General features: G+C 36.1%; 1 protein-coding gene across 4 annotated transcripts; it reads left to right on the top strand.

Moving 5' to 3' along the window:
• Positions 1–13,688: 13,688 nt before the first annotated feature.
• On the top strand, positions 13,689–59,087 carry LOC104883782 (UDP-glucose:glycoprotein glucosyltransferase). 4 transcript variants are annotated; one of them, XM_019247448.3, is made up of 37 exons: positions 13,695–14,064; positions 15,188–15,643; positions 16,274–16,427; positions 22,582–22,753; positions 26,939–27,012; positions 27,809–27,905; positions 27,985–28,097; positions 28,220–28,335; positions 29,052–29,109; positions 31,310–31,462; positions 31,568–31,666; positions 31,763–31,921; positions 34,150–34,218; positions 34,546–34,625; positions 34,786–34,945; positions 40,808–40,942; positions 41,061–41,166; positions 41,259–41,353; positions 41,453–41,565; positions 41,730–41,940; positions 42,216–42,284; positions 42,350–42,495; positions 42,613–42,714; positions 43,162–43,306; positions 45,496–45,552; positions 45,630–45,760; positions 45,912–46,000; positions 46,151–46,503; positions 46,619–46,714; positions 48,687–48,748; positions 54,472–54,574; positions 54,664–54,822; positions 55,357–55,497; positions 55,580–55,623; positions 55,701–55,815; positions 58,049–58,201; positions 58,286–59,087. In XM_019247448.3, the coding sequence occupies exons 1-37, from the start codon at positions 13,907–13,909 to the stop codon at positions 58,469–58,471; spliced, it is 4,929 nt and encodes a 1,642-aa protein (XP_019102993.1). In that variant the 5' UTR covers positions 13,695–13,906; the 3' UTR covers positions 58,472–59,087. The 4 variants fall into 4 exon arrangements, 3 of the variants coding, with proteins under 3 accessions (XP_048499009.1, XP_019102993.1, XP_010666644.1); XM_010668342.4 differs by having other exon boundaries at positions 34,783–34,945; XR_008969030.1 differs by lacking the exons at positions 54,472–54,574; positions 54,664–54,822; positions 55,357–55,497; ... (2 more) ...; positions 58,049–58,201; positions 58,286–59,087 and adding exons at positions 53,299–53,449; positions 53,586–54,334 and having other exon boundaries at positions 13,689–14,064; positions 34,783–34,945.
• Positions 59,088–72,089: the final 13,002 nt, after the last annotated feature.

Raw genomic sequence — 72,089 nt, 5'->3', positions numbered from 1 at the left:
ATGGAAATAAAGAAAAACTCCTTCACTAATTATGATTCCTCACTAGCTCCCCAACATGAAGTATGCATCATATCAACCTGTAAAATCTACTCACCAAAATAGGGTCATCACAGGGACAAAGCCGTAAAACAAAACAAATAAAAGCGTGTCAGTGAAAATACTGAGTACATGTATATGCGGAATATTAAACACATTATTTAATTAAACTTTTGAAATATTTAATTTCAAAAAACCTTTCTTGGATACTTGATAATACCTATATAATATAAAGTATATAACTTTAATAAAAATCCTTTTCCTTGCCTAGATACCTTGCCTAAAGTGTGTGCACCCCCCAAGTTTAGTATTCCTTACTGAGTCTATTACCAGGGGTTACTACCTTGTCCACAAAAGTACATGGATAAATAATAAAATGGCTATCGTTCTTGCTAATAAATAACAAGCCATTGCCTCTTTATAATTGCGATCATAAAAGATCATATATCTAATAAAAATCCTTCTGAAATAATCCCCCTTTAAAAAGAATAATAATTCTTAAAACTTAGCCATATAAAAGCATAAATAAAATAACTTGCTCAAGGATTAACCTTTGAAAAATAATAATAGTTCAAAAACCACTCCTTTTTAAATATTTAAACATGAATCAAAAGATCAAACTCCTTCTAAAATATTTGAATATAAATTCAAAGGTCAAACTTTATAAATATATTAAACGAAAGACATAACTTAAAGTTCATAAATAAAATTTGTAAACATTCAAACATGTTCATATAAGCACAAATGCAGTTCATAACAAAACTCATAAAACATGTATTTCAATCCAAAATATTTTCCTAAAAACATGTAACTACACTTGCAAAACAATTATTAAAGATCTACAAATACACACACCTTAATTGTTAATAATTACTAGGGAGGAAGAGAAAGGTAGGCTAGAAGACAGAGAGAGTATAAACTTGAGAAAAGAGATTTATTTCTCAAATTTGGTGTGAAAAATATGATGAGTGGAGACCCCTATTTATACTAGTTGGATAAGTAGAATAGGAATAGGACTAGCAAACTAAAAGATAAATATAGGAAAAAGGATAAACTAATCTAGCTAAGAAATAACTAATATTTACACTTATCCAACTAAGATTAGGAAAAGATATAAATTATCCCATAAAACTTAATTCTAGAAGCTAAATAATTAAGAAGCTAAGAAGTAATATAAATAGAACTCAAAGTTGATAAACATAAGGCTAAGCTGCGTGGTGGCGTGATATTGCTGCCGACGTAATTTTTTTTTCCTTTTTAAAAATCTTTTTTTTTTTTTTGCAATTTCTTTAAATCTTTTTTTTTCTTTTCTTTTTGCAAACCTTTATGGAACGGTTTTTAAAATATTTTTAATTTTATTTTGAACCAACTACTTGAATGTAAAACTTAGGAAAGGTAGGCCCAAAATGCATTTGGGTTAAAATTTGTTTTAAATACCCAAAACCTTTCTTATAAAAGCCTTTATAATAAATAATAAGTCTTTTTAGTAAATAAAACCTTTTTAAAAACTAAAATTTTTCTAAAAATATAAATATTAACTTACTAAAAGTACGGAGTATTACAGATTACCCCCCTTAAAAGAAGTTTCGTCCTCGAAACTTGACACAAGCAAGTAAGAGATAAAGCAAGTAATTCACATATACTAAAATTTTTCTATTAAAGTAGGTTGGCTTTGTAATCCCCCATAATTTTAAAGGATTTTATAAATATAATTAAGTATTTATATATTTATATTTAAACCCAAATTAGTTTTGAAATGATTTGACTATTTAAAAAGGTTGACTATTTTAAAAGTCAAATGAAATTATTTTTCATGGCTTAAAAAATTGAGAATATTTTAATTAAGCATGTTTTTATAAAAGTTTTAAGTACTAATTTATATTGAAAAAGAAGTCTAATGAAACTGAGGAATCTAAAAATCCTAAAAGGATAAAAAGGAAAAAGAGTCATATTGATGATTAAAGTCTTAAGTTATTTATCTTGATCATCATCAAATTTCATTAAACCTTATCTCTTTTTCCTAAGCCCAAAAAGGAAGCCTTTATATAAATATCCTAATACCCAATTATTTTATCCCACACAAATTATTTTCTCCTCTCTCACACGCCATTCACACGTTATTTTCTTCCTCTCGGTTTTCTCTCTCCTCTTCGTCCGTTCCTCCATTGTTTCTCTCAAGCACTTTTCTTCTTCTTGAAGTAACGTTTCTTCTTCAACAAGAAACGTCACAAGCCCTCCTAAAATTCCGAATTTGCTGTTGTTGTGCTGCTGCTGGTGGTTGTTGCTGCCGGCGCCTTTTTCTCCTCCTCTTTTGTTGGTTGTTTTCTTTTCTTTCTTCTTAAGATTCCAATAAAGACTATATTTTTTATGTTTTCTATTATTATTAAGCATGTTTATTAGTTTTAATTACGATTTTTAATAAGTAATTTCAGTTATCTATAGTTTATAATATAAGAAAATTTTAGATTTGTTATTATGATTAGATTTTTAGTTTTAATCATGAAAACATGAATTTTTAGGGTTTTAAATTGCTAGAAAACCATAGTAGCATATTATGTACTATGAGATTAACTTAGAATATGATTTTAAATATGTTATACGTGTTTTAAGGAGGTTTATTAATTTTTAAAGTTCCTGTAATTTCAGAAAGGGTTTATTTATAGAGTTTTTAATTACTAGTATGTTCGTACTATGCTAGGAACTAAAAATAATGCAAGTTTGATATTAAAATTGACTTTTAAACGTATTTAAAGGGGGTTTTAAATTATTTAAAGCTGCTGTAATTTTTATTTAAGGTTGTTAATTTCGGTTTTGTTGTAATCTAGGCGAAGAATATTTCGTAGGGAACTTTTAGAGAATTAAAAGTGGCCTACGGGCTAGTTTACACGAGGTTCGTACATAATTACGTGCGATGTGATTAGTATCATGTTTAAGAGATTTGTAGTATCATGTATAGGAACTTATTATGTTCATATATATATGAATTCTAGTATATTTGATTATCACATGTTTTATGCCTGTGTGCAAGCATGTGAATTGAGTTATTTTGAGTATTTAGATTGTATGTTTGTATGGATTATTTGATGCAAGCATGAAAAGAAAGTTATTTAGTAATTCGTATGATGATTACGTTATTGAGATTTGAGTCATGTTGTTCATGTATTCTTTGATAAGCATTATTTTATTATCTTATGAGGATTGTGGACCTTATTTGGTAAGTTGGAAGTATACCTATATAAAGGTAAGTTGGTTTGTTGGCTAGGTTCAACAATTAAAATGGATTGGATTAAAGGAAGTAAATTTGGATTGTAAGTTGTGATACTTATTAAATCCTAAGATAAAAGAAGCTATTTTGATGTATTTGATTATTTAAGTGTTGCTTGTATGTGTGGTGTCATGACAAGTAATAATTGGTAACTAACGTAAAGTGAAACGAGAATAGTTGTAGATTCTAGACTTGTGCACGTCTAGAGTTGGACGTTGGGAGTTGGATTATAGTGAGTGTGCCATAGCTTTTCTATGATGGTTGATCCCCATTCCTCTTTTTAGTCAAAGGTTCCTCGATATCGTAGGTCACTCGAGAATACGTAGTTGCTCACGTATTTCGTCTTCGTAATGAAGGCCGGTTAGTAGGACAACTCATAGTCCAATAACTATTCCATTTAAAGTAAATAAAAGATGTTTTGAGTTTAGTTCAGTAAAAATTGTCTGCATATTATTATATGATTATTTATTATTTATTCCTACACGTTATTATTCAGTATCATGTTTAAGAATGCTTATGTTGATATGTAGTACTCAGCTTTGCTGATTACGTGCGTGCTTTATTTGTGTATGTGATCATGACATTGCCTTATTGATCCTGTGATGATCCTTATGGTGAGTAGAGTCGATATAGCATTGACATTACAGGTTCGCAGATGTGCATCATTGGGAATCTGGAGTGGAGAGACTGTGTATCTAGCATAATTTAATTTTTGTTTTCTTAGGAACATGTTTATTTCAGTTGGTTGAGTTATTTAAGTTGGTTTGTTTAAGTCCTAAACATTTGTCATTTACTTGTTGAGTTTTACTAAAGTTAAAGTTTAGTTAATTGTTTTCCGCTGCAAAATTCTGAATAAGCCGATATGTTATCACACGGGCGATAATACTTGGGTAATTCTCTACTTGTATATTATGAAAGTATTTTCTAAAAAGAGAGAATTATCGGGGTGTTACAGGCTTATTTAATAACTCATAAAATAAGTCAAAATTAGGCGAAAAATAGTGTTTTAAGTTAAAAGCGCGAAATTTTGTCGCATTCTACCCCTCTTAAAAGGAGTTACGCCCCCGTAACTCGCTAAGGCTTAAAACTTGACTTAAAATCATTTACCAACTTTGTAATACAAAAACTTCGTAATACAACAATAAAAGAATCGTTGCTTGAAATGTAATAATAAAATCACTAGAGAGATAACACTTTCAAAAATAACTTTTAAGCTTTAAAAATATTTAACCTTTATTTCAAATAATTGCCTTCAATAATAGATCAATATAATAAAGAAAATATTTGAATAAGTCCAAAAGGTATAGTTCATGACAAAATGAAAAGTTTATAAAATTTGAGCAGAAATTTTTCCAAATTCTTGAAATAATAAAGAATTACATACTGATACTAAAGACAAGTTTTGTAGGAAAACTATTTAAGAAAATACTAATATATTATCAAAATGCTATAATGTAGTGAGAACAAAATAACTTTATAAAACCTTTCGTAAGATTTACTCGAAAATACAATATTCAAACAGCTTTTTCCTTTTGTTTGTAAAATACGTTGTTTTTCCTCAAAATTTAATCAGCTTCATATAACTCATGAAGGTCTCACAATGAATATCATAAAAAACGAATTACCCTTGCTCCTACTTTATTAAAAATCAAAATCAAATCATTCATCATTATTCACAAGCAAAATAAAACTTGTTGGCATATATACTAACACAACATATACTTGAAAAAAAAAAAAGACTTCCTTACTTAGGTCCTCAAAACTAACTCCTCGAAATTCATCTTCAAATTTTTCTTAAAGTACCATAATTAATATTCTCTCAAAAATAGACAGTAGTCAACTAGGACTTGAGATAGTAAATAAACAATCTTTTTCTCATACAATCTTCAATTCAATAAAATCAACTCCTTCACATAATATAAACTCAATGCTTAAATCCATAATATATAAAAATATGACTATTCTTTCCAAATTCCATTACCTTGATTGCCTAGTTTCTTCCCTTTTTCTCTTTTATTGAGCTCCAGATTTCTCCCAAAATAATATATTTATTCTATTATTAGAGTCACTTTATTATTTCAATAAGTGATATACCCAATCCTTAGAATCACTCTATCCTTCATATTGCCAAAACAACAATGATACACTATCATTCAAGCAGAAGTTTAAGACTACTTCCAAAAATAATACTCCTCTTGACACTCAATAATTCCCAAAATCAACTCAGAATACATTTAGAGAATTCTAGTATCTTACTTCACCTTTTAAAACAAAAATGATCTTAAAGGAACCTACTAAAGTTTCATGTATGGTCTTGCTTCGAACTTTCTTTGCCTAACTATAACAACGATAACTCCTTTTAAAATATTTGCGATTCAGCATAGGGGAAAATTCCTTAATTAAATCCAGCTTCAAATATGGTATCTCATATACCTATAATAAGGTCCTCATAATATTCCTTATTTTGTCACCTTTTAAAGGTTATATGTATATCATTGCTAAGATGGTGTTGACTATATCCATAAACAAAATATATAACTTATCTGAATCTTAATTATTTCTCCAAGCTAATATAAACCATTCATTATCCACTTCTTGTCTCACAAATCATAAATTTTTCCTTCTTTACTCATGTCACTAAACATTAAAGATCATCCAACTACATAAAACATCAAATGACTAATTTCACATTCTTAGCACATAATATAATGTATTGCCCTTTTCACTCCTAAAAAAATAACTACTAAACTTCTTTCCTTCAAAGGAATAAACTAGAACAATTTTCACCTTTAATAAATTTTAAAAAATAGTCAATTATGCTTACTTCGAACTCATAGGTTGTCTTAACACTTATAAATCAACAAAATAAACATATTGATGATTTACTCAATGTATATAAATCACTTTGCATGAATTTGATCATATGCATATATGTCATTTAAGACATTAAATAACCAAGTTCATCTCATAGAAAATATACATGCCAAAAAAATATATGTCGTAAGAGATGGTAATACCATAACTTGCAAGTAGCTTTTCTTAATGACATGTCATGAAAGACAGAATAATAACTCAATTCTTATAATTAACAATAAACTCTTTCTTTTGCTTATTAAAAATACGAAGATTTTTCATATTAACTTGACAATAAGTCAAACTTCCTTAAAATATATTCAAAATAATCATATTACAAATAGAACAATAAACACTAAACACTTCTTAAAAAAAACCAATACTTTATAAAAAAAGTTTCAGCTTTATAATTCGAATAAATATATATAAATTTATAAGATAAATACGGATTATTGCGGGTTAAAATAATAGCCAAAATAAAAATAACATCTGAAATATTTAATTTCGAAAAACCTTTCTTGGATACTTGATAATACTTATATAATATAAAGTATATGACTTTAATAAAAATCCTTTTCCTTGCCTAGGTACCTTGCCTAAATTGTGCACACCCCCCAAGTTGAGTATTCTTTACTGAGTCTATTACCAGGAGTTACTACCTTGTCTACATGACTTATACAAAAAGTACATTGATAAATAATATAATGGCTATTGTTCTTGCTAATAAATTCGTCTCTTTATAATTGCGATCATAAAAGATCATATATCTAATAAAAATCCTTTTAAACTCCTTTAAAAAGAATAATAATTCTTAAAATTTAGCCATATAAAAGCATAAATAAAATAACTTGCTCAAGGATTAACCTTTGAAAAATAATAATAGTTCAAAAACACTCGTTTTTAAATATTTAAACATGAATCAAAAGATCAAACTCCTTCTAAAATATTTGAATATAAATTCAAAGATCAACCATATAAATATATTAAACGAAAGACATAACTTAAAGTTCATAAATAAAATTTGTAAACTGATACGTGTCGTTTACCGTATAAAATTAAAAACCTATTCTTAGACCTCAAAATATATTAATAAGTAGAAAAGGGTAAGAAAGGGTCGATCCCACGGAGAGACTACTAAATTCCCTACTTCAAAGTTTAACTGAGAAAAAATATTATTAACATAAAAAAACGAGACTACACATATCTTATTTCTTAATGGGGGGGGGTGTTTAAGATTGTAGTAACTAATAAACTAAGTAAAGTAAAACTAATCTACTAGCTACAAGTGATGACAAGCAAGTCGAAAATTACCACCGCAATAGATTTAAGCAACTAACCATGATTTCCAATATAACTAATAAACTCAAGATTGGTATAATTGATTAATTGTAGAGATTAAGATAGCAAAATCTCCCTATCCTTCACATTAATAATTAGTACTGAACTAGGCTGATACTAACTCTAAACTAGACTGAAGTATCATCGCAACCTACAATGGCGAAATCTAGAAGCATTTTGAGTAGGACTTCATTAATCATATTCAAATTAAGCTCATAGAAGTTTAACATGAATATTATCAAATTACACTCTAACCTTAATTCAGGGGATTCGTAGAAATAAATTAAGATTAGTACTACTAAGAGTATATAATTCAAACTAGGCCAAATTATAAACTTAGCATTCAATCGTGACCCAAACACAAAAAGATAGCAAATCATCATACTTAAATTACGATAGTAAACTGAACTTCAATGTAATTAGAAAATTAAACCAAACCTTGAATTCATATAATTAATCTAAAATCAAATGACTAATACAAAAATCAACCAAACTACAAACTCATTGTATTGAGAATTCTAATAACAAAAAAGAGAAACAACATAAGGAGAATATCACTTAAGCTCACTGAGTATTTGCCGACGAATCAAATCCCCATGAAAAGCAATCTTCTCGCTCAATTGAAATCCCGATTCCGCCAATCCGACTTCACAAAACTCCCTTGTAGTACTCTCCTTATTTTCTGACTATACTTGCATACCTTCTTGCGGTAGAAATTAGGGATTTAAATAGCCAATTGAGAAATCCCCAATTATCAAATTTAGGGAAATTATTTGTAGAGATGGAAACAAATAATCTCTTATGCTCCATATTCCTAAATTAGACTATTGGATTTGCTGAAGAATCTTTAATCAAAGGAACGATTTCCCTTTCCTGTACTATACTGATAGTAGAATTGAAAAACAGGAAATTTCCCATTTTCTCTAGCTCTGCATATTGAATGAAAGGAGGTGGAAGAAAATATAAGTGTGCTCTACAAGCTCACGTGAGCTCTCAAGACACTTTCTTTATGTATTTCTTTTCTTTGTATCCCACATAAAGTGGCTCCTTTTTTTTTTTTCTTCTCTCTTTTATTCTTGTTGCCTTTTTTTTCTCAAAGTGAACTTGTGAAGTACCTATAATTAAAATAATACACTATTTAAGATAATTGTTTAATAAAATAAAATAAGAACATAAATAATCCATTACTAATAAAAGTCAATAAATATTATAAAATAACACATAGAAGACAATTATAAGACTAACTTTAGGGGCTAAAAATATAGAAATATATACCCTTATCATAAACATTCAAACATGTTCATATAAGCACAAATGCAGTTCATAACAAAACTCATAAAACATGTATTTCAATCCAAAATATTTTCCTAAAAACATGATACTGCACTTGCAAAACACAATTATTAAAGATCTACAAATACACACACCTTAATTATTAATAATTACTAGGGAGGAAGAGAAAGGTAGGCTAGAACAAAGAGAGAGTATAAACTTGAGAAAAGAGATTTATTTCTCAAATTTGGTGTGAAAAATATGATGAGTGGAGACCCCTATTTATACTAGTTGGATAAGTAGAATAGGAATAGGACTAGAAAACTAAAAGATAAATATAGGAAAAAGGATAAACTAATCTAGCTAAGAAATAACTAATATTTACGCTTATCCAACTAAGATTAGGAAAAGATATAAATTATCCCATAAAACTTAATTATAGAAGCTAAATAATTAAGAAGATAAGAAGTAATATAAATAGAACTCAAAGTTGATAAACATAAGGCTAAGCTGCGTAGTGGCGTGATATTGCTGCTCCGCTAATTTTTTTTTCCTTTTTAAAAATCTTTTTTTTTGCAATTTTCTTAAATCTTTTTTTTCTTTTCTTTTTGCAAACCTTTATGGAACGGTTTTTAAAATATTTTTAATTTTATTTTGAACAACTACTTAATGTAAAACTTAGGAAAGTAGCCCAAAATTCATTTGGGTTAAAATTTGTTTAAATATCCAAAATCTTCTTATAAAAGTCTATAATAAATAATAAGTCTTTTTAGTAAATAAAACCTTTTTAAAAACTAAAATTTTTCTAAAAATATAAATATTAACTTACTAAAAATACGGAGTATTACATTATCTCTGCGATGCAAGTGACGAAATTGATGAGAAAATGGTGTGAATAATTTTTCTGTAGTGTGCAGGATGTGAGTAAGGAAGTTGAAGTAAAGCTTGAGGATGTCCCAATTGTGAACGAGTTTATGGATATATTTTCAAGTGAGATTTCAGGTATGCCACCTGCTAGAGATGTTGAGTTCACCATAGACTTAGTTCCTAGAACTGCACCTATATCTAAGGCACCCTATAGAATGACACCTCCTTATGAGTGAGTTGAAGATGCAATTGCAAGAGCTATTAGATAAAGCTTATATTAGGCCTAGTGCATCACCTTGGGGAGCTCTTATGTTATTTCTGAAGAAAAAGGATGGTAGCATGAGGCTATGTATTGATTGTAGGGAGTTGAATAATGTAACCATCAAAAACAAATATCCTTTGCCTAGAATAGATGACCTATTCGACCAATTGAATGGAGCGAGTGTGTTCTCAAAAATTGACTTACGTTCAGGATATCACCAATTGAGGGTAGCCGATAAAAAATGTACCTAAGACTGCCTTTAGAACGCGTCATCGTCACTATGAGTTCACTGTAATGCCATTTGGGTTAACCAATGCTCCTGCTATATTTATGGACTCAATGAATAGGATCTTTTATGAGTTTCTAGATAAGTTTGTGGAGGTTTTCATTGATGACATACTAATATATTCGAGGAATGAAGCTGAGCATGATGAGCACTTGAGGATTATTTTGGAGACATTGAGCAAAAACCAATTATATGCCAAGTTCTCTAAGTGTGAGTAGCGTTTTTGGGTCACTATGTGTCTAAGGAAGGAGTCTCAATAGATCCTGCTAAGATTCAAGTTGTGAGTGAGTGGCCAACTCCAAAGAGTGTGTCAGATATTAGAAGCTTCTTAGGTCTAGCTGGCTATTATAGGAGATTTGTGAGAGATTTCTCGAAGATAGCAAGATCTATGACCAACTTGATGAAAAAGGAGTCCAAATTTGAGTGGAGTGAAAAGTGTGAAGAAGTCTTTCAGATTTTGAAGGATCGTTTAACCTATGCACATGTTTTAACCCTGCCTGATGGGAATGAGGGATTTGAGGTATATAGTGATGCTTCAAAAAATGGTCTAAGATGTGTGTTATAGCAGAATGGAAAGGTAATTGTATATGCGTCGCGTCAATTGAAACCTTATGAGGCTAATTACCTTACCCATGACCTTGAGTTAGCTGTCATAGTGTTTGCATTGAAAATTTGGAGACATTACCTCTATGGAGCGACTTGTAAGATATTCACAGACCATAAGAGCTTGAAGTACATTTTCACCCAAAAAGACCTGAATATGAGGCAAAGAAGATGGATAGAGTTGATTAAAGATTATAATCTAGATATCCAGTATCATGAGGGGAAAGCAAATGTGGTTGTTGATGCCTTGAGTAGAAAATCGAGTCATAGCTTGAGTGCCTTGATAGTCCATGAGGAGTTGTGTCGAGATATGCAAAGGTTGAGCTTAGAAATTTTAAATCCTGGGGAGGGTGAGGCAAGACTCGGTACTCTTTCTTTAGGTTTGTCAGTTTTCGATGAGATCATAGAGGGTCAAGTTGGTGATGAGCACCTAGATAAGATCAAGGAGAAAATGAAGCAAGGTAAGGAAGCTGATTTTAAGATTCATGATGATGGGAGTTTAAGGTTTAAAGGTAGGTGGTGTGTACCACAGAAGTGTAATGACCTTAAGAGACGCCTTATGGATGAGGGGCATAACACTCCATATTATGTGCACCCTGGAGGTGATAAATTGTATAAAGACCTTAAGGTTATCTATTGGTGGCCAAATATGAAGCGAGAGATAGCTGAGTATGTGTCTAAGTGCCTAACCTGTTAGAAGGTGAAGATAGATCATAAGAGACCCATGGGGAAGGTTCAATCTTTAGAGGTTCCTGGATGGAACTGGGATTCTATTTCTATGGACTTTGTGACTGCCTTACCTAAAACGAGAAGTGGAAATGACACTATTTGGGTTATTGTGGATAGGTTGACCAAATCCGCCGTGTTTATACCTATTAAGGAGACATGGAAAAAGAAGCAGCTCGCTAAGACTTACATTAAGCATGTGGTGAGACTACTGGAGTTCCAAAGGATATCATTTCTGACTGTGACTCTAAGTTTGTTTCGAAATTTTGGAAAAAGGTCCAATTAAATCTTGGGACAACATTGAAAATGAGTACAACCTTTCACCCTGCGACTGATGGTCAGACTGAGAGGACTAATCAAACTATGGAGGACATGTTGAGAGCATGTGCGATTGACTTTCAAGGTAGTTGGGAAGACCAATTAGATTTGATTGAAGTTTTCTTATAACAATAGTTATCATGCGAGCATTAAGATGGAACCTTTTGAGGTGTTATATGGACGGAAATGTAGTCCCATTTGTTGGAATGATTTTAGTGAAAATATCGTCTTGGGGACAGAGTTCATTGAGGAAACCGTAAAAAATGTCAGACTAATTCAGGCTAGAATTCAAGCTGCGCAAGATAGGCAGAAAAGTTATGCTGACTTGAACGACGCGAGGATGAGTTTGCTATAGGTGATAAGGTGTTCTTGAAAGTATCACCCACTAAGGGTGTCATGAGATTTGGAAAAAAGGGCAAGCTAAGTGCTAAGTGTGTAGGCCCATATGAAATTTTAGAGCGCATTGGAAAAGTAGCTTATAGATTGGCATTGCCAATAGAGTTTGAGAAGATGCATGATGCATTCCATATTTCCCAACTTAAGCGCTACATCCCTGATGAGCGTCATGTCCTAGAGCCTGAACGAGTTCAGATCGATAGTAGCCTCACATATGTCCTAGGTGATTTTTAAGGTTTTGTGACGTTTCTTGTTGAAGAAGAAAAGATTAGAGAGAGAGAAAACGAAAAACGTGAGGAGAGAGAAATACAAGGCTACCGTGGGATTTGAGAGTAAGGAGAGAGAAAATAATCTTTGTGTGGGGTAAAATAATTGGGTATTAAGATATTTATAAGGAGGCTTCTTTTTGGGCTTAGGAAAAGGAGATTGGGCTCAATTAAAATTATTGATGATGAATAGGATAAATAAATTAGAACTCCTATAACTCTTTTTTGCTAATCTACTTAGAATTTGGGTTCCTCAAGTCCACTTAGACTTCTTTTCCAAATCAAATTAGTATTTCAAACCATTTTCAAAGCATGCCTAAATAAAATATTTTTAACTTTCTTAGATCCTTAAATAATTTCATTTGACTTTTAAAATAGTCAACCTTCTTTAAATAATCAAATCATTTAAAACTAACTTATGTTTAAATATAAATGTATAAATACTAAATACAAATGTATAAATACTAAATATATTTATAAAATCCTTTAAAATTATGGGGGATTACAACCGAGCTCGTATATTACTAGGCTCGGCTCGAGCTCGTTTAAATTTTCACGGGCTCGGCTCGGCTCGTGAGCTCGATGAGTTTGGGGGAGCCGAGCTCGGCTCGAGCTCGTGATTAGTTTTTGCTGCTCGAGCTCGACTAGGCTCGATCTCACTTTCAGGCTCGGCTTGAGCTCGCTCGAACTCGAGTTCGATTATTGCTTCGAGCTCGTTTGGGAAATTTATTTTACAAAAAATCTGTATATACCTTAGTTGAGTTAATATTTTTTAAGAAATACTTAATATAATTTTTAATATATAAATAATTTTTTAATATAAAATAATTTTTAATATAAAATATTTTTAATATAAAATATTTTTAATAAAATAATAATCGAGCTGTTCACGAGCTTTTCTAGCTGAGCTTTGCTTAGCTCAGCTCGACTCGTTTAAGCCTCGAGCCGAGCGACAACGAACCGAGCTTTGATCGAGTCGAGCCCCGAACTATTTGCGAGCTTGTCAGGCTCATTATCACCCCTAGGCCTAACCACGCCTGATCGTGCCATGCAATTTTTCTTCCTCAATTAACCCCTAATCTATGTTCTACTCATGATTAAGGGCTCGAAGAATAAGATTGTGATCACAATTTTTGTTTTCACTCCCAATTTAATGATTTATGACTTTATGGGACTCTAACTCATAACTCGAAAGTTGACCAATTCCCTAATTATAAAATCACTGGTCTGGAGTCGCGACACTCGGTAGTACTCCGAAACCCCCCACAAAGTCCCCATATTCGTAGACTCGCAGTATCAGTCTTCCCACTCCAATTTTGCATCCGATGACTTGCTCCTAATTTGTTGTTCGAGGGAAAACTACGTTAAAACGGATCCAAAGCGCCATCAAATATCTCACATCTTGATTGATAAATAAAATGGGTACTTTTGCAAGATCCAAACATTGGGTTGTTCTAGTTCTGGTATCCATTGCCATTTCTGGGGGTTTTGTTTCTGCTCAATCCCATCGACCTAAGAATGTTCAAACTGCACTTCGTGCAAAGTGGGAGGGTACTCCTCTACTTTTGGAAGCTGGGTATGTTTGAATTCTTCATGTTCATCTTTAATCTCAAATATTTTTTTTTATTTTTTTTTTCATGCGGGCATTTATTGGTTGCTTTTTGAAAGTTGGGTTGCAATTTTTTGATGATTATGTTGAAGAAGTAAGAGTATTAGCATTAGTGTGTTTTTAGTGAATTAGATGTGGTTTCCATGTCATTGATGATAACTTGTTGATTTATGGCATTGTAGATGTGGAAATGATTTTTGGCATTAGTTGATTATTTGAAGTTTGATTCTTTTGTTGATTAATCATATTTGAGTATTAAGCTCTTTAATTTTGATGGATTGTAGTGAATAGAAGTGATTTTCGTGTCATTGATCGAAATTTGTTGAATGTATGGAAACTAATGTTTTTAATTATAACAAATTGGGTTTTTGGCAATTCTCAAATGAGAGGGTTTCACGATATGACCGTCTTACTATTTATCTTAAAGGGTTACTTTTTGTTTAAGCTACTTTTTAGGTGTCCTCTTTAGCTCAAATAGTATGGTAAGATAGTCTATTTGTAACTCCTGTTTTTCAAAGTTGGGTTCTTGTTTGTGAACTCGGTTGAAGGATTGAGACCTTTATCTTTAATTGGTTCTAGTTGTATAGGTGTCTTTTTTGGGCACCACTGATATCAATTTGTTTGATTATGTCATTACCATTTTATTCTTAATATTGTAAAGTTTGGTTTGTCTCCTTGATAAATTATACTCCCTATATTTCTTTTTAGTTTACTCACGTCATTTTGGGGGAGAACCAAGGAGGAAGTTGAGAAGTATGAGAGAGAAATTGAAAAGGTGGAGAGAGAAACTAAATAGTGGGTCAAAATATTAAAAAGTGGATTACATGGGTGGAAAAAGAGGAGAAAGTAGATGGGACATGTTACCAAAAATAGAAAACGTAGCATTGTGTAGATTAAAAAGGAAAGTGTGTAGGTTAGAAAGACATGGAGGGAGTATCGAACAATTGAAACCATTAGTATTAGTTGATCATGATGAAATGGATTTTTTCCATGATGTTGTTGGCAAGAAGTTGGTTTCTGCATTGTAATTTTGTTCATGTAGTTTTATTTTATGCTGAAAATATTTAAGTTGTCATTATCTTTTTGACAGGGAATTGCTATCAAGCGAGTGGAAAGACTTGTTCTGGGAGTTTGTTGACAGCTGGCTTCAAAACAAGCATGATGACGTAGATTCAAGCTCAGCCAAAGGCTGCATGCTTAAAATTGTTAAGCATGGACGCTCTTTCTTGAGTGAACATCTAGGCTCCATGTTTGAATTTTCTCTAACTCTCCGATCAGCATCCACTAGATTAGTCCTTTATCGGCAGTTAGCACAGGAATCCCTATCTTCTTTTCCTTTTACTGACGAAGCTGTTACTAATGGTGATGATGGACGGGCTTCAGATTTACATGGTAAAACAAATATGGGGAATAAAAAACCTGACCCCCTTCTTGTAGGGGTGAATCCAGCAAGTCCAGGAGGAAAATGTTGTTGGGTTGATGTTGGTGCATCACTATTTTTTGATATTCCTGAAATGTTAGAGTGGTTGGAGATCCAGAAGGATATGTAAGTATTAACTAACCCCTCTATCCCTGAATAACAGGCCATATCATTTGGGATTATCTTTAAGGAATTGAGTTTTCAATTTAAAAATACCATAACTGTCCTAATAGTTATAATTTCACATTTCCACCATACCAATGTAGGGTCTGTTCTCAGAAAAAATAAGTTAAGTTGAGCAAAAATAAGTTATGGAGATATAAGTTCAGCATAAATAATTTAAGCAAAAATAGGTTAAGTTCAGCAATAATAAGTTTAGTTCAGCAAAGATAAGTTAAGTTCAACAAAGATAACTTAAGTTCAGTAGGAATACGTTGTGTTCAGCAAAAATAAGTTGTAGACAACATACCTGTAGTCTTTCTTTAAAATTCCTAGTTAAGGTATCACTAAGGCTAGTGCGGTTAAATTTAGAGTTGAACTTACTAAAATATACAAAATTATCTTTAAATAATGTTTTTGTCTGAGGGGGTCTAAAATAGAAATCTGGGCTGATAGTAAGGGATGAATGGAGTATAAAGAGAATAGAAAAAAGGGGTTGGGGAAAGCAGCAGAGAAATGTTTCTGGCTTCTGAGTTGGTTTTTACTTTTTAGTACCTGCTTGAACTTTTACAGCCTGACATTTCTTATTTGTTGCAGAGGTGGGGATTCATTTCAGGAGCCTGAACTTTTTGAACTCGATCATGTATATTCTGTCTCTAATAGTTCAAGTCCAGTTGCCATTCTATATGGAGCGCTGGGAACTAACTGCTTTGGGGAGTTCCATGGAGTACTTGTTAAAGCAGCCAAAATGGTACTTCTTACCTTGAAATACTCTCTTCTATTGTTTAATAGCAAATCTTTTTTGCTCATCTTGATGATTACTACTAGTTAGTTAGTAGTTTAGTACCTTAACCTAGGATTGAACTAGCCATATAGTATATGTGAAAAGGAAATATGTTTCACATATGTGCTCAACATGCGGTGGTTCATAATGATGATGTAGTTTGGTGACTCTGCATGGTCCACTGGTTTGGTGCCTTGCTATCCACTTGCCACCTTGTCAGTGTCCTATGAGTCACATTTTGGTCATCTCCATTCCTGTGTAGAATCAACTCAAGGTACTTGATACACTCTTTGAGTGGCAACTCATTTTCATTTAGTGCTTCTTTCTTTTGATTAAAGGCAAGCTTTTATTAAACAATAAGCATGAAATCATGAATACAAAGGCATGTCTGGGAGGACATAGCCCACACCCTTGGGCCTTAACTACATTTGACAACCAAACTGAACAAAGCAGGCAAAGCTTGAAATAATTAACAACTCTCAAACCACATTTTATCTCTAAGAGATACTTTCTTAGGCATTACAGACTCACTGTAATCCAAACATGTCCTGGTATCCGCTTGATGCTTGTGCTGACTGTAGTAATTTGCTGCTCCCGTGAACCTTCGTTTCTTACCGTGATACCTGGTTGAGACAAGCATTCATGGCCACATAGCATACCTTTTCCGGGAAATCAGAAATTCGGCTCCTGGCAATCAACCTACATAATCTACTGTACTGTACGCTTGTACTCTGAATTTTAAGCCACAATTTGATTGCATGCAAACATTGCACATTAGAAAGATATTCAAAGATTAAATGTGTGTTTGTCTCAGGGTTAGAAGCTCAAATGATGCAATTCTTGTCATCACTTGTCCCTCTCTCCTTCAAACAGCACCTTAGTATTCAACCTTACAAGGACATTGAACCAACAAATAAAACTATGCTTTGATATGACGAGTCTGCACCACGACCACCTGCTTCGATTAACTTTGGCAACATCACCTCTCAGCAGAAAAGAAAAACGCGGTTGCATTCGTGGGAACGGTCACGTTGTCGCAGGAACGACTTGTAACAGGGTAATAGGATGTTTCGCAGCCAACGCGGCGTGAACTTTTTTAAAAATTCACATTAATATGTTCTAACCTTATTTGCTTTGTTTTAGTTTATGAAGCATTATTACAACATAATATAATTAAATCTATCAGAATTTCATGTTACATTAGCTATATAATTAAATCAAAAAAAATATTTTGGCTAATATTTTTTTGAAAAGAACGGATGTAAGAGCATCACTAATGGGTTGGTTGGTCTTAGCTAGTCTTTATGTTTTTGTCATTCTCTCTCCTTCCCTCCTTACACCTCACATCTCACTAAAACTCGCATCAACTCATCTTTTTTTTCCCACAATGGTTTGGTTGGTCTTATTTGGTTTCTCTATTTCCCTCTCCTACTTTTACCATACTCCACCATATACCCTCTCTCCTACCCAATGTTTATTTTTATATGAAATAGATGATTTAAATAAATAAAAGCTAATTAGATTACGTTAAATTATATTACGCTAACTTAATTTGGGAAGTTTGTAGGTGGTTTAGATTGTTTTGGGAGTAATTAAGATTATTTGAATCCATAATATTGGCTTAGTATACCTAATATTAGGTAAGAGATAGTAATTAGAAAAAAATAGGTTGGGAATGAGTGGTAAAATATATGAAATTTGGGTAATTTATAGATAAAAAAATATTTTTGTAGCCATTACCATAATTTTTTATTGTTATTAATAGCAGATTTTTTTTACAAAATAACCGTACAAATTCAGAAGAAATTGGATACTTGCTGCGCGACGTGGAGGCATTGCATTTGCTGGTCAGTGGGCCTCTGACATGTCAGGGCCACTGATAGGCAAGCAAATGCTTCTGTTGAGTGATGCGTTTCATCCCTCTCTTCCGTTTTTGTTTCTCCCTTTTCTCCCATGCTATGCATTTCAGTTGGGCCCATCACAATTTTTTCGCTACTTTCTTTGCCACGCGGCTGAGATTTATTGGTCTTGTGCACTCCATCCTAGGTACATATGGTCTTGAATTCTAGACCAACCAACCCAAAAGGCCTAAGTTTCCCGATAACAAAACTAAGTAAAGCTAGCTTTACTATATGCTAAACCAACCCAAAACCATCCCATTGTACATGCTCTAACACGCATCGAGTTCGCGTTACAGAACGGACAACGCGGCGAGAAGTATGTGATTTTTGTTATGGCGTTCTGTTACGGCATTTCGCAAAACGGCAAATCCAAAATCCGTTACAGAACGGCCGTTCTGTGGGGTTTTAATTCCTTGCCTCTCGGCCATAGTATCCTGAACTAACCGAGTAAAACCCCCTTGAGCTTGCGACCCAAGAATTACCATTGTACCCAGAAGTGACAAGGTTTGTGACTCCACACAAACTCCTCCAATACCAACTTGCAGATTGTGGAGTGAAATAATCCCTTCGTAACACCTCTCACATTTTATCTACAACCTTACCCACAAGCAATCCATTTTACTAGCCACATTCTGTACATACTTGCCAATGGATGTAGTGTTCCAAACAATCAGATCATGCACCCCTAGCCGTCCAGCATTCTTAGGTCTAGAAAATGTATCACAAGCCACTAAAGGAACCCTAGTCCTCATTGCTTTGCCTTCCCAAGTAAAGGTTCTACATATAGCAGTTATCTTCCTCGAGATTCCTTTTGGGAGAGTGAATGTACTTTCCCTATATTTATGTAAGAGAGGAGAACAGAGTTAACCAATTGGATCCTCCCAACATATAAAAAATTTGTAGAACCCCACCATCTTATTATTCTGACAACCTTCTCAACAAGAATTTCACAATCTGCCAAACTTAACTTTTTACAAGAACTGGAACCGCCAAGTACTTTTAAGATTGAACTTAGACAAACACCATTATTTGTACAATATCAGCGCATTACACTAGGTTGCACAGAGGCGGATATGGGTTCAGATTCGGGTTAGGGGACGGAAAACGGCAAGATTTTGAAATTTATGGAATGGGTACGCATACCCATAGAGGATACGTATCGGGAACAGTTATGGATACGAGTACGTGACCTAGAAGAAGTGCCCGTGCTAGATAGGCACTACATACATCATACATCCAATATTACTATATCTTCTCCGCGTCTTATACTAAAATTGCATTCCATGTACTTTATTTTGCTCCGACTTAGCCTAAACCATCGGCATTCTAATATACTCCTCCATTGCTCCAATTTAGCGTTGACCCTATCTCTAGTCTCGTCCCACAGTACACTATTATCCACAAACTATGTCATGGTATCTCATAGACATGACAAAATTTGCCCCAACTTGAAACCGACCCAACAAAATTGGAATTTGTACACGACGTCATGTCCCATAATTGGAAAATGACCAAACTCGCATCAAAATTAAGCTGGTCAAACTTGACTTGATTTGACCAGCTGGTTGAGTTACCAAAACTTATCATAAAGTATAAAAGTTGCCCCAATCAATGTCTAGCAATATCCTATATGTGTCTGGTTCATCCTTTTCTAAGCCCTGAATTTTCTCTCTCCATGAGTACTTGGTGTTAACTCATATTGGGGTCACAAAGTCAAATTATGCCATATAGTATTGAAAAGTCGATGTGCTCAAATTTGAGTTATATGTTACATCCGTCTTTTTTTTTTCTAAGATAGAAGGGGGGGGGGGGGGGTTATGTCCCACGTTTCTAATTCTTGCAACTGTTTGACTTTATGCTCTATTTAACTTTAATTATAGCTCTTTATGATATATAACATAAAAATGTTCTCAACTAAGATGTTGTTGGGTACTACCTCTGTTTCCTTTTAATCTACACAATGTCCATGCTTGCCAAAGCATAACTTTGATAATTAATATCTTTAATTACGAACAAACAAATATTATAAAAAGTTAACATTTGGAAAATATATATAGAGACGAATCTAACAAGATCCCATTTGACTATATTTTTCTTTATATAAATCACAAATGATGGTCAAAGTGAAACTTGTGAACACTGCCAAAACACAAAGTGTGTAGTTTAGAAAGAAACGGAGGAAGTACATGTCAATATGTATTTTCCAAATATCAATTGTTTATAATTTCTACTAATTGATAATTAGAGATATCAATGGTCAAATGTGTGTGTTGCCAAGGGTGAAATTCAAGCAGTTACAAGTGTTGTGAAATATAGGGAGAATTTTCTTGTGTGAAGTTTAAAGCATTTTGGCTGTTGAATTGAGGCAAAGAAACTAAGGTAGTTGTATAGTTTTTGTTTGCCTTGATATTTAATAAGTTAGGATGGGTTATTGTGTTAGTTCTGAATTTTTTGCTGTTATAGTTGACTCCTTTTTAGAGAATTTGAGTATTTTGGCAGTCATGAACTATCATTGAAATTTGATTTAGTTACTACCAATTATGGATGTGTTAGATTATGCATGTTAGAAAATTTACATTAAAAATGAATAATTCAAAATATGTCAAAAATTGGAATAGTGAAATTGCCGGGTTGGCCCCAAACTGCACATTTTGGGTCATGGTCAAGGGGTTGTTGACCCGATACTGTTAATGACCCGACCTGCAAATGACCTGAACCCGAATTTACCTGAAAATGTTTTGTCAGGTCTATTGGAACTTAATGACAAGAAAACTATATTCTGATTTTTGTGCACTGGCAAACACTCAAAACTTATGTGATTAACAACCCTTTTTTAAAGTTAGGGAGTTATTTTTGTTGTAGGCTTGCATTCAGCCATTTACTTTGGCATTTAGCCATTTAACCATTATCTTTATTGCAGCATTGTCTATTATAGAGAGTGATATAATTCATTTGTGCTTGTATCTTTAAGTTATATCATGTCTCTTTTTACCAGCATTGTCATGCATAGAGAATAGTAATAAGAAAGACACTGTTTTTCTTTTATTATGCTTTGCAGATGACTAGTCTTTTAAATAGATTCTGGCATTTTTAGTGTAAATAAATGGTTTTATGCAACCTAACCATGCAGTAACATACCTTTTTTCAAGCAGACTTAATATTGAAGTAACATCAGGATGTCTGTGCTACACATATCTATCTTATTTTTGACTGTATGTGTGTATCTAATGAATGATAAAGAAGTCATGTTTCAAAGATGAAGATGGGCGTTGTAGTATTCTAATGTGTTATCCTGAAGGAAATGGGATGTGCTGTAGTTTGAAATTGGACCATTTTGAGTCTGGATATTTTGATTCAAATCAATTGGATCATATGCGTGGCAATTTTTCCAAATGCCTTGCTGAATGTGAAATCCATTGCTGATTATATTATATATAAGTTGGGAAAAAGTTTCAGAGTTATCCTTATTAAAAAAAAAAGAGGTATTCTTTAGAATTGTGCAAGAGGGCGTGATCTAGTGAAACAAGTAGTGCAATAGAGTCATTCCTGACATCGCTGCAGCATATACACTCTGTTAAGTGTTTACTGCAGTGATAATTGTCTGTTGTAAACAATGCATATGCTTCTGATTGGTGTTCATTATTAGCTAATGTTTTTGGCAACTTATCCAACGAGTTCCTCGCTTCAGGCTGGACCTATGTCATAGATATCTCATTATTTTGTAATTATTCTAATGCGAACAAGAATCTAGTTTGTGAGCTATGGAGGAAGAAATTTGTAAGCTGGAATTAGAACTCTTTGATGCTTGCCCCTTCGATCACCGAGGCCATGATTATATTCATCCTGTTTGGTAAAGTCTGCCAATATTATAACAGAAATGAGAGCATGTCTAGATTCATGAATTTCATACGCATTTACACCTCAATTAGGTGAATAATCTCTATGTCTCTATATCAGTATTGCAAAATGAATATTTTCTTGACCATGTTCATGGATACAAAGGTGGCTAGTCTAATAATAGCAAGATCTTAGAACCAGTGCATGTCAATTACGCATGGGACCTTCAGTGGAAAATGTATCGTGCACAGTATAGGAGTTGAGTTTATTCCTGTTGGGTTTCTTGCTGAGTTGTTGCCATCATCTAATATAGATTTTGTAGTTATCATAAGATTGTATTACATGTAATGTTACTGAGCTGATATCTGGTTAAAAACTTTCAGGGAAAGGTTAAATATGCAGTTAGACCGGTATTACCTCTTGGCTGTGAGGCGAAGACTAGCCCTTGTGGCGCACTTGGCACCAAAGATCCTGTGAACTTAGGTGGCTATGGTGTGGAGCTTGCCTTGAAAAATATGGAATATAAGGCTATGGATGATAGCATGATTAAAAAAAGTGAGTATGCTTTGCCTACAAAATTACTTTAGCAGTTTCGCATTTTATCTATGGAACTCCCCATCTTTACACTGCCATCTTGTTTCTGTCATCTGCCGGAAGCAACTTGGAATCAACACTAAGTAAAAAGCAATCTATATGGATTGAGAGAGAATGACAAGAGCTAAGATAGGGTTGTATCAATACTCAAGGAAAGTTCACAAATCAGCCACATTAGAGAGGTGGACATTTCTCCCAAACAGAAGTTTCTACTCGCTCTTTTATCCCTCCCTCTATTTATTACAACATCCTTGTTCTTGCTCTCCAATCCACTAAGTATAGGTGCTTTACCAAAATTGTGCTGCATCCTTTTCCGTGATTAACTTTTAGATTGCCCCTTTACTGATGTCAGCATTAACTTCCATAATCATTACTTTCCGTAATCATTACTTTTCGTCATCATTACTTTGATACTTTCCATGTGTCACATACGGAAACAAGAGTGATGGTTTGGGCTGGTGCTTAGCAACTTCACTGTGAGTAAATTTTGTGATTAAGATCGTCTTATCGATGCGAGTTATGTATATTCTAAAAGTTTCATTTATCAAATACCTATTTTAAGACTTTCTATGAAATACTTGGACCTTCATAGATAACAAAAGCTGTAATATGAAAGTAGCTCTCTTTGTTATATCTACGATTCTACTGTTTTTTTCTGCACCTTGTGGTGTCTGTTAGTGATTTCTTCGATATTGTTTTTGTATATTTACCTAATAAACCTAGCCCTTGATAATTTTATTTGTTGAGGGGTCATTTGGTACGGGGATTTTTTAGAAAGGGAAAGGTAGTCAAGACCCTTGTTTCCCTTTGGGGGTGTTTCCTTTGTGTTCTTTCTTCTTGTTTTTAGTAACTTTCCTCTCCTCCTTTTCTAGTTTAGAATTACCCCCAAATCTCTTGTATGATCCCCCGCCTTCCCGAGGGATTTCAAAACCTCCTCACTCCTCTACACCAAAACTACCCTTGACCACCACCATAAACTTCAGCGCCCACACGAGCAGCATCGAATAGCCCCACCTACCATCATCCACGACTTGCAAACCCTCACCTTTCCAACTTATCTGCAAGTACCATCACCTTCTCACCCACCACCACCAACAACACCAACTAAGCCTTATTCTCAAGGTGATTTGGGGTCGGCTAACATGAATCGTCAACTGGAATCGTGACCAGAGGAGATGGCATCGTCAAGAGTGATAAAAGTTTTTTTTGTTTTTTTTTAAAAAAAGGTTTACACCAAAAAGTGTTTAGAAGAGGTTTTCAGCAAAAGGTTTTAATACCAACACAATTGAGAAAAACAAATAAATGCAGTAATCGGACCCCTTCCTCCACATAGATACTGCCCCTCCACCCACTTCTATCCAACGTCATGCTCTCCTCAATCCCAAGTAACCTCATATCACTTCTAATTACCCTCAGCCAAGGTCTTCCCCTACCCTTTACAATTTGATTACTCCTCCACTCTTCAATTCTTCTCACCGATGCATCTCTTGATTTTCTTTTCACATGACCAAACTATCTTAACCGATTCTCCCTCATCTTTTCTTCAATGGATGCAACTCCAACTTTTTCCCGGATCACTTCATTTCTTAATCGGTCCTTCCTTGTATGTCCACACATCCACCGCAACATACGCATCTCCGCCACGTTCATCTTATGAACGTGGCATTGTTTCACCGCCCAACATTCGGTGCCATATAACAAAGCAGGCCTAATTGCAGTGCGGTAGAACTTTCCCTTCAATCTTTGGGGAATGCCGGAATCACAAAGGAATTCGGTGGCGCTTTTCCACTTTAACTAACCCGCGTTAATTCTATGCGCCACGTCTCCATCCAGTTCTCCATCCTTTTGGAGAATGGATCCTAGGTAACAGAAGACGTTCGATCCTTGAACCACTTTGCTATCCAAAGTGACCGCCCCGCCTCGCTGCTTGTAACCCCACTGAACTTGCACTCCATATACTCCGTCTTACTTCTGCTCAATCTAAAACCACGGGCTTCTAATGTATGCCTCCACAATTCCAACTTACTCTCAACACCTTCCTTTGTCTCATCAATCAACACAAATCATCCGCAAACATCATACACCATGGTATATCATCTTGAACTGACCTCGTTAGTTCGTCCATGACTAGAGCAAAGAGAAAGGGACTAAGTGCAGAACCTTGATGCACTCCGATCGTAATAGGAAACTCTTCTGTCCTCCCCACCATAGTCCGCACACTCGTAGTTGCCCCCTCATACATATCCTTGATGATATCTATATATTTCAGTGGAACACCTTTCCTTGCCAACGCCCACCAAAGTATTTCTCTTGGTACTCTATCATATGCCTTCTCCAAATCAATGAAAACCATATGTAGATCTTTCTTCCTATCACGGTAATGTTCCATTGTTTACCTTCTCACCCACCAACGAATAAAATATTGAAAATAAAAGAAATCTGAGAATAAAGGGAGATAGTCATCCAAACCACCATTAAGGCACAAACCTTGGATTTTGCTGGTTAGACTCGATCACTAAAGCTCCAGATCAAGTGCTTTAATGGTATCATTACCAAGAGTGTTTCTTAGAGTGGCAGTGGTTACATGAGCTTGGCGGCAGTGGCGGAGGAATGCTGTTTGGGATGGTGGTGGTGGATCGCAGTTGATTATTTGGGGTGGAGGGACGGAGATTACAAGGAGAAAGAGAATGGAAGCAGAGAGCATACGAAGAGAGTGGAAGCAGAGAGCTTTTGGGGGGTGTTTCCTTTGTGTTTTTTCTTCTTGTTTTTAGTAACTTTCCTCTCCCCCTTTTCTAGTTTAGAATTACCCCAAATCTCTTGTATGATCCCCCGCCTTCTGGAGGGATTTCGAAACCTCCTCACTCCTCTACACCAAAACTACCCTTGACCACCACCATAAACTTCGGCGCCCACACGAGCAGCATCGAATAGCCCCACCTACCATCATCCACGACTTGCAAACCCTCACCTTTCCAACTTATCTGCAAGTCCTGACCACTACCACAGCTACCCAAAATTGAGACCCACCATCAGTACCAAGTTCCATTTGTGACCCACTACTAACGACACTGAATCCAAATAACAAGCCAAAAACCATGTCTACGAAGTACCATCACCATCTCAACCACCGACGAATGAAATATTGAAAAAAAAGAAATCTGAGAACAGAGGGAGATAGTCATCCAAAACCACCATTAAGGCATAAACCTTGGCAGGGAATTGAAACTCTCCCGTTCCGTTACAGAACGACCGTTCGGTAACAGATTTTGAATTTGCCGTTCTGCGAAATCCCGTTATGGAACGCCATAATACTTCTCGCCGCTTTGTCCGTTCCGTAACGCGAAATCGCCGCGTTAGAACGCTTTTATCCCTGTTATATTCGTTCTTTTCAAACATTAGCCAATTTTTTTTTTATAATTTAATTATATAGTTGATGAAACATGATATTCTAATAGATTTGATTATATTATGTTGTTGTAATGCTTCATAAACTAAAACAATGCAAATAAGGTTAAAACATTTTAATGTGAATTTCTTTAAAAAATTCACACCGCGTCGGCCGCGAAACGTTCTATTTCCCGTTAGAAGCCGTTTCCGCGACAATGCAACCGTTCCCGTGAGCGCGACCGCGTTTTTTTCCCCTGTTTCTTACAGTGGCAGCGGTTACATGAGCTTGACGGCAGTGGCGGAGGAATGCTGTTTGGGATGGTGGTGGTGGATTGCGGTTGATTACTTGGGGTGGAGGAAGGGAGATTACAAGGAGAAAGAGAATGGAAGCAGAGAGCCTACCAAGAGAGTGGAAATCACGGCTGTTGTTTTGACTCCTATCCTCTCCTCTTAATTGTGAAACCAAACACATAGGAAAGTCGGGTCATATATTCCTTCCTTACCTTCCTCATTTCAAAGTTATTTCCCTTTCCTCTCTACAAACTAAACAAGCCCTTAGTTTTAACTTGGTTATTTCTCTGCTGCTTGAGTGAGTTTTGAGTATATCTGCCTACTCCGAGACCCCTCTGAGTACACCTTTTCCAAGTACACGATACTTTTTCGTGGATATTCTGTTTGCAAGCATAGTTAAAAGCCCTGTTTTCATTCTTAATTTAGTTCATATTTATTAGTTTTTGAAAGTATTTTTTTTTATTGTAGGTATCACTCTTGAAGATGCTCATACAGAAGATCTCACTCAAGAAGTTAGGGGTTTCATTTTTTCCAAAATACTGGTTCGTGCAGCAAATCTTTTCCAATATGTATCTTCACCTTGCACTTTTTTCATAGATTGGTTCCTCTCTTCTTTTTTACTTTGAATTGAGTAGCATTGATATACTTGTAGTATGTGTAAACATTTCATTAGGGATTCTTAATTCATTTTTAAATAATTTTTCTTCAGCTTCTCTGACTCACAAGTCATAATGGTCAAGTTATTGTACTTTTTGTGTTTCTGAATCACCTTCTTTCGTGTAAGCTATAGAATTGGATTTTTGCTCTCATTTTCTTGTGTTTGCAGCAGCAATTTTTCAAGAAATTGCATGTGATGGCTCTAATAAAAACTACTCCCTCTGCGCCAGAATAGTCTGAACACTTTCCTTTTATGTCTGTCCCAAATTAGTTTGAATACTTACATTTTTGGCATGGTCCTACTATTACTATATTATTTCTTTTACATTCCTTTAGCCCACGCTCTACCTTTTTTAATAAAATGTCACCCAACTTTCTCTCTCCTCCAATAACTCCTACCATTTCTATTTTTTTTTTTAATAAAATAACATCTGATAATCACACTACAATTTATCATCTTAAGGCTTAAACTACATTTCTCGACAAGTCTTCAGATCTTTTAGGACGAAGGGAGTATAGATCAACAACCTGACTTTTTTTATTTGATTCTGTACATATACGAATGCTTAGTATCTGATATCAGGGGTACTGTTTCTTATTTAATTTTATTGTTGACCTTCTTCTTATATCCATGACATATTAAGTAACCATTGTGCTAATTATTTCCTTATCATTGTGCAGGAACGTAAATCTGGGCTCTCCTCTGAGATTATGGCTTTTAGGGATTATCTTTTGTCATCCAGTGTATCAGATACGCTGGAAGTTTGGGAATTGAAAGGTAATTACTAGTTCTTTATGCTTTTGACTAGAGTTGTAGCTGATCTCATTTTAAGTAATAATAATGGTAAAAAATACAGATTTGGGACATCAAACTGCGCAGAAGATTATCCATGCCTCTAATCCCTTGCAAGCAATGCAAGAAATTAATCAGAATTTCCCCAGTGTTGTTGGATCATTATCAAGGATGAAGGTACATTATGGTTTAGATACATATGCTTTTTATATAAGTGACTATTATTTTGATTGCTGAGATAAGGCAAATATCGTCTAAGCTATCCTCTCAGTTACTATATGTTGTCTGAATGCCTGCAGCTCAATGATTCTGTGAAAGATGAGATACTTGCAAACCAGAGAATGGTCCCTCCTGGCAAGTCTTTATTGGCGTTAAACAGTGCTTTGATCAATATTGAAGAGATTGACCTTTATCTGTAATGCTTTCTCTCTTGTTCAGTCTTTCTCTACTTCTAATATTCTTATGGATATGGAGTTTGTTTGTTGCTGTCTTGCTGAGTATATTTGAATTTCCTCTGTGGCAATTTATACCTTCAAAAATCTGTAGCTTTAACTGATTGTGCGTTTCAAGCTCTAGTTGTTATAAGGGGCTTGAAGCTTCACATTTTTTCGCTTTTACTCTATTTATGTCCCTTGTGGGCTTCAAGTGGATCCCTCTGTTTCTTATACAAATTCCAAATGAAGAAAGGAAAGTGAAGAAGAAAGAAACTATTATAATCTTAAACGTTGGTTTTTGTGAGTTTTCTGGAAAGTTGATAGACTGAGAGAAGTATGAGCTTGGAGTTTGACTTGGTTCTCTGTCAATGGGATTATAGAATTGGAGTTTCTTGTAATACAATAAACAAATTATTATATCAGAAGATAGTCTTCAGAAGTTGTTTGTGTTTGGCTTTGTTCAAATTCCATGTGGTGGCATGACTATTTTTATGCATGCAACTTTTGTCAATCATGTTATTGCATTACTAGTAACCTTGGGAGTATGGTTCTTTGTCAATGAAATGACTCTTCTCTTTCTTCTATTTCATATTAGTTCATTTGTCTGGAAGTTCCTAATCCTCTTTCAGTTGATTTATCGTTCCTGACTTCCAAATCTTACTTGGGCTTATTTGTATATCTTACTTTCAAATCACAGGTTAATTGATTTGGTGCATCAGGAGTTGTCGTTGGCTGATCAATTTTCTAAGCTGAAGGTATGGTTGCTCAAATCTCCCCTGATTCTCTCATCCTACTTCTTTGCTGTGGTAATATGCACATTGTAATGGTGAACCTCTTCTGCCAAAAAATAAGATCTATTACTTCTTATAATGTAGAAGTGGTGAAAATGGCTATACTGAATTCATTTTATCCCCAATTCTTGTGCATCATGACGTCTTGTGGGGTATCTATACCTGAAGGCTGCTCTGCTAGAAAAAGTGTTGCAAGGTCCAATATAAATAAACAATAAAATATTAAGCTTAATGTACCTAAAGCATTACCTTTGTGGTCATAAACTGCTCCTGCAAGATATACTAGGCTAAATAATTACCCCTTAGAAGTAGCTACAAGTATAAGATATTGTTCTTTACTATGACGTATCAAAAACTAAGATAAGATCCCAGATAAGCATTTTCCTAGAAGGTGGATAAAAAATGGAGAAAAGAGAGAGAAAGAAAAGAGAACTTAGGAATGGAGATCCATGAGTGTTGTTGCTGTTGCACAATTGTTCAGCCTACTTCTGCTTTTCTTCCTAGTTTCAATTGGTGTACTGTGTAATTTGTTGCTTTAAAAGTAGCCACCAATGCTCATTGGAGTAGGAACTATGAAATACAATTGTGTTAAACAAGCATACAACAACACTAGTGCCTTCGCCATTCAGTGAGTTCTAGTTGGAATGTGAAGGGGGCGTGCACGGACTGCTACCTTTGATGAGCTTGGTCGTTTTGGTGCATTTAATGTTTTGTCTGCCTAACCTATCGCTAGGATGAAGGATTTACTTATAATTGGTGTAAGATTCAATACGAAGGTGTCAACTTTGTGATATCGATTATGGCCTCCTTATACGTGACCTGTCAGACAGTAACAGTTGTTTCCAGAACTTATCCACAGACCCCACAAGAGTTGGATCTATGCTGGGTCGTACTGTGACTGGATTGAGTTGTGTACTTGCTGGTCTCTTAAATTCCCTTGTTTGTCACCTTTTGTCTTTTTATATTAATCCACTTTGTCTTGTTGCTGTAACCTTGAGTACCCTCACAAAGTTCCGTTGTTGCACCAACGTTGCTTCAAAACACTTGCTGCAAGACGCTCTTAGGCTTTCTCATCATCGTCATTGCTGCTTCTAGAGAAATGGCTAAGTCCCAATATGTTCTATCTTAAGGAGTTCATCCTGTTGACCGTTTACTTTTATTGAGTTGACCTAGTGAAACTTGTTTGTAGTCCTTTTCAGATAGTATAAGGTCAATTCATTCTTTTAGTTAACTCTCTGATTTACGAGAGATATTATTGGGTTCAATTTCTAGATTTGTATGTATCCGGGGTTTGTCTTCACCACATTTTTATAAACAAAAACTCCAGCAATATTTTGGTATCTAAATAACAACAGCAACAAATATGTCGTAATGTTGATTGCATTACAACCCCAGACCTCAGAGTAACTGGATAAAAGAAAGGAAAATGACAATTTCTGAATGAATCCCATTTAAGACTGATGCCCATGTTCATACTCCCCACTTGCTCACCTCCTTCTCTCTCTATAACCAACACTGCCACAGAGCTCTGAGTGCCTCCAACTTTCTGCACAAGGCAAGGCTAACAAAATGGAGGTGCTTTTCCCATACCCTTATGTATGTTACTTTTGTGCCTAGCATAGGTTAAACGAATACGAGGCTTATTGAGAATGACTTCTCTATTGTTATTGAGCTAAAACTGAGAACTTCCGATCCCCCTACCGACATTCCGACTCCCCATCCATGACATGAGCTGTTTTGAGGCATTAAGAAATGTTGATGTTGATCTGAATATTATGTTGATAATCAGCTCTAAATATGGTCTGATTGTTGGACTGGTAAAAACCAAGATTAACTGAAAACACTCATCACAGTAGATGAATAGAGTTGAAAGGCTCATCGTGTCATCACAAGTGCATAATTTGCTGCAAAGCAGACACACTAATGTTGCGGAAAGCTATTTCAAGTTTTGCAATTTTGCATTTGGGGAACTCTTTCCTGGTTAATTTTATAGTTCCATTTAAGATTTTTCTCCATTTGTGCTATTATGTTTTTAATGCATTTGCAGTCTCTTTTGGCCAAGCATTACTTTGCATATATATTGAGCTGATCTGTGACCTGTTTGTATACTATTTGCTTCCAGAGTCAGTTTTGCTAATTTGCGTGCATGTTTGATACATTATAGATTCCTGAACCTACTATAAGGAAATTGCTATCAACTTTGCCACCCTCAGAATCAAGTATGGTTCGCATTGATTTCCGCTCAAGTCATGTTAATTATATCAATAACTTGGAAGAGGATTCTATGTACAAACGATGGCGTAGCAATATAAATGAGGTAGCATTCATTTTCCCTCTGGTTATGTTTTAGGGATGACTGTTAATTGTGTTGTTGCACAAGATGATGGGTTATCAGAGGTTCTGACACCACAACTTTCTGTAGATATTGATGCCAACATTTCCTGGACAACTGCGGTATATTCGCAAGAATCTATTCCATGCAGTTTATGTAGTTGATCCTGCCACCTTTTGTGGGCTTGAGGCAAGTGTTATCTAGCCTATATAATATTTTGTTCTATCAATGGATTAGATAAAGTGTACTGATTGCTTCAACCAAGATATGTTTGTTACGTTGCAGGTGATTGATATGATTGCCAATTTATATGAAAATCAATTGCCAGTGAGATTTGGAGTAATTTTATATTCCACCACATTCATTGAGAAAGTTGAGAGAAGCGGTGGGGAGAATTTTGCAGATTCCATAGTCAGCTCAACAGATGAAGATATCTCGAGTTTGGTAATTTATTATCTACTTCTTTGTTTGCTAAGATGATTTTATTCTGTTTTTTATGGTATTGAATGCTTCATCTCTAATCAGACTCTGCTGTTCTATATATTTCTTCTTGAGAACTATGCCGTGGTATATTTTTGTGTCACTTGTCTTTCATGAAAAAAACGGAAAACGTTGTTTTCTGTCTTGTGCAGGGAAATGATGACATTAGGGAACTAACGTGCTACTTAAGATGGGCTTGGTGTAAATTTTGACTCAGGTCAAGTCCATAAGTCCTGCTAGCCGCCTGGTTTAAGCGGCTTATTAATTGGAACATATGTTTGTTTGTCTTGGGGGTGGGGTAGGGTGGGTCAGGTGTGCATGTGTGTATGATGGTATGTTTTGTTAATGAAACTTTAAATTGGCATCATAGATTAAATTTATCATGTTAATATGAGTAAGGGAGTCATAGCTTCAATCAGTTCTTCAGTAGTGATGGACTTATGAGATGGTTTCAATTGTTACTTTATTACTAATATAAAGCAGCTTTCTAAAATGAATACACACACAGACACATGTCTACTTCCTCTGTTTATATATAGATGCTACTCTTACCTAGATTAGAAATGTCAAATAGTTGCTAAATACTAATTTTGGATACTTTTTTGCACTTAAAATTACAATTATATACTTCCTCCCTCTCAAAATACTTGACACAGTTTGACTTTTCCGCTATTCACACACTTTCATTCATTGTATTTTGTGAATTATATGTAAGGAAAGAATATAGTCGTGTGGGATCTTGTTAAACTCGTTTCGACATATACTTTCAATATATCAACTTTTTATAACTTTTACTTATAGGGAATTAGAGTTATTAATGGTTACAATATGCATTGGCAAGTGTGTCAAGTATCTTGAAACAGAGGAAGTATTTGTTAAATGTTAAAGTATGAGGTTGGGATGTTGGATCTTGTTTTTAGGTTAAAGGGGGAGATTTCACCTTCTTTCTTGTGGCACCCTTCTTTTTCTCTTTACCTTTCTTAATGTCATTTCTCTATGTAGCATGTATTGTGAAGCGGAGGAAATCTATATTAGTACTAGCTGCACATATGGTGGTGGAATTATGAGATGGCCTCAGTTGTTACTTTGTTACTAATATAAAGCAGATTTCTAAAACCTAATCTGATAGGTAGATTTATAGATATTTTAATAGGGTAAACATCCATTTAATATCCCTTTGGTGTCATCGACATAAGAGATGCTGTTTCTAGTCTATCTCTTTCTATTTCTATACATGGAAAGTTAAAAAACATCATATAATAATCCAGAAAGTGCAATACAAAAGAAAAAGGGTATGGATCCTTGAGAAGAGAGGAGCTGTAGTGGTCCCCCACGGACCGCCCGGATCCCACAAGTGAATCGAAAGTTGCATCTACATTGGATCTCACCTGAATCGCAGTTGGATTCCTTAAGAGTGGTATAAATTGTCCTTTGCAATGTTTACCTATCATTTTAAAGTGAATGAATTAACTATTGTAATTTGTAAGTTAAATCAAATTATGAAATGAAAGATAATTAGAAGTCAATGTGTATATATGTAATACTTCCCCCTGAAACAAGTGAAACACTTCTTTCTTATATGTGAGAGCTTTTTGAGAGAAATGTCTCACTTATTTCAGAATGGAGGAAGTATACTTCCTCTGTTCCTCAATCTTTGCAACACTTACCACAAATTGACTCTCTTCTAATTATCTTGCATTTCATATTTGATATATAGGAACTAGGCATTAAGATGAATCTAACAAGATCCCCCATTTGCCCTCTTTTATAGGACTTCCTCAACTTCTTACTTTCATCCTCATTTTTTGTTTTTTCCCCTGTCCACTTCTCTTTTCTTCTTTTTCCTTATGTTTTCTCTCGTCTTTTTTCCTTCACTTTCACTTTCTCACTTTTCTTTGTTTACTCTCTTTTAACTTATTTCTTTATTTTTCTTGTTTCTTTATGTATTGATGGTTCACGTTAGCAACCCCAAATCATTATGGGACTAAGACTTTGTTGTTGTTGTTGTTATTGTTATTGTTGTTGTTGCTGCTGTGCGTGCATTCCTCTTTTTGTGTTTTCAGGATTGTGTTTTATATACGCAAAACATGTCAATGATGTGTTGAAATAGTTTTATGTATGCTGAATGAATATGTGGCTGGCATCTGTACTCTATATATTAATTTGTCTTTCTTTTTCCTATTTCTCCACAGATTATTCGTCTTTTTATTTATATTAAGGAGCACCATGGGATGTTGAGAGCTTTTAAGTTCTTGACTAATGTAAGTATGTCTCTGCTGCTGCTCATTTGTAGTCGTATTAATTAATTACCTTCTGAATTTTGTATTTGTTATCCCTGAAAATCATGTCACTTGATATCTTATGGTGAAGCTGTTATGTGACCTCTTTACCCTATTTAATTCTAAACAATCAAATGATGGGTCTGTATCATGCACATGTAATGGTGCTAATGTGATTCTTAATTATCGCTAGTTATATTGGAGTAATACTGAATCTCATTAACCAACCTGTCTCTTTGTCCTTGTTTTTTTTTACGAAGTAGTCTTTTGTTTCTTAAAGTCCTCAGGAATGACTTCTCCATCTTTTAGGTTCACACAGAGGCTGGTGATTCTGGTGAAGAGACCCCAGAGAGGCATCAAGTGGAAGGAGCATTTATAGATGCAGTATTGTGAGTTTTGGGAACATGAATTGAGTTTGCATGATTACTTTATAAACTATTTTATCTTTGTACTTGAGAATCCAAAATTAAGGTTTAGCGTACGTTTGTTAAATATTTGTATCTGCTTTTGTATTTTTGACTTTGACACTCTTGTTTATTTATGTAGAAGTCAGTCAAAGTCTCCTCCCCAAGACGTGCTACTAAAATTGGAAAAGGAGAAGTCTTTTGAAGATGTGGCTAAGGAAAGTTCCATGCTTGTTTTCAACCTTGGGTTATCAAAGCGCAAGTGCTGCCTCTTAATGAATGGACTTGTGTACAACTCAAACGAGGTACACTATTTGTATGTAATTGTTGTAAAATAGATCTATGGCCCTTGAAATAGTAATAGTAACACTATTGTGTTGAAGTTTCTGCATTGGCCGCCTATGAAGCATGTACACTTCTCGCAATTGCCATTTCCCGTACTGGGACAGGGACGGGTACGGGTCGGTACAATATTGGTATGCCGGAAAAACGTCCCTGGAATGTGTTTTGAGAAGTGGGAACTGTGGATTCAATTAGGGACAACTCACGGCAAGGAGCCAAGGACAGTTAGTACTTGGTAAGGACGTCTTGGGGACGGGTTGAGCAGCTTAAAGACGTCCCCTTGCTTTGTCTTTCTCTCAGATCTAGGGTTGAACAGCACGGTTCATCCTCTGAGGACCTTCTTGGGCGAGTGCTTTGGATGTTTTAGTTTGGTTGCAGCATTTCTTTTCTTCTCTCTCATTCTCTCTCTCTCTCCACCGCCTCTTTTTGAAATGTCGACAATGTATGTTTTTTTTATCTACTTTTTCTTTTCTTCTAGCCTTTCTGAGGAGACACATGATCTAAAGTCTAGGCTTTCTTCATTTATTAATGTGTTCTAAATGTGTGGCCCCCTTCACTTATTTTCCCTTTCTTCCACTGCTTCATTATTATAATTGTTACTGACAGAAAAAGCGACTTTTATATGGATTTTAATTCATATAATATTATATTTTATATAGTGTTTTTTGCCGAATCCATGCCGTACCTGTTCTTAGAGTTTCTGATTTTACCCTTTTCCATCCCCATCTCCGTATCTCTTGGTGCTACCTAGCTGGCTGCCACCTTAAGCTTTCAAATATTTAGTTAGAGATCAGTATGGATCGTGATAATATGTACTAGAAATGCTGGGAAATTGTTTTTGGAGTGCAAACCAGGATATAGAAAGGAGGCTCATATTGAATAACTTGGCATCCAAATATGTTTCTTTGCTGGAAAAATGGCTTTGGCTATCCACAAGAGCGTTTTGCTCTGGCTGATATGGAGCAGACATTCTTCAACAGAATGGGTAAGACACACTAGCAGGGTATTATCATATTAGGTCTTGTTGAGTCCATACTCCATAATTTCATCTTGGATATTTCGCCACTTGTCTTGCTCTATTGGGTTGTAACAGGGATGATGGAAGGATCCTTGGGAAGGGAAACATTCATTCTCTATCCTTTCCCTGGTGAATTGATCATCCTCAGTTCATCACAATCTCATCTGTACGTTTGAACTAGGTATCTGTGCAATTGAGATGAGTTTGCTTGTTTCCATTTAAGAAAATTCATATGATTGAGAGTTTGACGAGCTTGATTATTTGCTAGTTGTTTCTTATTCCTATTACATACTGGCAGAGTGGCAGTTAATACCATATCAGGATCTCTCAGGCCCATTATCTCAAATGTGTTGCCATATTTTTTCCCAGTCATGTATTGTGTACGTATTAGGGACGCTTTTGGAGGATCCTTGGGAAGAGATACAATCATTCTGTATCCTTTTCCCTTTTTTTATCGCTCATCCTCAATCCATGATCTCAATTTTGCATTTTAAGTACTGATAATGATGTATTGGGAATGAGTCTGCTTTTTTTTTCGTTGGGGAGATTCTCATGGTTGATAGTCTGATAAATTGCTATCATTCGATTTGGCGTTCACACCCTTGACGCGAAAACATTTGATTGTTTCTTTTTTGTTTCTGGTGTGTTCTGTAATTTGGTTCCTTCTATGTCCTTCAGTGAAAAGCTCCTTTGCAAAGTGTTTTCCTCTTTTATTTTGATTTGTAAGGCTATGGTCACCTAAGTGATATGGTCTCCAAGTGAGTCAACGTTCTTATCGAAGCTGCTTCCGCAATGAAACTTAACTATTATGCATGCAAAACTATAGATTATGAAGTTAAACATGTAACACCCTTACCTCTCACGGGCTTTCAGTTAACAAATGCGCATCTACCCGTCTTTCAACTTGCAAGTTGCAATCCAGCCGTAAAATGAGCCTCCCTAAGTGTTAATTATGACTTGAAATCTTGTGAATGGCATAAGGCTGACTTTGAATGCACATATATCCCAATCTATAAATGGTTTTGATGTGATTCAAATTGGAGGTGATAGCTTGTTCAAAGAGCTTTCCAATGATAGGTCATATGCCAAATTTCGATAAGAAACGAGAAAGTTACGCCCGTTTTACGAATGACTGATGAAGCTGTTTCGTACCGGGCTCGAAAACCCGCGGGCGGGCAGAACATCTGTGAGAATGGGGATGACTGGCCGCGCGGGCGCGGGGTACACCCTGCGGGTCGGGCGCTGAACGCGTATCTTGATATTTTTTCGTTCTTAAGTTATCTTTTAGGGTTTGTACGGGTTCCTTATGATTATAAAAGGGCTCTTAGTGTTCATTATTATTAACACAACTTATGAAACACTTTTAGCCTCTAGATTTAGGACTCTTGTATTATTCTCTCTGATTTTCTCCATTATAGTGAAGAAGCTCTAATCCCCCACCTGTGGATGTAGGTCAAATTTGACTGAACCACGTAAATCCTTGTGTTATTTGTTTGTTCATCTTTATAGTTTTCTCACCTTCATTATTTCATTGATTTTCTGTTCCGCATTAATCAAACTACAACACCTATTTCCTAACAAACTGGTATCAAGAGCTTGGTTGTTTTAAGATCTTAAGTGTTTATAGAAAAAGTTTGATTTTTTCATTATGTCAATGAAATACATATTGAGAAATTTGATAGGCAAGTAAATTTTGGCCTATGGCAATTAAAGATGAAAGCCATCCTGGTTCAAAGTGGTTGTTACAAGGCTTTGGTAGGTGCATCCAAAAAGCCTTCGGATATGACGGATGATCAGTGGGAGGATATGGATTTGAAGGCACTCTCAGCAATTCATTTAAGTCTATCTAATGAAGTTTTGAGAGAGGTTGCCAAAGAGAGACTGCTGCGAGTTTGTGGTTGAAGTTGGAGTCACTTTATATGACAAAATCTGTGACCAACCGTCTACTACTAAAATCTAGACTTCATGATCTCAGTCTAGAAGAAGGTAAACCGCTTGAGTCTCATTTAGATGAATTCTTCTCTATAATTATGGATTTGCAAAATATCGATGTTGAGATCGATGATGAGGATATGGCTATTAGGTTGTTGTGTTCTTTACCACCTTCGTATAAGCACTTTCGAGATACCTTATTATATGGTAAAGATGATTTGAGTTTGCAGGATGTTAAGGAGGCCTTAACTCAGAGAGATTTAATTGACAATAAATTAGTTAATAAATCTAATAATTCTGCTAACACAAATGCTTTGGCTGCTCATGGTGGAAAGAATTCAGGCAAAATCTGTAACTATTGTCATGTGAAGGGTCATATTAAATCTGAGTGTTGGAAATTAAAGAAGAAAAATGGAGAAAGGTCCAATGAGGGTCAATCTGCAAATATTGCCGACGCTGTTTTTGATGATGATCTTGCACTTTAGGGTTACAAGATTTGGGGCTGCGGTTTCTACGATCTCTTTATGTTTGGTGCCCTTTTGAGATCTCTTGGTAAAACGAGAAACCGTGTGGATTTTGCTATGGAGTCTATGATAGATTGTTTTTGAGTTTCCAATAAAGTAACAATCTTGGTTATGCATTAGATTTTGTTCTAGTTATGCTATTTCTTATCTCAAATTTGGTATTTATGTTTATTAAGTACTATTGCAATTTAGAAATTATTGTTGTCATTCAGTTTCTAGAATTGCTTTTGAGTTTGTTGTTGAGATGAAGAAGTGTTTGAAGAGAGTTTGGTCAATTTGAGGAAGCATGCTTGGCGTTGGTGACTTTATACTCTCGATCTAGGCCATGTGATGGTTTTGTATACGGATTTTGTGTTCGAAGATGCATCGGTACACAAGTTATAGAAGATGTCCGTTCTGGATTGCCTACAATGGGTAGGTTTATGGAATTTTGTTTAAGGTGGAGGTTCTATGGTGTTTTTTGTTGTTGTTGAGCATCATTCTTGGTTCAAGGTGGAGTTACCTTGTTTGATCGGTTTCAAGTCAAGGTGGAGATTTGTTAATTATGACTTGAAATCTTGTGAATGGCATAAGGCTGACTTTGAATGCACATTATCCCAATCTATAAATGGTTTTGATGTGATTCAAATTGGAGGTGATAGCTTGTTCAAAGAGCTTTCCAATGATAGGTCATATGCCAATTCCGATAAGAAACGAGAAAGTTAGCCCGTTTTACGAATGACTGACGAAGCTGTTTCGTACCGGGCTCGAAAACCCGCGGGCGCGGCTATATCCCGCGGGCGGGCAGAACATCTGTGAGAATGGGGATGACTGGCCCGCGGGCGCGGGGTACACCCTGGGGTCGGGCGCTGAACGCGTATCTTGATATTTTTTCGTTCTTAAGTTATCTTTTAGGGTTTGTACGGGTTCCTTATGATTATAAAAGGGCTCTTAGTGTTCATTATTATTAACAAACTTATGAACACTTTTAGCCTCTAGATTTAGGACTCTTGTATTATTCTCTCTGATTTTCTCCATTATAGTGAAGAAGCTCTAATCCCCACCTGTGGATGTAGGTCAAATTTGACTGAACCACGTAAATCCTTGTGTTATTTGTTTGTTCATCTTTATAGTTTTCTCACCTTCATTATTTCATTGATTTTCTGTTCCGCATTAATCAAACTACAACACCTATTTCCTAACACTAAGTATCTGACCTTAAGCTCTCCCATCCGCAAGCTCAATACGTGGTTCGATCAAATACCATGCGTACGATCTGACCCATCATGGCCTGCAAGTTACCAAATGTGCATCCAAGACCCAAAACCCCCGAACAGAGACACATGTTCTTCCAGTGCATTTTGTGCTCACTCATGCGCACTTGGGTGAAACACTATGAAATAAATGTATACCTGAGTGCCATCAAATCCTCTTAAGCAATTGTGAGCATTACAAAACCTGTCATTTTTTCCCTATGTGGCCGTGTATAACATAGTTCGAAAATACGGTTTCGGTCACGGTCGCGGTAATGGTCACGGTGATGCGGCAACAGGGATGATGCGGTTATCGTACCACTAAATATCGGCTTAAACCATGGAATATCGCTAAAACCCGCCTAAAATGCGATTTTTTTTTTACACCTTTACGATGCGGGTAATATCGGTTTGGTAGATTTGAAAACCTTTGCGACACGGGCGATACGATACGATGCGGCCTTGTTTTGACACCATGGTGTATAATGTATCCTCCTAGTAAGAAGTATTGTAGTGGATAGAAAGGAGATTGTCAGCCAAATTGGCTTCACATTTATGAAATCCGACTTTCATAACCATGGGTGTTTTACTTTTTTGTATTTGGAAACATTGGAGGTCTCTTATGTTGGTTTTGATAGATTTAAAAGGTATAAGATATTAAGATTCTACGTTGATCACCATCTATGTTATGGGTGCTTTTGGTTTAAAATGGCTGTATATTTATAGATTAGGATTCTAGTCAGGTTTCATCTGGCGAGGGTGATGGTTTGGCTCATTATAACTGATGCTTACAGGGCTTTTTCTGGCATGTCTTGATCTATGTGAAGCATGATTGGAAGTGCTCCTTTCTCTTTCTTGGATATGTTGGACTTCTTGCCTTCCTCTTTGTTACTTGATTTTTTCAACAATGAAAATGTTTCGTACTTTTAAATGCTACGTTTGCTGGTTTCTACATCTGTTTGAGAACATTCCAGGTCTTATCTGGACTTGCTTAGTCATTTTGTGGAGTTTCCTTTTCAATTTTTTTTAAAACAAAATTCTGCAGTTATCATCTATTGTATACTCTATTGCTGTCTGAGCGTAACAATTAACTTGTCTTTTTAAAATTCTTAAAATCAGGAAGCTCTGTTAAACGCTATGAATGATGAGCTGCCTAGGATCCAGGAACAAGTCTACTATGGCAACATTGATTCAGACACTAACGTGTTGGATAAATTTTTGTCTGAGAATGGTATACGACGCTACAATCCACTGGTAATGCATCAAGGAGTTCCTAGAATGTGGGCATGTATGTGTTTGTAACACATAACTGAATGCTATGGGTTTTCTCGTCTTTAATTAAGATCTCTGCTTTATGTATGCTCCTATGTAGATTATAGCTGATGGAAAGGTGAAGCCTAAGTTTGTATCACTTTCCAATTCAATTCTTGATGAGGAGTCTGCTCTTCATGAGATGAGTTACCTCCATTCCCCTGAAAGTAAGTTTTGTTTGCATTTGGCATGATTTGTCCTACAATATCCATATCTTTATGTTTAACTGATCACTTGTTCGGGCCACACTCTATTTCAGCTATTGATGAAGTGAAACCGGTGACACATCTTCTTGCCATTGATTTGACATCAACAAAAGGGCTGAAGTTTCTCCGAGAAGGAATACGTTATCTTGTTAGTCTCTTATTCTGGGATGTTAAGTTTGTTGAATAGTTAGTTGCCCAGCTAATTACTTTTTCCCCCTACCCCAACTGGTTATTTCATCAATTTCAGGTAGATGGGTCCACAAAATCCCGTGTAGGTGTACTCTTTGTCCCGAATCTTGCTTCTGATTCACCTGGCCTCCTTTTTGTAAAGATCTTCCAAGTCACTACATCTTCATATAGGTGTGTATGACATCTTGCTAACTAATAGACTTGTGGGTAGCACATATACTTTGATGCTTTATCTTCTTTCATGCATATAGAAATATAGGTTGCTTTAAAGTTGTTTTTTGGATCTTTTTAATATTATCATAGTTATGTACTTATCATGCGTGTCTGTTATGCAGCCATAAAAAGGGGGTATTGAAGTTTTTGGATCAGCTATGCTCTTTATATGAGAATATCTTCATGAAAAATCCTTCGAAGCAGACAGAAGGCATTAAAACATTTATTGAAAAAGTTTCTGATCTAGCAGATGTGAATGAATTGCCATCTAAGGGCTATAGCTCTCTGCTTACTGAATTTTCGGTTGACGATTTGCAAAAACAATTGAATAAGGTATCTGATTATTTATTCTTTACATGCCTTGTACCAGCTGCTATTCTTTTTTTTGATATTTCTAATTTTGGAGTTTGAAGGGTGTTTAGTGCACATCCTTTATAATGCTTGTTTTTGTTTTCCTTCTCAATGCTTTTCTTCAATCTCTGTATTTCTTGCATCCTACTTTGGGTTTGTTAGTTTTGATACATTGAGACTTCTTCCAGGTTTTTTTTAATATAAATTTGAATATTCAATTTTTCGAGGTTCACTAATAAGTTAATGCTGGTGTGCAGGTGGCTCTGTTTCTACACAAGCACCTTGGGCATGAGTCTAGTCTAAATGTAGTCTTCACCAATGGAAGGGTGTGTTTTTTGCCACGTTCTCTGCTATGTTAATCTTAGTTACTTCTAATGTTGCTCCTTTTCAGGTGACTGTTCTTCCTGAGGAAAGTACTTTCCTGTCTCATGATCTGCATTTATTGGAGTCATTTGAGTTTAAGCAGAGAATAAAGCATATTTCCGAGATCTTTGATGATTTAAAGTGGGAGAACGTAGATCCTGATTCTCTAACGAGGTTCTCCTCTTTCTACTGCTTGTTCTTGTTCTGCTATTCTGATCTTTACTCCCTCCAGTCTATATGATCTAATGGTTTAGATAACTTCTTTATTTTTTATTTTTTGGTTACTTGCAGCAATTTCATCAGTGATGTTATCATGCTTGTCTCTTCATCTATGGCTATACGAGATCGAAGTACTGAAAGTGCTCGTTTTGAGATTTTGCAGGCAACATACAGGTTAAGTGATAACCTTAAACCTTATAAGTGCTGTCTTTTGATAAGAAAAACACTTTCTTTTGAACTCTGGGATATCTCAGAAGAATGATGCCTTGTGTCCATGAGGATTCTCATGGGTATCTTTGAACTTTTGTTGTTGACTTGTTGTAGCCTGTTATACCTGAACTTTGGAGAAAATTCATTTTGATTGGGGGTTGAAAAGAGCTACTCCTGATGAAAGAATGAATGAAGTTTGCGCACTATGAAAATACCTTTCAAGTTGGTATAGAAAGGAATATCTGTGTTAGTCTTTGATGTCATGCTGATATTACTTGCTGCTTTTACCGAACTATTTATGGATCCTTTTTTTCTGATTTGTCTTCCAAGTTTTGTTCAATTTTCACCTTCTGTTTCTTCTTCATTATCATTGTTTTTGGTTTTTATGTTGTTTACTTTTGTTGTTCACAGTGCTGTTGTGTTGACTGGTGAAAGCCCTCTCCATATTGATGCAGTCATTGATCCCTTGAGTCCGTCAGGACAGAAGCTCGCATCTCTTCTTCAGATCTTAATGAAACATTTTCAGCCGAGCATGAGAATTATACTTAATCCATTGGTGAGTTATGTCTCAGGTTATCTTTGGTTCTCCGAACTTGTTATTTCTAAGCTGATACTGTGTAAATAACTTTCCTTATATCTATTGCCAAAAGAAGGAAAGAAAAGACTTACATTTCATGAACTTTTGGCTGCCTGGGAATGTGAACATAGATACACGACCCTGTTGTGATATTTCCCATTGGAGATCTGCTGTTCCAATGAAAATTGTATCTTCAAGAGTAAAGGCTTGGTGATGAAGAAAGAAGCTCTGTTCCACCCCCCCCCCCCCACCCCACACGCATACCTAAATCAGCTGTCTTGCAAGCCATTGTTTTACATTTAGTATGTGGATATGTGACAAATTGTAGTATATTAAACGATAACGCAAACCTATTGTGAGTAATATGAAGTTCTGCTCATAGAGTCATAAGCACTTTGCTGTGACCAATAAACCAAAATGCCAATTTTAAACTGGTAATTAGTCCTTATAGAGGTTTGAAAATACAAGTCCACTTTAGACATTGAAGTGCGGAATGTTCTTTACTCTTGGTTTACACCACAGATGGTGAATGCTGGAGCTACAATATTTCCCATATGTGTTGGGCATTGGAATGAGCTGTCAAATCCATGCCTCATGTCCACTATTAAATTGCAAAAGGTGTAGGCGATTGTGCATGATAATCCTACAATTTCGTTGATTACGTGCTTTCATCTAGCAACTTTTTTTTCTTTTAATTTAGAGGTGGGTGGGTTTTACAGTTTATACATAGATTATAAGAAATGTGGTCACCTATTGAACAGATAAATCAACTTCTAAATTACATCATTCCTTCCACATCACTATAAGGTCATGTTTGACTTATCTAATGAAACTTGAAAAGGGATTTCTCTAGATAAGTGTTTCAGTATGAATTGTAGAAATACTATCTCGTAAAAGTAATTATCTTGTTAATATGAACAAGAATTTTCTTTATTGATCACGACAATTTTGTTAGGAACTAATGCACTGAGCTATTATTTCAAATATGCAGGTGGTATATGGCCAATAACTAGGCTAAATTTTATTAAGATTGATACAAATAAGAAGATATGGGTTTTACATTTTAACCTATAATTTTGTAGATTCTAGATCCATAATAAAAAAGCAAATTTTGAAGTTGAGAGGAAAGCTAGCGATCAAAAAAGTTAATAACCGACATGTAAAAGAAGAAATGAAAATGCAAATGTTGAATTTAGGCCTCACGAAAGCCATGATTGATTTTTGATGAGTCTTTTTTTATGATTGTCTGATTGAGCAGAGCTTTGTTGCTTTTGTGATCTCAAAGTCCATAAGTCCACTTTTTGTATGTAGACAAAGTAACCGAAAGACGAATGCTGTCTTTCTCTTGAGAGTGAACTAAGTGGGGGTAGTGCACTAGTGCTAGGTGCAGGACCAGCAGAAGGCCAATAGCTCATGCACACTATGCACTATTTGTTAAGACAACACTGGAAATCAATGTTGGTTGCTGCACAGGAATTTTAGTCGCTGGTTTTTCGGAAAACCCGTGAGTATTTTTTTTTTTGGTTGAAGACGGAGTGATGATGTAGGCCAATTACGTGTCTAGCGAAGCTTTTACAATCTCTTTCTATTTTTAATTTTACTATGGGCGGAATTGGAGCATTGTGCTTTGGTGAGTGTAAATTGTTAAATCTTGAAAGTCTGATTCTGTCTGCTTTAAATGTTGAGTATAATTTTTATAAGCCATTCTAGGCTTCTGTAGCTTTGAAGCTTTATATGTTTCTCCCTGCTAAAATTTGATGACTTCTAGTCCTTTTATTTCTTGCATCCTGTGCTGTTACTTTGTTCATGTACCATATAATGGCCAACTTTATATGTTGTACAAGAGAGAACAAGATTCATGTTGATTAACAGATTTCTGGCTAATATTTTTCATAAAGATATACTCCCTTAGTTCTCTAGTAAAAATTGTGAAAATTTCTGTTTTCCGATGTTCTATAGTTTCTCAAACTTGTAATAGTGGTAAATTGGTGTATTTGGTATGCAAGAATCTCAGATGGTAACTGGTTGAGAGTGATACAAGTAGCACACAGACTTCACGTTCCTTTTTTTCTCCATTCCTGATATATGACAACTATTAGAGAACAGAGGGAGTGTTATTAATTTTTTCAGAAAATATTATTTAAGCTAACGTACTCATATCATGGCAGAGTTCGCTTGTTGATCTTCCACTGAAGAATTACTACAGATATGTCGTGCCATCAATGGTATGACTCATGAATCTGCTCTATCCAAACCTGCAACTATTGCCACTCCGGAATACTGACTGTATCATTTCGTCCAGGATGACTTTAGTGGTTCGGACTTTGCTGTGAATGGTCCTAAGGCTTTCTTCGCAAATATGCCTTTATCCAAAACATTGACCATGAACCTTGATGTACCTGAAACATGGCTTGTGGAGCCTGTCATTGCCATGTATGCTCTAATTTTATTTATTTTGATGCACATTGTCGTGCATCTTACTTGACATTATTTTTTTTATTCACATTTTTGTTTAGCCTAGTTATTTCATCTTAATCTATCGACTTTTTTTATAGCTTGTAACCCCTCTGTCTGTCTGTGTCAGCCATGACTTGGATAATATATTGCTAGAGAATTTGGGGGAGACAAGGACACTGCAAGCTGTATTTGAACTTGAAGCGCTTGTTCTTACAGGTTTTATATTAGTTATTCTGATTTTTCAGTGGAAATTGACTTCCTGCATTCTTCAACTGCTTTTGAACTGTTTGGCGGAACAAAACAGAGGTTTATGAAAATCACTGCTTACATTATGTTGTCTTTTTTCCCTTTTAAATTTGATCTCAGGTCATTGTTTCGAGAAAGACCATGATCCACCTAGAGGTCTTCAAATGATTCTTGGGACCAAGAGCGCTCCCCATCTGGTAGATACTCTTGTCATGGCAAATCTAGGCTATTGGCAAATGAAAGTTTCTCCTGGGATATGGTATCTGATGCTTGCACCAGGAAGAAGTTCTGAGCTTTACCTTTTGAAAGAGGGTGATGGTGGAAGTCAGAAGACCACTTTGTCAAAACGTATAATCATAAATGATCTACGTGGTAAAGTCGTTCATTTGGAAGTAGTGAAGAGTAAGGGCAAGGAGCATGAGAAGTTGTTGCTTTCTGCTGATGATGATGACCAATCCTCAGAAAGGCAAAAGGTCAGTCTTCATAGACCACCATCGGTTTCTATATAAAAAACAAATAAGGTATTCTTTTAGTAATTCTTTTTTTTTTTTAAGTCGAGATGCTAGCTTCTGTTCTATGCTGCTGCAGGAAAGTCAGAGCAGTTGGAACAAAAATCTATTCAAATGGGCTTCTGGTCTCATCGGTGGAAGTCAACATACAAAAAAGAGTGACAGTACTGCAGCGGTAATCTACTGCTGCTCTTAGTCAATTTTGCTTATCGTCATCCTTTGCACTTGAATTGTAGATGCAAACACTATCTAAATTCTTCAAGTATTGGTTTAAGGAGATGTTGAATTGGGGATTTATGTATCCACACACATAAATTACTTGATTTTTCAAGTTATCTCCTGCTTAGTGATGCCTGACAATGGTCGTCACTAAATCCCCATGGGTGGGGCCAAGATTTTCTCTATAAATAATTTCCTCATCTTTAAATAATGATAAGAAAGAGGACGAGAGACTGGTTATTGGTGGTCATGGTTACTTGTTAAAGTTTGATCTTGGTATCTTGATTAGTCTACTAGAGAACGGTATTATTGTGATGTTTCCTTTTTCTAATTTTTATTGGAGGGTTTTGTATAAACATAACCCTTAGGGGGCGCTTGGCTCACAAAAGGGAAGGGAAAGGGTATAAGAAAGGAAAGAAGGAGAACAGAAAACAAAAACCTTAGATTTGTTAGGTTATTTGTTTCAAAAATCAAAATATGTAAAGGAAACCCTAATATATCGTCATCCATCCATCTACCACCACCACCACCACAATGTCTTTCACATTAAGTAGCTTTGCCGCCTCCCCCTTCCCCTCTTCCGCCCCCCTTCTCCCCTTTTGTCCCTAATACCCTTCTCCTCTCTTCCGCCGCTTCTTTTCTCTCTTCTTCTTCCCCTCTTTCGCATCGCCCCTTCTTTCGTCACCGTTTGGTGGTGTTTTGTAGGTGCTAGGGCTAGTTTTTGCACCGGGAAAGTGGTTTTTCGGTGGTCAAGGGTGGATTTTCGTAGGTCGTGGAAATTTTTCGGTGAATATGGGTATGCCAGTGAAAATTTTCGGTGGTGGTTGGGTGGTTTTCCAGTGCTGGGGTGAATTCTGGCGGTGTTGGCGGTTGGGTGTGGCGGTTGTGGGGTATTTGTGGGAGTGAGATGGTGGTCAAAGGGGGTTTCCCTTACCCCTGTTTCTAAGTGGAGGGGGGAGTGGGGAAGCAAAGTTGAGGGATTTGAGGTAATAAAGGGCAGAAAGGGAAAACTAAAAATCCCCTACCAAACAACTTTTAAGGGAAAGGAATCAATCTTCTCCCTTTCCCTTTCTTTGAACCCCCTAACCAAAAGCCCCCTTAGTTTTAACGAAAAATAACATCTAAGGGAAAATAACGCGAAAAATGAGGAGCGAAAATTTGGGGTGTTACAGTTAAGGTCAACAGGTCAAGCGTAAGAGTTTCCCGAATTGGTATTGAGAATTTATAACAAAATCATACGTCCCTCAGTACTATTAATGTTTAGAATTTCTACTTTCGAAAATCTATTCAATGCTTATTCATACCTATGAGGCTACTTTTGATGTATTTATAGTAAAAATGCTTATCTGTTCTGCTTATGACACCTACATACCCCGTGCTTGCCAGTCTAGATGTGCTGGCTACATCTTCTACATAAAAAAGAAAAGTCATTGGTAAGAAATCATTATAATGCGATTGGAAGATGAGATAATCATTTAAAGCATGATGGTCTTCCAGTATATTTACTATAGTACCGAAATAAGAGTATTTTGAGGTTATGCACACAAAAAAGTTGTATCACATTGGTATTCAATTTGACAATCCTGTTAAATAAATAAAAGATAAACCGAGGACTAAATTTACACTGCCATATAAAGTGAAAATAATGTGGAATGGGAGAAGTTAGTTAAGTATACAAGTGATATGGGTTTCGATTCTCGTTTTCATTTTAGATGCTCTATAGGTGCAACATCCTTTTTCATTCTCTCCTTTTTTTTCCTTTCTTTTTGTGAAAGATATACTCCTTAAAGGGAGTCCTTAGCTAGAATACAATCTATATGTTTATAGCTCAAAAATCATTTTCTGAAATCGTAACTCCTCATTACGAAACCTTGCCTTAGTTTTAGCACAACTATTGGATAACAAAACTTGAACATTATCTTTTGCAGGAGAGTAAAAATGACCGACATGGAAAAACTATCAATATATTTTCAATTGCTTCAGGACACTTGTAAGTGAAGCATTTCAGTATCACTTTCTGCCTTTTGTTTTTATGTACATTTCACTTCATTTTTGTTAATGCATGTTCTTGCAGATAGATATTGTAAACTTGATGTATACTGCCTCTGTTTCTTTTATAAGTCACACGCGATATTCGGTGTTGAACTTACCTTTGAATACTAATTTACTATCAATAATTCAATATACATTTGTCAAAACAATAAAAATATAATATTATAATAGTATTTTGTAAGATTAATTTAATGTTATATTTTCATTAAATTTCATTTGTTAAACTATAAGGGTAATTAGTGATGAAACCAAATTTACGAGAATCATGTGTGATATTGAGAAATGGAGAAAAATTAGTGCTCGAACCAAATTTTTGCTCAATATACCTTGTCTACCATGCTCTTAAAACTGCGTGCCAAGCAACTTGGTGGGTTACTAATAAATAACAGAGGAAGTACTTAATTAGTGGATGAGGTTTTTTTGGGTTTCCTTGCACTTTCTTGAAAATCTGGTGATGAAAAATGATGAACCATTTGCACCAAATTTGATCTAAGCTTCATCCTTGGGATGATCACCATGTAATAGCATCTAAGCCCAAAGGGATGCTGTATCAAATCAATTACTCATCCTACCAGTGTAGATCTCTAGAAAGACATTCTTTGCTCATATCTCCTAAGCTGATTATTATAGTTGTCGAGCCTTTTCTAACAAGCGATCCATCTAAATGTTTAATAATTTTTTTGGGCCACTTATTCCATAACTGAGTGGTGCTAGAATTGTGGCCGACTGCAAATTTAGATGCATAGTGAATATTGTGGTTTTTGTATTGATAATGATAGAGTAGGCTGTATCTAGGCCGAGGGAAGTAATTGGGACATATTATGTGATGTATGAAAGAAAGATGGCGGAAATATGAAAGCCTTAGGAAATGTTCGAAACAAAGGACTTCCTTTGCACTTAGCTAAATTGATGAATATGTCATCTGATTTATGCATCGAGAATAATGTATCACATTTAATATTATGTATTAGCATCACTCTTTATTAAGATCCAGTTTATGGGAGTGGCAAAGCGAGGTTTATGGGGACTGGGGGAAACAGATCTAGAAAAAAGAATGTTGGGACGTTTGTGTGTATGTCTATTAGACACATAAATATTCTGCAGCTGGCATCTCTTCATTTCTAAAACGGTTTAGGTACTGATGATGTAAAGCACCAGAAATGCCTGAATGGATTGCTAAACAGTCCGAGCTTTGGAAATATTCAAGAAACTGTTTACTTTGGAAGGTTTTTCCTATTATGCATGTAGCTTTTTTTGGAGTTTGATGCCTAGAAAACAAGCCAAAAAAGAGGTTTTGCATCCTCTTAAAACTGTAGAAGAAAGCAGAATCACCCGGAAGGCTCTCTGCTTATTCTCTCCCGCTCCGTCCTCTTGCATCAGCTACTAGCTTGTGCAGGTCTGCCTTTGCTGAATAATGCCCAGCAAGTGGTATCTGGAACAGATATGTGAAACAATCTTGTATCTAGTGTCAAGAGTCAAGACTGCCATCTTGCACTTTTCAGATTGTAGTTTTCTGGAGGATCGGCAAATTGTAGCATTAACTTTCTCAACTGATATGCAAGGTATCAGCCAAGGGGTCTCATTCTCTGACTCACCGAACCAATCTGCAAGCTATAAAGGGAAATTACTTGTCCACTGCTATACTAGGCCAATATAGCTGGTATATCCGATATAAGATTAATATTGCAAGCCTTTGAATGACACCAAAATAAAGTATGCTTCATAGATGACTGTCACTACTCAACCATTACTATGATTTAAAAACTTTGCCTTGAACTATCTTAGCTGACCAAGAGCTTGCCATGTATCTACAGCTATAGTAGCCTTGTAGTCTTGTGGTTCTCCCTATTCCTCACTCCAACCTGGGGCTACTGTTTTTCGGTAATGCGCTTTTCTATCTCTTCTGAGTCATCTAGCCCCTTCTTAAGCCATTTGAAGTACTGTTCTGGTAATTGCTGCAGGCAATTTCTAATTTGTGGGCTTGTGGGATTTTTTAATTATAAGGATATAACCATTTTGACCCCAGAAAAAATTACGGACAACAGTTGGAGAGTGCGTATATTTGAGTTTTAACCTAAGAGCTTCCTATCTTAAATTGTTTTTGTTTGTCTCATCTCTGACTTAAGAAAGGTGACCATGATGGATTTATTTTTGTGTTCGCTTCTGTCAAAATGCTAGATGATTGAAGATTGAGATATCTAATTCATCTTGAATCATTATGCATTTGTTTTCTTTTGTTTCCTACAACATATTTGTGCAGTGTTTCAAGGCATAATTATTTAGCAGAGTTACTCCACATTTTCTCCACCTTAGTTGAATATCTGATGATTGGAGGAACTCTTTTATGTATCTGTTTTATTTGCTTTTGTACCTTTTTAACAGTATGCCATCTCTAAATATGAGAAGTTGGTGAATATATGGCTTAAGGTGCTTTAGATAAGTATCTTGCCTTTTGTGGCAATGTGGTAACTGTAAATAGTTTCAGTCAATTTTTTGGTGCCTAGTTTTAGATGATATCATATCGCATCTTTTTTTATTACTTATTTGTCCTCATGTATTGAGAGCAAGAAAAAGTAGTGGTGTAGATGGGATTCATTCCCCCTCCCCCCCACTCTACCAACTAAGCTAGTTTTAGATCTTATCTTATTGCACTGTCTATGTCTGGATAGCATTAGTCAGTGTCTCAGCGATATGGTTTGTAGTTAGTCGCAGAGCTTGAACCTGATTGCTTTTTAACAGACTACAATAGTTGCTTTCTTTATGTGATACTGCGTTGGAGCCTTAGATAACAATAATTTGGTTGTACTATATATGGTGTCTTTGTAAGTATGATATGGCGTTTCTTCTTATGTTGTCATTGTCGCTGTAAATCTCTTTTTTGTGTATAATTAGTTGTTGACTGGGGCAATGCCCTCGGATCATTTAACAATGTAAATTTGAAGTGTTAAATCAAACACTCGAGAGAAGTGAAGTGTTATAGGCATTCGAGTGTGCTCGTGAAATAATCTTTCTGTTCCTTTTAAATTTTTTAAGTAGTAAATTGTAATATGAATTATTGATCACTATAACCTTTAGGTTCAAGAGAGTACATATATATAAATATATAATTAATTACAGACACATAATACAATCTTGTTTTTGAAATTTTGATTAATATGTAGGAATCTAACTTTGCAATTAACTTTTGTAGTGGTGTTAAGTATGGAGGTTATAAAAATTTTAAGAGCAATATGAGATTGTAGATTAGTTGGTTAATGCATTTATATTTTAAATGAGAGGTTATGGGTTCGAGTCTTTGACACACATTTTTATTGCTCAATATGTCTCATTCTATGATACTGGGTCACGGCATTTTTGCCGCCGTACCGGTGTCGATTCGACACGACATAGATCCGGGTATGATATACGGGTCGGATACACGCAATTACCCTCGGATACGACAAGGTATGAGAAGAGAGAAAGTGAAGATAGAGGGAAAAAGAAAGGTTATTTGTTACCATTTTCTCTTCATTATCTTCAATTTTCAGATATAGGGTTTGAGTAGTAAAACCCAAATCTGAAAATCGATGGTAAAATTATGGGGCGTTTGGACGCCGAGTTAGATGCTTGAAGTGTCGGTTGCCAACAATCATCTCACCGGTGTATTCACCGGCAACAAAGGAGAATGGAAGAGAGAAATAGTTGAACTGGGTAATCGAAAACCACTTGAAGAGAAAAAATTTACGGTTTTTTCACCATGTACCCCTGAGATTTCTGGTACCCTCGTGTTTTCGAAAATTCACAAGGTGCCCCTGCTGTTTTTTAAAATCATTAGAATACCCATTAATGACTAACGACCGTCAACTCCGTTAGTCTTAAGGTTAAATCAACCAAATTAACCCTAATTAACTTAATTAATACTAATTAATCCTAATTTACTCTAATTAAACCTAATTAATACTTTTAAATCCTAATTAACCTATCTCTTTCCCTAACACCTAACCCTACCCCACCCTAATGTCATTACCACCCAAACCCCACCACCTCCCCTCACCCCACCCTTGCAGCCCCCACCCAACAGCGGCAGCACCGCCAACCCGACCCCACCTCACCGCCAACCCAGCACCACCACCCAGCATCAACACCGCTAACCTGCTGCTCCTTTTCAATGGCGCTTTTCCATCTCTCACCAACCAGCCACCGCAACCACCAACACAACCACCCTGAAATCCTCCCCTCTCCCCTTTCCCACCCCTAAAAACCGCCCCCTTTTCCTTCTCCAACCTCGAAATCCTCCCCTCGTACCTTCCTCCCATTTGGTTCGTGGTGGTGGTGCCACTGATGTTGTAGTTGTGTTTGTTGCTGGGTTACTGGGGGGATCCAATGTCGAAGGACATGAAGGGGATGGAGAGAGAGAAAGATATAAAGGGAGTGGGGAAGGCGTTGATATGAAAACCCACAAAAAATTTTGTTGATTATTGCTTACACCTTTTACTTTTCATCACTTAGCAAGGAAGAAGCTCAGAGGTTGAGGCTGAATTTGAAAAATTGTTAGGAGGGTCGAATGTTCATTCGACAATGATGGAATTGGAAAAATCTGACATAGGAGACAGTGAGGGGGTGAAGCTGTTGGATTTGCTCTCCGGACGACATTCAAGAAGTAGGTTCATCACTACTTTGGTGCTGATGCGCTCTCATTGGTTTGCTTACAAAATTTTCATTATTGGCAGAGAAGCTTGTATTCACTTATTCCTTTTGTAGTTGTTTTTATTGAATCAACCTTATATGCTTTGCAGCAGCTATGTGCTGGAAATCAGATTAAAATAGCAAAATAGAAGAAAAAGGATTAAGGATATATTGTATTAATAGGATCAAAGGACCTCTAATCAGTACAACTCTCTCACTTTCGAGAGGTGGTGATGGAGAGAGAAACACGAGTGGAAATGTTGGCAATCGTCGAATTCGAAATTCTCACAAACCAGAGGGGTAAATGGTGAATAAAGTTTGTAACGGAAACTTAACGGCAGGGGTAAGCCATGTTTTTTTCACAACCTCAGGGCACCAGGTGAATTTTGGAAAACACGAAGGTACCAGGTTAATTTTGAGAACTCAGGGGTACTTGGTGAAAAAACCGAAAAATATACCCTTCCTTTCTTTTTTTTCTTTTTTTTTAAATTCTAGGGTGGCAATGGGAAAGAGTAAAAAATTAAAAATGACCCATGTGACTTACAATTGTTTGCCTTTCTCTTTTCTCTCTAGTACCCTAAAGCACGCGGGAGGAAGTGCTAGTAATTACTTATTGTTTTATAGCTTTACCCTTATTTTTATTACTTTATTTTATTAAGTTGTTCACTTTTGAGAGAAATAATTGGTTTTTTAAATTTTAAACGAAATTATATAAAAAAATTAAGATAAAGTAAGTATTATATTTTTTTTAGTCGTATCCCCCTACCCGTATACAACTTTAGGGTGGTGTCCCCCTATCCAATTTTTTTGAAAATGACGTATCAGACACTTGGATCCGTATCCGTATCTTATACTAGTACCCGTGTCCGTGTAACATAGGTCTCATTTGATTGTGTGGGGGAAGGGGGAGTACATGTGGCAACATGTCATGTTTTTGCCTTGGCTTTTTGGTATATATATACACTTCATCATGTAAATTATTTATTTATCTTGCAGATATGAACGATTCCTGAAAATCATGATATTAAGCGTCTTGAAAAACACTCAGCGGCCTGTCAAGTTTTGGTTTATAAAGAACTATTTATCTCCAAAGTTTAAGGTTGGAATTACTTTTTACTTGAGTAGGAGCAGCTGAATCTTCTTACAGATTTTGTCATTTCGTATTCATACTTTTTATTTTCCTGGCAGGATGTGATTCCACTTATGGCTCGAGAATATGGGTTTGATTATGAACTGATTACTTACAAGTGGCCTACATGGTTGCACAAACAGACAGAAAAGCAACGCATTATCTGGGCCTATAAAATCCTGTTTCTTGATGTTATATTTCCACTGTCATTGGATAAGGTAATATCTTGCTTTACACCTGGTATCTTTCTGTGATGAACTGAGTTCATCAACCTCACACCACAGCAAGATAAGTCACAGCAAGCAGGTAAGATGATTAACAAATAACAGAAGATAAAAGTCAGAGCTCAGAATGTAAGAGATGATAAGATGGACTAAGGATCGTGAATGTGGAAATGATGATGTAAAGGATTCCACTAGTTGGCGAGCTTTCGAGAAGCTCCCACTCTCCCAAACCAATTCCCTTAACAATCTTCAGATGCCCAGCACCTAGACCTTCCCCCCCCCCCCCCCCCTTTATCTCCAACTGTGAGACCTCCTGTACAAGTAATCTCTGGTATAACTAACTCTGCCACCTCATATTCCTCTTGTCAGCTCCCCCTCACAATTATTGACTTGCCCTTTACCACATCTCTTGTGATTAAATTTGGTTTGTTGAGCTGGTGCATGACACTTTCTTGGTCTTATGATTCTGTGTTTTTGCATTGCTTACATTATAGAGGATAAATGAATATTAGCTATGTCAATCTGCAGGTTATATTTGTTGATGCAGATCAGATTGTCCGTGCTGATATGGGCGAGCTTTATGACATGGATATCAAAGGGAGACCTCTAGCATATACGCCATTCTGTGATAACAACAGAGATATGGATGGCTATCGATTTTGGAGACAAGTAGAACCTCTGATACACATTATTTGCAGTTGTACTTCGCACATTGTCGTTTATAATTATGATATGAAATTTTTTGCTGCAGGGATTCTGGAAGGAGCACTTACGAGGAAAACCCTATCATATAAGGTGAAAGTTTGCTTTAACTACATTTTCTAGTTCCTACATTTTTTAAAGATTCATCTATCTGATCGTATATCCTGCAGTGCTCTTTATGTTGTAGATCTGGCCAAATTCCGACAAACTGCGGCAGGAGATACCCTTAGAGTAGTTTATGAAACTTTGAGCAAGGATCCTAATAGTCTTTCTAATCTGGACCAGGTATGCTAATTTCATGATTACTCAATTTTAGATATCTGTTTCTTTTTAATTACAAGGTAAGCATTCTGTTTAGTTATAATTAGTTCCTCTTGCCCACTTTGTGTTTTTTTATACTTTATACTCCTGTTCCAATTTAATTGCCTCAATTTCCTTTTTGCATAGCCCAGTTTATTTTCCGCATATCCTTTTTCTATATTTTTCTGTACTTCTACTACTCTGTAGTTGGGCCTCTCAACCCACCCACTTCTTTGTCTCTACCTTTTCACTTTCCTAAAATGTTATGCAAAATGTCCCTAGCGAATAAATTGGGACAGATGGAGTAGGAATGTAAATGGCTTAGAGTTAGATTACTAACAAATGAAATATTTGTCATGTATTTAGTTTCCGTTCCACTTCCATCAGAAATGCTGCCGTCTTGTCTTCACATCCCCAGTAAAGAGGACAAAATTAGAAAAAATACAGTCATCATGCTGTCTCATCTACCGTCGAATCTATTGCTGGAGAAATTGCTCAAAATCTACAAACTGCTATTTTTCTATCTTAGTGGAACTAAAGAAATTATCATTAATAAAACGCCATACGACATCTACAACAATAACAACCCTTACATAAGAGATAATCTAAAACATCAATCTGAAGATCTTCATCCATTTTACTAATATAACCGCTTATGTGGTATGGTACTCTTCCAACCATACTGGAAATTCGATGAGTTATCATCTTTCCTGCCTGGAGCTATAGTAAATTGAACTTGATCTTTGTTTTGATATTCTTGATCTTCAACCAGTAAGAACCTTGTTCCACAACTCCAAACCTCCTAGCTACACGAACTGGAGGTAATAAACAACAACAAACTAAACTTACAACCCCTACAAGAGAGGGGAATTGAACTCCTAACAAACTAACATAACAAGAAACTAGCTTATTCAACAATACAAGAAAACGAGAAGATTGGACCCCACACGTGACACAACACAACCATCCTCTCCCAAACAGAGACCATAATTGTTCCAAAACCATAACCCCTGTAAACCTGTAAACCTAACCTGTAAACCTAGAACCCTAAAGCCCTCCCACGTCTAAGCGCGGGAACGGGGCCCTTATCCCGAAGCCCTCCCACGTGTAAGCGCGGGAACGGGGCCCTTAGCCGTGAACTCGGAGGCCTCCCACGTGTAAGCGCCGGAATGGGGCCTTTATCTCGAAATACTTACACCCTCTCACGTCCAAGCGTGGGAATGGGGAGAACCAACACACCATGACACCAGCATAACCAAACCAAACAAAACCAGGGAAAGGGGATTCGGCGGCGAGCTAGCGGCCACCAGCGACAACCAGGAAGAGGGGGAGGGGGAGACGGGTTGTGGGGGAAGCAGGGGAGCGATGACGCAGGGGAGGGGAATAGACTCGATGCAAATAAATGGGGAGGGGGATAGACTGGGCTAACTAAAATGCCGACGAAGAAAACTGCAGGCTCGCCGGCGACCTGTGGCCACCAGCGAGCCTGCGGGGCGGCGGGGGGTGCTTGAGGTTTAGGGTTTGAGAATTTTTGGGGAGCTTTCTAGAGAGAGAGACGGGGGGTTTCTAGGGTCGTTGATAGATATACTTTGAGATATTGAGAATTTTTCTATTTGATATAGTGATGACTACAATTCAACAATATAATGGCTGATAATAATTTTGTTTTGGGACCTCAACTTTGGTTTTGTTAGTTTAGGACCTGTAGCACATATTATGTTTACTTTGCTGCTAAAGTCAAAGGGAGGGTGAGTACCTAGATGTCTCCCATCCCTATTACCATATTCTCTGTCTCCATTTCTCTTTCTTCTTTTCCTTTTTCATAAATATTGAAGATATCCAACTTCTTGCCTATAGAGTATCATTTTGAGCATCGGTTTATTTTTCATCCTCATATGTTTTTTTTTTCCACATGGAGAGTGCTGAAATCAGCCTAATTGAATGATGTGCAGTCAACCCCGACCTTTTACTCTGACTACAAAAATTTTGAGGCCAAGCCAAAAATTAAATTTACCTGCCAATGATTGTTATTACTTTGTGAATGGAATTGGAGTTAAGAGCTTTATTGTGTTTTCACCATTACTACAAATACAAACACTTTACGCCAAAATTTTCCGCATCAAATCCATTGTGTAGCATGTTCGTATCTTTGTATATACCTTGTGAGAGGCAACTTATCCATGTGAATCAAGCTGATGATATCTGCCTCTTGTTTCAGGACCTTCCAAACTATGCACAGCACACAGTACCAATCTTTTCTCTCCCACAAGAATGGCTCTGGTGTGAGTCATGGTGCGGAAATTCTACCAAACCCAAGGCAAAAACTATTGACTTGTGCAACAATCCAATGACTAAAGAACCCAAGCTTCAGGTAACTTTTGAGGATATCTTTGTTTGGCAAATTCTCATTTTTGTTTCCCTTTCTAATTCACCTTCCACCACCCTATACGCTCAGGGTGCTAGAAGAATTGTACCCGAGTGGATCGACCTAGATCTAGAGGCAAAACAGTTCACTGCAAAAATTTTAGGTGAAGAAATGGATCCTGTTGAGTCTACACAGCCATCACCTCCTCAATCTGAGATCCCGAAAGTTGCTGAAATCTCACCCGAAATCGACATGGAGTCCAAGGCAGAACTGTGAAGAGCAGTTCTTTTATTTTTTTTCTGGTGTTTGGGGCAAGGTATCATTGGTCAAAATTATGAGCGAAGCAAATGCTGACCATCAAGGTTGTCTTCTTCGACCATGCCTGACAAGGCATGTATGCTGTATCAAGGAACCATTATTAACAGATTGATCAGCAGTCATTACGACAGAACTCAGCGGACACTTGGGTTAGTGACTACATGAAAACTGCAAGAAATATGAGAGCCCTTACAAAGTCTCACTGAGAACTTCAGTGATGACATTATTTATTTAAACAGACATTTTTGTAGGAATAGCATAGAGAAAGATTATTTTATGTACTTTTTTTTGTATTAGTTGCATATACATGTATAATTACCAAGCTTCTCTTAGTCTAGTGGTAAAGATTGGTCTCCATAATCTTGAGGTTATCGGATAAATGCTTGCTAAGGGGGGTGGAATTCACTTACCTCTTCCGTGGGCTTGTTTCGTCATTTCTCTCCGGAAAAAGATATTTATGATGTATCATATAATTAGAATAACTCAAATTGTTTCAGAACCTTCACATATGTTCCTACACTTTGGCATTAGTTTAGTATTAATAGATTGACCGTATATATATACTTTTAGGGTTCGTTTGGTTGGTATTATTTTGGGCTTGGAAACGGATTGAAGTAGCACACTCCTTTTCTATATGTTTGGTTGGGTTGTCCATCTTTTTCACTCTCGTACTTGCCCAAATTTGATTTCTCTATTTTGAAACCCACCTTCCACTAGAGGAAACAAATTATATTATCCTTCTCAAACCCTTCACCTCCTCTCTCTCTCCTCTCTTTGCCTCTCTTTCTCCTCTATTTTCTTCAAATTTACATGAATTATTTAAAGATGCTTTGAAATTCTTCAAAGTTATTGCGAAACTTTCCAAGTTTGTTGCGAAATTCTCATGCAAATTCAACACATATACCGCGAGATTTAAGTTGTGCTATGGTTGACCCAGCAGCTTTTCAATTTGCTGTGAAACTCTTCAATTTGTTGCGAAATTCTTCAATTTGTTGCAAAATTCTTCAAATTTTTGCGGAACTTTTCAAATTAGCATTTTATAGCACCTTTTGGTTTGTTCATCTTGATTGAATTTCTTATGATTTTTTAGAATTTAAAATAATTTTTTAAGAATTTTAATGAAAATTTTCGTAGAATTTTTCTTTATAGAAAATTTCTCTGAATTTAATATAATGTTTGAGTTTTTTTTGATGAAGTTATTTAATATTACAATTTTTTTCATATATTTTTTTTGTTGATTTTATAATAAAAGTAAGCCAAAATTGTCAACAACTACCTAATATATATCACTTTTCATAAACAACTACCTAATATAAACTTTTTTTTATACAACTACCTAAGTTAACGATTCCGTCAACGTGACACTACCAAAGACGTTAATTTTTGAAATTTCCGTCACATGGGGCCCACCTTTTATTTTCCCACCAATTTTACTGCATTTCTAATTTTCTCACATGGGGCCCATTAAACTTACCCTTGCTTATCCTTGTTTGGCTTGTCACATTCATCATCTAACTGTAATTCTTCCATTTTCCACTCATCATCTTCAATTCTCACCCACCTTACTGTAATTCTTTCATCATCAATCACCATCTTCCCGAAAAAAGCTTCCCATTGTCGTTTATGCTTCTATTTGCAAGTTATAAATTTCATCCCAGGATTATCACTGGTCCATGATGTTAGAGTTGCCACACCAATCTGACATTTGCAAATTTTAGGAAGAACTCGATTTGACAGACCTTTTGATGTGCTACCCATTGATTGAATCCAACAAATTCAACAATAATTAGCCACAAAAACAGAAATTTATCATAATTAACAAATCCCTCAATTTATAGAAACCCTAATTTCAAATAAAATCAGAAGAAATCCCCAATTATATCACCAATGACATTAATTTTTTTTTTACCAAAAATACCATTCTATAAACCCTAATATCAAAAGATGAAGGAAGGGGAACTTACTTGAAGAATTAAAAATCTTCAGTGAATATTTTGGCCTAAGTATTAACAATATAAGATTTTCGAGGGTTTTATAATGCCTTAGATAGTTTTTAGAAGGGTATTGCAGTAAAATTGGTGGGGAAATTAGAAAAGGTGGGCCCCATGTGACGGAAATTTCAAAAATTAACGTCTTTGGTAGTATTATGTTGACGGAATTGTTAACTTAGGTAGTTGTATAAGAAAAAGTTTATATTAGGTAGTTGATTATGAAAAGTGATATATATTAGATAGTTGCTGACAATTTTGGCCTAAAAGTAAAGTTAAAAAATATGAATCCATTCATAAGGTGAACCAAACAATGAGTAAAGGAATCTGTAGAAGAATGATTCCATTCCGGAGTTAAAACAAACAAATATTAAAGGTAACATATTCCATTGCCATTTCACCCCTAATATCCATTCCATTCCGTTTTCATTTTTTAGGTTGAACCAAACGTCCCATTATATTTTAGAGATGCAATAATTGACTTTTTGTATAAATATTAAGAAAAAACGAGAGTAAATTAGATACAATTGCCATTTGTATGTGAGAGTTGGTGAAATGAGGGTAAAATGGTCAAAATGTCCAAAGACTTTTCTTAAGAAAGAAAATATTGTGTCTAAATAAGAGCCTAGAATGAAAATTGTTGCATCTAATAAATAAAGAAGCATTCCCTCAGTTTTTTTTTATCATTCTCACTTTCCTGTGCGCGTCTTCCAATGCCTCTCTTTGAACATAAATATCTTTTATTATACTCCCTTCGTCCTCTATTAGTTTACTCCTTTCTTTTGCACAGAGTTTTAGGAGAAATAATATTGTGGGTCATAGAAAGAAAGAGAAACTATTATTTTATATTAAAATTGAATGTATGTGTGATGAAAAGTTTGTGGTCCCATTCCAAAAATAGCAAAAAAAAGAAAGGGGTAAACTAATGAGGGACAACCTTAAAAGGAATACGGGCAAACTAATAGAGGACGGGAGGGAGTATATTAGTAAAAATTATAGCAGTTGAATATTAATAATGTATAATTGAGACGAATCAAACAAGACCCCACATGACTATATTGTTCTTATAAATTGAAAAAAATGGAGAAGATTCTCTCTAAGTATGAAAGTGTCAAGATTCCAAGTTAGAAAGATAAAAAGAAGGTTTTTTTCACCATGTACCCCTGAGGTTTCACGGTATTCACTTGGTACCCTCGCGTTTTCAACAATTCACCTGGTGCCCTTGAAAAAAACCTCACGTAACCCTACCGTCAACTTTCTGTTAAATATAACCCTAAAAAACCTTAATTAACCTTAACTTCTACCCTACCTTAACCCTAACCCTAACCCAAGCCCCTAACCCTAACATTAACCCTAACCCTTAACCCCTAACCCCTAACCCCTAACCTTAACCCTCCCGCCACCCCCTCCCACCATCCCTGCCACCACTCTTGTCCTTCCCACCGCAGCCCCTCCCACTACCCCTTCCCCTCCCCCTCCCCACTGCAACGCCTCCCCCCCACCCCCAACCTTCGCGCAACGCCTTCCCCGTTGCAGGCTCGATCGTGCTCTCTCTCTATCCTCCTCTCTCCGAGCGACTACTTGTGAAGGGTACTCGCACGATCGAAAAATGGATGAGGAAATTGTGTGAATGATGAGGTAGGATTTCGATTAAATTTGGGTGGTTTCGAGGGCTTAGAGAGTGGTTTCGGGGGGTAGGAGGGTGGTTTAGGCGGTGTTGGCAGTGGAAGTGGTTTCGAGGGTCGAGGGCGATTTTGGGGGGTAGCAGGGTGGTTTAGGTGGTGTTGGCAGTGGCGGTGGTTTCGAGGGTCGAGGGTTTAGAGGGTGGTTTAGGTGGTGTTGGTAGTGGCAGTGGTTTCGAGGGCTTAGAGGGTGGTTTCGGGAGGTAGGAGGGTGGTTTAGGTGGTGTTGGCAGTGGCAGTGGTTTCAAGGGCTTTGAGGGTGGTTTCTGGGGTAGGAGGGTGGTTTAGGTGGTGTTGGCAGTGGCAGGGATTTCAAGGGCTTTGAGGGTGATTTCGGGTGGGTGTGACTCCGGTGGGGTAGTACTTAGTAGTGGGTGAGGCGCTGCACAAGGGGTAGGGGTGGGGGTGGGGGAGGTGATGCGCGAGGCGAGGGGCTGTGGTGGTGTTGGCAACTGCAGTGGGGAGGGGCAGGGGTGGTGGGAGGGTTAAGGGTGGTGGGGTTTGGGTGGTTAGGACGTTAGGTGGGGTGGGGTCAGGTGGTGGGGTTAGGGGTTAGGGAGAGAGATAGGTTGATTAGGTTTTGGAAATATTAATTTGGTTTAATTAGAGTTAATTAGGATTAATTAGTATTAATTAGGTTAGTTAGGGGTTAGTTTGATTGATTTAACCTTAATGATTAACGGAGTTGACGACCGTTAATCATTAAGGGTATTCTAAGTATTTTTCAAACCCTCAGGGGCACCAGGTGAATTGTTGACAACACGAGGGTACCAGGTAAATATTATGAAACCTTAGGGGTACCTGGTAAAAAAAGAAGAGAGCGTATATATGTAGCTGTAAACCGAGTTAATTGTACAGTTTGGATAACCTTCAGTTTAGCAAATTATTTAGTATGGCTGGGCTTGTTTCGTCATTTCTATCTGGAAAAAGATATTTATGATTTATCATATAATTATAACGGTTTTTTCACCAAATACCCCCGACAAATTAAAAAATTCACCATATACCATCAATGTTTCAAAAATGCACCATATATGTAATACCCCGATGATTTTATCTTTTCCAAAATACCTTCTCAATATAAAACTTAGAGAATCGGCAAAGCAATATCGCCCGTGTGATAACGTATCAGCTTATTCAGAATTTTGCAATGGAACACATATAACTGAACTTTAGAATTGAAATATAATAAATAATGAAATAACTTTAAAACCAAACAACATTGTTAACTTTTACTTCAAACCAAACTTAAATGTAAATGTATCTACTATAATAAATAAATCAATCTGTCCCACAAATCTCTCCATTCCCAAATTTCCATGATGCAACATCTGTACACCTGTAGATGTCAATGCACTGAAGAATTTGCTCACCAAGAGTGAGTCATCACAAGATTAATAAGGCAAAGTCATGATCAACACATACAAACAAAGCACGTAATCAGTAAAGTTGAGTACTACATAATAATAAACAAACATTCCTAACATGATATTAATAAATATAAGTAGGGATAAATAACAACATAACAATCTGCAGATAACTTTTACTAAACTAAATTTTAACAATTTTTTTTTACTTTAATGGAATAGTTATTGGATCGAGTTGCCTCATCTAAAACCAGTCTTCCCTTTGGAAAACGAAATACGGGCGCAACTCCATATTCCATAATGACCTACGATATCGAGGAACCATTTAATAAAAATAGGAACAATGATCAATCTAATTTCCAGAAAAAGCCATGGCACGACCACCATGAACCCCTACTCCTGATTGTCCAACTTCTGAAGTGCACCAGTCTAAAGTTTATTATTATCCAAGTTTCACTTTACATGATTTACCAATTATGTTGTGACACGCAAACAATACAGATAACATATAATCAAACATTCACAACTTTATTCCTTTTTATCTTAGAATTAAATAAGTGATCATACAACTTACAACCCAAGATCATAAACCTTCTTTATTTCCATCCTTCTTATTTGTTGAACCTAGCCAACAACCAACTTACCTTTCAAAGGTAGAAATTATCAACTTACCAAATAAGGCCCACAGTCCTCACAGGGTAGCGAAATAATAATATAAGGGTGTTCACATATTTCAATCATGATCCAACTAATAATATATTAATTCCCAATGTGTAATAGCCCTGTTTTAAAGACGTTTATTTAGAAGTTAATTATATTTATTAAGTTAATTATGTTTCGGAAATTCTTATATTATTTGAGTTGTGGAGTACTATTTTTATTTGTCTTGTTGTAATATATTTATTTATTTCAACTTTATGAAGTTATTATTATTATTTTATATTTTGGGTTTTGTGCAATAAGTTGAGGGGTGTTTGGTTAATTAAGGAAACCAAAGTGGGTTTCATAGTGTCCCTTGTCGGTTTGTTTGGATGAGAACCAAAAACCCAAGCCTTTCCATCTCTTTCCTCGTGTCTCTTAAAACACTAAAACCCCAACCCCTGAAATAAAAAAAAAAACCCAAACCCCAATTTCTCTCTCTCTCGTGTCCTACCGGTGCTCCACCGACGAACAGGTCGCCGGACGTCGTCGCCTCTGCTACTTGCGTTGCTGCCGCGGTTATTGTTGTTGGTTGCTGGTAATGTTGTCTCGTTTTCTCTCTCCTCCTCTGTTTCGTCGATGTCGATGTTGTTGTTGTTTGTGTTCGCTGCTGCCGTGTATCGCGCCACCTGGTGGTTGCCGCTGTAGCTCTGCCTGACGTGCGTCGCCTCACCACACCTAGTGGTGCTCGTCGGTGCTCCGCTGTCGCGCACCAAAGCCTCGAAACCCCTTCATCCATCTGTTCTTCTTCGCTGCTATTTTAGCAGAGGTATAATATACCTTTTCCTCTTGTTTATGATTTTCTATTTGTAAAATAAAGCCCAAGTTATTGTTGTTATTGTTTTTGTCAGTTGTTGTTGTTGTTATGCTGTTATGGTGGTGGTGATGTGCCACGATTTTGGTTTGTTGTTGTTGATTGGTGTTGTCGTGTTGTTGGTTGTAGTTGTTATAGGTTGTTGTTCTTCTGTTCTTGTTGTTGCTGCGTGCTGTTGGTTGTTGTTGGTTCAGTGATGTTATAATTGTTGGTGGTAGTGATGCGTTGTGGTGGTGGTGGTGGTGAAGTTGTTGTTGTAGCTCTGTTATAGTAGGTGTTGTTGGGTGGGTGTTGTTGTGGTTATTATTGTTGTAGTTGGAGTTGATATATTCGAAGATAAGTTTAGACGTTATCTAAAATTAGTTAGTTTCTAATTGCGGGATTTAGTTCGATTAGCATAATGGTTTCGTTAGAAGAAGTTAATTAAGTTAATTAAGATTGGTTATTGATTGTCGTTATTATTGTGAGGTTATTCATTATGGAGGATGATTGTGGAGTTTGAGTCTCGTTTGGAGATGAAGATTAATGAAGGAGGTTGTATTGTTCACATTTGGATCGCGTGTGAGCTAGGTAACTTTTATGTTCAGTAAAATAATTTACTCATGCCCATGTGTGTGGATCTATGTTTTTAATAATACTTAAGTTCGTACTATGGCCATAGATATGAATATGATGATGAAATGTTATTGATTGATTATGAATACGCAACTGTTTTGCTGGCTTAGTTTATGAACTGAAAGTAGAAAGTGGGCAAGGTATGGGTGGAGGATGGTTACTCTTTTGACCTGATACGGTCGGCTACGCTCCATAACGAACCTTGGGGGTAGTATTGCTGGGCTCCATAACGAATCTTGGAGGCAGTGTTTGTCCTTTGTCCAAAGCCTGTACTTGCCACTGGTTGTTTAAGAGAATGAGCTATGCCAGCGTTATACGAAATGAAAACGATTTGAGAAATAAAATGTTTTTAACGGGCTGAAGTAAAGGTTATGAGTTTTCCACTCATTTTGGAATTTTCTTTGTTTTGTATTTCTTCTCTAATTTTGCAGGTTTGGTGTTGTGAGCTTGGAATTGGAAGTGAAGCAAGATTATGATGTCGTCCTAGATTAAGGATTGAGTTTGTATTCTAGATAGTTGTTTATATATCGTTGTATATAATATTTGGGAATTTAGTCGAGATATTTGTGTATTTAAGGTTGTTTTTCCGCTACGAAGTAATTTACTTAAGAGTTAATTGTTGTTTATGATTGTCAAGTGTATTTCGATAGCAGCTCGGAAGAGCGGGCTGTTACACAATGTGAATAATAAATAAAGTTTTCAACCAACACGCTTGCATTAATATTCCATACAAACATTATATTAACATCATAATTAAATCTCATACTTAACATTTTCGCACACATGCATAAAACATGTAAAATCCAACATAATAGTAATCATATATGAACTCACAAAGTTCTTATACATGATACTATATATAACTTTTCCTTCCTAAAATTATGATACTACATTAAACAATAACACATAGTTATGTACGTACCTTGTATAGACAAATTTGATAAGCCACTTTTAACACTTTAGAAGTCGCCTACAGAATAATCTCCGCCTATAATAACCAATAATAGAATTTATAATCAATACTCCAAATATATTCCAGCAACTTTAAAATAATTTAAATTCCCTTTAAAAATATTTAAAAGTTGTTTTTATCATTAAAACTTCAATTACTCATATTCCCTAGCATAGTACTACTATACTAATCATGAAAACCCATAAAACTCCATTAATAACAATCTTTCTAAAATTCTAGCAACTTATAAATTCTTAAAACTTTCTTTAAACATACTTAAACATGCTTAAATTCATAAGTTAAACAATTTCATAGTTTATAATATGCTAATAAGATTTTCCAATCTTTAATACCCTAAAAATCCATGTTTTGATAATTAAAAATCCAATTTAAACATAATAATCAAATATGAATTTATATTCTTTCAATAAATAATTTATTTAATCATAAATTCATGATTAAAACAATAAATTAAAGCTTCTAATCATAATTAGTACTAAAACGAAACATAAAAACATAATATTTAATCAAAACTTGTGGAAGAAGAAAGAACGAAGGAAGAAAGAAAAATCATGTGAAGAGGGAGGATTGAAGCTGGCAGTTTTTCTTGAGAAGGGAGGAGAAAGAATATTTTTTTGTGGGTAAAATATTTGGGCTTAATGATATTTATAGGCAAGCTTTTCTTTTGGGCTTAGGAAAAGGTAATGGGATCTTAAGTAGGATAGGATAATGTATAGGATTAATGAATAAACTTCTAATATTACTAGAAGTTCATTTTCCTAGTCCAATTAGTATTTGAATTTCTCAAACCCATTTAAAATTCTTTTTCAAATCCAATTAGTATTTAAAATATTTTTCAAAGCATGCCTAAATAAAATATCTTAACTTCCTTAAATCTTTAAAGCAATTCCTTTGACTTTCAAAATAGTCAAACTTTTAAATAAATAAATTATTTTAAACTAAATTATATTTAAATATAAAGATACATATACCAAAATATATTTATAAAATCCTTAAATTTACGGGGGATTACAATTTATATAATGCCTCAAAAGGTGTCATCTTAATGCTCGCATGATAGCTATTGTTGTAAGAAAACTCAATCAGGTCTAATTGGTCCTCCCAACTACCTTGAAAATTAATAGCACACGCTCTTAACATATCCTCCATGGTTTGGTTAGTCCTCTCAGTCTGACAATCAATCGCAGGAGGAAAGGTTGTACTCATCTTCAATGTTGTCCCAAGATTTAATTGAACCTTTTTCCAAAATTTCGACAGAAACCTCGAATCACGATCAGAAATGATATTCCTTGGAACCCCATGTAGTATCACCACATGCCTAATGTACGTCTTTCCAAGTTGCTTCTTTTTTCATGTCTCCTTAATGGGTATAAACACGACGGATTTTGTCAGTCTATCCACCATAACCCAAATAGTATCATTACCACTCCTCGTTCTAGGCAAAGCAGTCACAAAATCCATAGAAATAGAATTCCACTTCCATCCATGAACCTTTAAGGATTGACCCTTCCCCATGGGTCTCTTATGATCTATTTTCACCTTATGATAGGTTAGGCACTTAGACATATATTCAACTACCTCTCGTTTCATATTTGGCCACAATAGATACCCTTAAGGTCTTTATACAACTTGTCACCCTTAGGGTGCACAGAATATGGAGTGTTATGCCCCTCATCCATAACACGTCTCTTAAGATCATTGTATTTTTGTGGTACACACCACCTCCCCTTAAACCTTAAACTCTCATAATCATGAATCTTAAAGTCGACTTCCTTAGATTGCTTCATTTTCTCCTTAATCTTATCTAGGTGCTCATCCCCAAGTTGACCCTCTTTGATATCGTCGAAAACTGACAAACCCAAATATAACACGCTCAATCTTGCCTCACTTTCCCTAGGATTTAATATATCAAGGCTCAGCCTTTGCATATCTTGACACAACTCCTCAGGGACTATCAAGGCACTCACGCTATGACGCGACTTTCTACTCAAGGCATCGGCAACCACATTTGCTTTTCCCTCATGATACTGGATGTCTAGGTCATAATCAACCCCAACCATCTTCTTTGCCTCATATTCAGGTCTTTTTGGGTGAAAATGTACTTCAAACTTTTATGGTCAGTGAATATCTTACAAGTTGCTCCATAGAGGTAATGTCTCCAAATCTTCAATGCAAATACTATGGCAGCTAACTCTAGATCGTGGGTAGGGTAATTACCCTCATAAGGTTTCAATTGACGTGACGTATACGCAATTACCTATCCATTCTGCTGTGGCACACACCCCAAACCATTATTCGAAGCATCACTATATACCTCAAATCCCTCATTCCCACCAGGTAGGGTCAAAACAGGTGCGGAGGTTAGACGTTCCTTCAAAATCTGAAAGGCTTCTTCACACTTCTCACTTCACTCAAATTTCGACTCTTTCTTCACCAAGTTGGTCATACAGCTCGCTATCTTCGAGAAATCTCTGACAACTCCATTAATAACAATCTTTCTAAAATTCAAGCAACTTATAAATTATTAAAACTCTCTTTAAACATAATTAAACATGCATGCTTTGATAATTAAAAATCCAATTTAAACATAATAATCAAATCTGAATTTTTATTCTTTCAATAAATAATTTATATAATCATAGATTCATCATTAAAAAAGTAAATTAAAGATTCTAATCATAATTATTACTAAAACAAAACATAAAAACATAATCTTTAATCAAAACTTGAGGAAGAAGAAAGAACGAAGGAAGTAAGAAAAATCACATAAAGAGGGAGGATTGAAGTTGGCGGTTTTTCTTGAGAAGGGAGGAGAGAGAATATTTTTTTTGTGGGTAATATTTGGGCTTAGTGATATTTATAGGCAAGCTTTCCTTTTGAGTTTAGGAAAAGCCGAAAAGATGATTGGATTCTAAGTAGGATAGGATAATGAATAGGATTGATGAATAAACTCCTAACATTACTAGAAGTTCCTTTTCCTAGTCCAATTAGTATTTTGGGTTCCTCAAACCCATTTAAAATCCTTTTTCAAATCCAATCAATTATTTTTTGAAACATGCCTTAATAAAATATCTTAACTTCCTTAAATCTTTAAAATAATTCCTTTGACTTTTTAAATAGTCAACCTTTTAAATAAATATATTATTTTAAACTAAATTATATATATATATATAAAGATATATATACCAAAATATATTTATAAAATTCATAAATTTACGAGGGATTACAATATATATGAGTTTCGAAAACTGTGCACCATATACCCTTTTCCTAACTGTCGTTAACTCACCGTTAGCTTTATTTACCATTTTACCACCATTAACCCATAATCCTAAAATCCTAATACCCTAATTCTAACCCTAATTATAACCCTAATCCTAAATCCTAACCCACCCCTAACCCTAATCCCTTACAAGGCCAGTCCCCACCACTCCCCCTCCCCCTCCACACCAGCCTATCCCCCACCCACTCCCCTCCACCGTTGCAACCCTCCCCCACCCCTCCCCTTCCAACGCCGCTACCCGTCCGCCACTCCCTCCCCGTCAATTTCCCTCTACCTTCCCCCGTCGACACAACAGCTGCATAATATGGAGGAGAGAGACACGGTAGCGGCATAGCAGCGGCACAAGAGACCCCACTCCATCCCCTTCCACTCCACTCCACCGTCGCAGCCCCTCCCCCTCCACTGCCGCTACTTGTCCACCCACTCCCTCCCCTTCCCCGTCGACACAACAACAACACAATAAGGAGGAGAGAGACAGAGCAGCGACATAGGAGAGAGAGATAGAGAGAGTTTCGAGGGGGAGAGAGACACATCATCGGCGAGGCAGTAAGAAGCAACAAGGAAGCAAAGCTCCGGCAAGCTAAGGACGCCGGTGAAAGTTACGCAGGCAAGAGAGTGAGAAACCGAAGGGGTGGGGGTTGGGGAAATTGACGGGGAAGGGGAGGGGCAAATCGATGGGGATGGGGAGGGGGTTGGGGCAACGACGGTGCAGGGGGTGGGGGAGGGGTGGGGGATTGGGCTGGGGTGGAGGGGAAGGGGAGGGGGCTGGCAGGGTGTTAGGGTTAGGGGTGGGTTAGGGTTAGGGTTAGAGTAAAGGTTTAGGTTTAGGGTTAGGATTAGAGTTAGATTAGAGTTAGGGTTAGATTAGAATTAGGGTTTAGGGTTAATAATGACAAAATGGTAAATGAAGCTAACAGTGAGTTAACGAAAGTTAGAAAAAGGACATCGGGTGCACGTTTTCGAAAACTCGGTGGTATATGGTGCATTTTTGAAACATTGAGAGTATATGGTGAATTTTTTAATTTGTCGGGGGGTATTTGGTGAAAAATCGTAATTACAATGACTCAAATTGTTTTAGAACCTTGACATATGTTCCTACACTTTGGCATTAGTTTTTTTTTTTGGTTTTTGAGGGGAAAAGCATAGGATCGATTATATTAAGTCCAATTCCGCAAGGAAATTAATCCCTCGTGGATATGATCCAAGAAAGATACAATCATTACCCGAAGTGGGAACTACTCGAGCCAATAAATCTGCTAGCGTATTTCCCGACCTTCTTACATGAGAAAAACACACAAATTAAAAGAGTTCCAAATCAGAGACTCATAACCACGATCCTTTTCTTTTGATTGCAACAGCTTAATGACGCCCAACGCATCACCTTCAGCAATAATATCCCTACATCCCAGTCTGCTAGCTGTAAGTTCAGCCATAAGCGCAAACCAATTTGTGTGACATCTTGAAACTGCCGCAAAAACCACTTCACCTAAAGAATTGCGCCCAATAACTCCTAACTCAATCACTCCATTGTCCATAATAGCAGCGCCTGCATTAAATTTGATGGTGCATCCAGCATGGAGGTTGCTAACTAGTTGGGGAAGGAATCATTTTAACGCAAGGTCTTGATATTACCTAGTGCGCATACTCACAAAAATCGAGTACTAAAATAAAGAGCAAAGCCAGCAGCCATGATTGGCATGGTTTATGACCTTCTCATTTCTATAGTGCCAAACAACCCATGACAGAGAGAACAAGCTTCTGAGTTTCGAGTTTCTGTTAACAATACAAGACCCGGGTTGAATTGAATTCGTAAAAATAAACGTAATTTTTTGCGGAATAGTAAAACTTAAATAAAGAAACAAGCTGAAAGAACACAAGATATTTTTACGAGGCAAAACTTATTGGGTTCAACAAGAAGAAAAAAACCCGACCCCTAAGAATTTTAAACTCAACAATTTCACTAATTAGGTCAAACAACTTTGTTACAACCTAATAATACTCATATGCCACATCTTGAGTTCCTAAAGTCAATTTCATGAACAACTATTTCCTTAATAATTGTTCCTCTCAACTTCACTTGAAGTTTTCTCACTTCAACTCATTTCACTCAAAGCTTTTGTCTTACAGAACTTCACTCAAAGTCCCCTTACCCCAA

This window comes from Beta vulgaris, chromosome 4, assembly GCF_026745355.1.
Source record: "Beta vulgaris subsp. vulgaris cultivar EL10 chromosome 4, EL10.2, whole genome shotgun sequence".
NCBI classification, from domain to species: Eukaryota; Viridiplantae; Streptophyta; class Magnoliopsida; order Caryophyllales; family Amaranthaceae; genus Beta; species Beta vulgaris.
This window is presented reverse-complemented; position numbering and strand designations above follow the sequence as displayed.

What these genes read in the sequence shown, in the direction of transcription:
- LOC104883782 (XM_010668342.4), top strand. Translation starts at nt 13,907, where the DNA reads ATGGGTACTTTTGCAAGATCCAAACATTGGGTTGTTCTAGTTCTGGTA. An exon ending in CCTCTACTTTTGGAAGCTGG is followed by an intron (nt 14,065 to 15,187) that starts GTATGTTTGAAT and finishes TCTTTTTGACAG; the next exon opens with GGAATTGCTATCAAGCGAGT. An exon ending in TCAATTGCTTCAGGACACTT is followed by an intron (nt 48,749 to 54,471) that starts GTAAGTGAAGCA and finishes TTTATCTTGCAG; the next exon opens with ATATGAACGATTCCTGAAAA.